General features: G+C 45.9%; 2 protein-coding genes, 1 long non-coding RNA gene and 4 pseudogenes across 3 annotated transcripts; 6 read left to right on the plus strand and 1 right to left on the minus strand.

Moving 5' to 3' along the window:
• The first annotated feature begins 4,520 nt into the window (after positions 1 to 4,520).
• LOC125519402 (ribonuclease 3-like protein 2) lies at positions 4,521 to 10,460 on the plus strand. Its single transcript, XM_087536943.1, has 4 exons — positions 4,521 to 4,904; positions 5,891 to 6,058; positions 6,341 to 6,714; positions 10,295 to 10,460. Exons 1-4 carry the CDS (start codon positions 4,521 to 4,523, stop codon positions 10,458 to 10,460), a joined length of 1,092 nt encoding a protein of 363 aa, XP_087393069.1.
• Positions 10,461 to 16,040: 5,580 nt separating this feature from the next.
• LOC147961857 (putative methyltransferase At2g41040, chloroplastic) lies at positions 16,041 to 17,699 on the plus strand (annotated as a pseudogene).
• Positions 17,700 to 30,881: 13,182 nt separating this feature from the next.
• Positions 30,882 to 32,199, plus strand: LOC147961858 (uncharacterized; annotated as a pseudogene).
• A 1,589-nt stretch (positions 32,200 to 33,788) lies between these two features.
• On the plus strand, positions 33,789 to 35,019 carry LOC147961859 (uncharacterized; annotated as a pseudogene).
• Positions 35,020 to 43,531: 8,512 nt separating this feature from the next.
• LOC147961860 (uncharacterized) lies at positions 43,532 to 45,183 on the plus strand (annotated as a pseudogene).
• A 395-nt stretch (positions 45,184 to 45,578) lies between these two features.
• On the minus strand, positions 45,579 to 46,394 carry LOC125522225 (uncharacterized). The gene is made up of 2 exons (XR_007289696.1): positions 45,938 to 46,394; positions 45,579 to 45,835 (listed from the first exon to the last, which is right to left on the minus strand). It is a non-coding gene; the product is annotated as an uncharacterized LOC125522225 (long non-coding RNA).
• Positions 46,395 to 53,941: 7,547 nt separating this feature from the next.
• Positions 53,942 to 54,672, plus strand: LOC147961861 (uncharacterized). Its single transcript, XM_087533969.1, has 2 exons — positions 53,942 to 54,518; positions 54,626 to 54,672. The coding sequence occupies exons 1-2, from the start codon at positions 53,957 to 53,959 to the stop codon at positions 54,670 to 54,672; spliced, it is 609 nt and encodes a 202-aa protein (XP_087390095.1). The 5' UTR covers positions 53,942 to 53,956.
• The last annotated feature ends 17,417 nt before the right edge of the window (positions 54,673 to 72,089 follow it).

The raw sequence follows: 72,089 nt of genomic DNA on the forward strand, positions 1-72,089 counted from the left end.
CGATTAAAGAAAGGGATAAAAAGACATACATTCACTCGGTTTTAGCGTAGTTTTTATGTTTCCTTCCATTCATAAGAAGAAAGAGGTTATCTTTTAGCTCCGGGTCCGACTTATAAATAGGGTACTTGACCTTAGGATCGAATCAGGCTCTCCTTGGGATAAGCCAGAGAATGGATCAGCCGGGCGAAGTAAGTGATAGGATCTCCAGGATTCTAAATTCCATGCCTGGGGAAGTCTAAGAGGATAAAGGAGGATGTTCCCTGCAGGGAATTTCGCGGGGTTAGGATGTGCATGTTTACCAAATGAGCGGAAGACTTGACGCGAGCCAATGAAGTGCTGCTAAGGCGCTCCGGCTTTCCCCTGTTGAGTCGCTCTTTCCTGACCTTCTAAGTGAGTTCTAGCTTGAGCTGGCATAGTTTGTTCCGCTTGTAGGCCAAGGTTGAGAATCCATACGGAATGGACGAGGAATAAGAGTGCTCTTGGCATCCAGCTACTTTCAAATCTCTATACTTTACTACAACTAGATTTGACTAAGGAGAGGTGTGAGCCTCAATGCCAAGGAAGCAGGGCAAAGATGAACCCGTTAGCGTATAGGAACTACAGCATATGAAAGTTGGGTGGATACTCCTATTTAATTGGTTTAACCAGAAACAGAGGATAGGATTCGAAAAGTCAACCGGAAACCGAGCCCTAACCTTTAATTGAGTTCAACACCCCTACTACTAGTATTGGCGTGGGTTCGTATGTATACATTCGTATTGGCTTAGCGGTGCACTTCGTATCCCGCCACATCCGATCCTTTGCTTTGCTTCCTTCTTACTTCTATGATTTTATTGACTACTCTTGTGCAGCTGGGATATAGTGAGTTGAGAAAGGAGATAGTGAAACTTAACTAGTCTTTGTCATGGAAGGGAGCAACTTCTCTCGAGTACGTATAGTACTGAGGATTTACGAATAGGCTAACGTTACCAGTACATAGTGGATCTACGATAGAGATGTATGGACCACACCAACCTCTCTTTCTAGCCGTAATCGATAAGAAAGGAAGAAATCTCATGGCATGTGAAAGCAATAAATCTATAATAAAATAGGTAAAGAAAGGCAAATACTCCGGGGTAATTGGCTTATACCACAATGTTACTCTGACAGGATCCTTGACAAAATAGTCTTGGCTTGTAACCCAGTATTTATTGGACAATATAACTGGCTGCTGAATACGCGCGGCTATCCTGCTAATACTGGCAACCAAAGACATGAGGTTCTTCATACCAGCATAATCATTCTCCCAGTATTGGAAACATACTTTTGTAATAACATGAATGTCTTTAATCTCTGTGTACCTTCCTATTATACGTGATAACGGTCTCATGCGGCTTCTCGACGAAACCGTCTACTACTCTCGTGGGAAGGGGTGTCACGATGATGGATATGGCCGATGCAGACCCCTAGGCCGACGGGCTTGTCCGAGATATGTCTAGCGGGCCGATGGACTGTGACGGTCGCAGGCTTTGTGACGCGAAATTGTCGGCATAAGCCGGGCTTTGGCGATGGTACGAACTGATGACAACAATGCTTGTGGGCATTGTTACACTGTTGAAGACGTCGTGCTACAATTTATCATCTCCCCGCCCAGCCCCCTAGACGATTCTAAGAAGCCCTTAATCTGAGTCTCCCTGCACTAGACGAGAAGAGTGTCTCAGCGGACATGATGTGAGAAGTTTTTATGCAATGAATGATCTATATATGACATGATATAAAATGTACTCATTCAATGACCTCATGAATTTATTTCACAGTTCACATAAATATTAATTTGGACTGAGAAAATGGCTAAAAGATAGTTAGGTTCCAAGAATTTATCATGTAAATGAGATGTTTTTCTATCAGCTACACTTTTATCTTACAATAGGAATAGGGTAAAAGAAAATGTTGGTCTAATATATACCTTCTCCTGTTCTAATGTTCGCTACTTGGTTATTGTCTTTTGCTTTTTTAGGAGGGTGTTTGGTTAGGCTTAAATTTGCCTTTTTGGTTTGTAAGCCAAAAAAAATACCTATGCCTTTGGATTTGGTTGGCCAAGCCAAACTCCATAAGTCAAAGTTAATCCTAATCAAACACTGCATCATCTAATTTTTAGATTGTGTGGTGTGGTGCTCATTTTGTTTACGAACAAAGTTATTATGCCATTGCACTTCTGTACTACTGATGCAAACATATATCCGAAAAAAGGAACTAGTCTTTTGTATACAACCTTGTCAGACTTCCTATGTAATGTGTCGTATTACTACTGCAGAGATGGTGGGGCTTACCTTTACCCCCAATCTGTTGATTTTCATGTGAGATTTCAAAAGCCAGTGTGTTTCCCAGATGTATTGAATAGCAATGTAGATTTGTAGTCACTCTATTAGATAGGATTCTCAGTCTCTTTTTTGAACTTCTCTTTCTCAAACTCTTTTTAACTCGGTACAGAAAGTATGTTGTCAATATGATTTCTGTTGTAGAAATTGGTATGGGTGTAGCTGTCTGGGTCTGGGAGTGGCTATGTGAGGTATTTTTTTGAACTTAAATAAGTGATAACATAACAATTGCTGGCTGTATAACAAATTGCATGCTGTGTTTTCTTCGATGAATATATTGAGTGCTTTCGACAATGTGTATAAGTAGTCCTTGTGTAATGTTTTCTTGGTGAAATTCTTTCATAAATCTGAAAGTTTTGTACCACTCAATTGGCAAAAACTCCTCCTCGTATATTTCTCGAGTACAAAAATTATTTGCATCCCTCTCTCAACCACTTGCAAGGTTAGTGCACCCATGATTCATGATCCATGGTGCTTGATGGGTGGATTTTACACTCATATTCACCCCTAATTTAAAGTGAATGTTCTCAGATATTTTCTGTATTTATCACTTGAACCTGCCTACAAATCACTAATAATTGTTGAGATGTACAAACTTTCTTGTTTTATCATTTCCTTGCATAAATCGGCATTATTCAGGAAGGGGTCAAGGCATATGTGGAAAGTGCTTGAGGAGAGGATCGTCTCCATCTGAATCTCCATTTTCACTGCTAATTGTTACTTATACTATTAAACAAGCGAGTAGAGGCAGAAACTTTAGATCACGACCACATATCCACCATTTATCAATAGACCGGATTGTCCCAATGTTGTATCACATAAAATTCAGATATTTACTAATCAATTTTAATTAATCATCTCCACAACACCTTAGTTACATCTTCATTAGGAAATAAATCGTCATACCACGTAATTGAAACAAGACATTGGCCAACAATCACGCGTCGCCCACCTTCCACCATCATACCTCCTCCTCCAAAACTACCTCCACTCAGGTAAAAGAAAACTTTATGCGCACCATGTCCCCATGCTCGCGTCACTGCCGACGAACATGCGATGGTGCCCCGCCGCACCTGTTCGGCTCTATCCAATCGCATGCCACTCCTGACTCGACCACTCGCAGTATTCACTGATGGCCCTTTGCTGCTACCGCGCCTGCCGGCGCACCCCTAGCCATGCCCAGACACACCATTTGTCATGCCTACGCTCGCCCGACTCGCAACACCCGCCGTTCCCGCCGCGACAGGACACACTATTCAGAGCCGCTTCAGCCGTCACATCTTGAGAAAAAACTTGTTAGGACTAGACGCACTATCTGTCTGTTCCATGCCTCCCGTCCAACTTGAGTAACATCTACCAGTCACGCTCATGTTTGCTCTCCACTTCCTTCATTGGCATCGGGTCATCGAACGAGGAATTCCATGCGGCGCCCACTCTCCTATGTGCTCAACACCAATGAATCATTTGTCATCCCAAACGTGATTTACAACCAGTGCTATCATTGATTTCTGTAGATGATCCCTCGCGTACACAGTCATTATCTTCTTCGGGAAATGACCTCACGACTGTTTCGGTATTTGAAATGATAATCACGCTAGCTATCTTGTCAAACACGTATCAGGCACCGAGCTCAATTTCAGCCGAAGGAGCTCGCCGGGATTAAGACGGTCACCCGATACCTCACAAAGGCGTCGGGAGGACCCAGGGTGCGGAGGTCAGCTGGGGTGTGGCCAACTCTTGTAGTAGTGACGCTTGGGGCACCCAGTGGAGTGGTGTCGGCGGCGAGAATCAACCAATGCCGAGGCGGGACGGCGGTGGGAATTTTTCGGGCGGTTGACTCTCCCGACTGTGTTTTTGCTTTATTGATATGGAGGACCTATATTTCTTGGGTACTAAAATTTAAATTACACCAAAACATGTGCAGTTTTAGGTGTGCTGTTGGAGCTGTATTTTTGTTTGATTTTCCCCATAAATTCAGTTTTAGATAATTAAGCTAATTCTTTTTTGGCTGGTGAAGACGCTCAAACAGACCGCGTTCGTGTTTCTGGTCAGATTCCTTTCCGTTTCTTCGATCCTTCCCAAAATTTCATCTCCCCCGTCCCGATTTAGCCAGACGGTCACGCGCACCGGCGGCGGCACACCACTCACCAGGGCTTCGTCCCGATGAAGCGCAAGCGCGCCTCGTCGCCTGCGCCGTCGGGCCCTGTCACGCTCCGGCCGCCGGGCTTCGTAGCTGACAGGGCGGAGGCGGCGGCCCGCGTGGAGCGGCTTCTTCGCTACGAGTTCCACGACCGCTCCCTGCTCGAGGAGGCGCTCACCCACCAGTCCTTCGCCGCGGCCTCGTACCAGAGGCTCGAGTTCGTCGGGGACGCGGCGCTCGGCCTCGCCTTCTCTAACTTCCTCTACCTCACCAACCCCACCGTCGGCCCCGGCGCGCTCTCCACGCTCCGGGCCGCCAACATCAACACCGAGAAGCTGGCGCGCGTCGCCGTGCGCCACGACCTCTACCCGCTGCTCCGACGCAACTGTCCTCGCCTCGATCTCTTGGTATGCATCCTCGTATCCTCCTCCCCTCCCCTGAGTTAGGAGCTATGGATTTGGATCTGTTTTATACTACTCGTACTTTATACTATACTTACAGTCTTAAATTATCCATTGTTGACTGTCCGCTCAAGCGGTAGATGGGCTCTTGTTCTTTGTTCTTAGGCTTTGGTAAAGAATATTTCTCCCGAATCATGAAAATTGATTTGAAACGTGAGAGACCAATCTCTCTGCGTAATTCCAATGTACTTTCAGACATAGTTACACTTAATATGGATGAATTCAACAGTGTGAGTACTTTGCATCCTTCTGTACTGCACTTTGGTGCATGGTACTTGAATGATAGAGACCGATACTTGTTTGCCCGATAGGTCTGAAGATAAGCATAAATACTATGTAATAACTTAATTAAGGTTTGCACATAACCCCAGGTTGTGATTTGTTTGATTAAACAACAGGTTTAACGAGTACCTTCACATGACCAGAGGTAATTTTCATATTTGTTGCAGTTTGACTCTGAACCTAGCTGTTCTGTCTTGATCGAGTCTCACTCATGCGCCATGTTGGATCCAAAGTAGCCATATGCCGACTTCATTTTTTTCATGCACAGATTATCTAAATGTCCTCTTTTCCATCCTTGAAGTTAAACTGTATTGCTCTTGAATATATTTGGTCATTTTCTGTCTTCCCATCCCTGCTATGCAATCTTGCTCCTGATAATAATTGGCTTGTGAATGAGTCTCATGACAATACTTTTGGGCCATCAATGATTTACTTGAACCTCATAAGCACAACTGAAAATTATTTTGACAATTCCCTTTTTTCTATCTATCTCAGAGTTGAAAGATCGATTAATTCGATTCCAGCTCATGTTAGATGTTGTGTTGTCTCTTTATGTGTTACAGTGCGAGTAAATCATTACATTTATGTCATCTCTTTGAGATGTGGATATTAGATGAACTGTTTACGTGACTGGGTACACCTTTATGCAGGCAGGGCAGTTTATTGAGTCGGTGAAAGAAGAGTTAGAGGATGACCTTGGCACTACGCCCTATGGTGGCAGTGATGTTAAGGCTCCCAAGGTGCTTGCTGATATAGTTGAGGCCATTGCTGCCGCTGTCTATGTGGATTGCAAACTTAATCTTGAGAAGCTCTGGAAGGTTTGTAATATCCGTTTTTCATGTTATTTTCATTCCTTAATATGTTGATCTGAGGTTTCCAGAAAATAACTTAACTATTATTGCCAGCTCATGTTAGTTTTTCTATGGAGAATTGTATATATCATTTCGTAGACCAATCCAAGATAGCTTTACCAATATTACTTGTGAAAGTTAAAAAAGAAAAAGGACTTCTTCTGCTCTCCAAAACGACATATTTATTTATGGAGAGAGTAGTTCACTAGACTAATGGTGGAGATAATGATTTCACTGTTTATTATGCAGGTAACAAGGTTCCTCTTTGAGCCCATTATCACGGCAGAAACAATAGATGAGCAACCTGTTTCTATGTTGCATGAACTGTGCCAGAAACATGGGAAGGATCTAGAATTCAAGCCTCGGCAGAAGGGTGGAACAACGGTTGTAGATGTAATTGTTGGTGGGGCACTTGTTGGGATGGGCTCCTCAAAGCATATGGGAATCGCTAAGCTCAATGCCACACGGGATGTATTAAGCAAGCTTCTTGGTGGAGGCAGTCAGCAAGTGTTGACAACTGGAGTTGGCCATGGAGAGGGGCATGAGGTTGGAGAGCTTAGGGAATGCAAGCAGAAGCTTAATGAACAATGCAGCAGGAAGCATTGGCCAAAACCCATCTTTAAGTAAGATTCTTGACTACTCTGTCAGTTTTTAGTTTTATATATCATGTTCATTAGTTGAACTTTTTCTGGAACGATCCTCAGATCAGGCATCTCTTTCCCACACATACATTACAATTGTTTGTTGCTCATATGTTTGTTCTAAGTAACTATTAGATTAAACTTGTTTCATCTTTCTAAGTCCTGATTTGCTGGAATTCAAGCTTGAGATGCAAAAAGTAATGCCACACCCCATAAACCCAAAAAAACTATCTGCTAGTGCCGTTGGGGAAGCTTTCATGTTGATTTAATGCTCAAACAAAAATGATTTCTTTATTTTATCTAAATCATGTTTGTTCTACATATATACCCCCCTTGGGAACTCATAAAATCAATTCAGCATTCTTTGTACATTTTAGCATCTTACTTGGTACTAAGACATTTCTAAAATGAAAAAGTGCACACTTTTTAACCTTAAATTGTGGCGCGAGTATGTCTTTTCAACCTAGAACTCCAAAATTGTCTAAAACACTACCTTGAAGTACGAAGATTGTGCACTTTCTTAGTTTCCGCCATTGTCATGTTTCACAAAGTTATTTTGACTAAAGCAGATACGTGACATGATTACTTGTATGTATGCACTGAACCACCTTGAAGTGAGCTGCTATCTTATAACAAATAAGAAAAATAGAAATTTTGATGGGCATATATCTTTCCTTTATCTCATTCTCCCCCTTGCCCACCATAGCTTCTCCGGGCATCGTCACACTCCCTCCAGTGCTTTCGTGTTCCTTCCTCAATGCCCATGCCCACATTTCCCCTCTGTCATTTACTGTAACAATCATTTCCTATCTCGCTTTCATCTCCGTTGTTGCGCACCAAGCCTGCTTCATGCTGCCCCCCCCCCCCCCCCCCACACACACACACACATAAACCACCCACTCACACCTCTTCCTTTCCATGCACCCATTACCATCCTTCCTTACCCTCAGACTCTTGACCTTGCCGTGTTCGTGTAAAGATCAATATCATGGCTCTGCTTCCCTTGGCTGCTGGTTATATGGTGCAAGCACGGAAACCCTAATTTTCATATATGTTGGCAGTCTGATCCTTCATTGTTCTTGCTCAACAGTAGTATTAACCCCCTTGTGAGGACCCCACGTCGTCTTGCTGGGCGATTTGGGGGTTAGATTTTCCCACCACCATTCTCTTCATGTCCTCCCAGCGCCAGTGCCGCAGCCACCGGTTGGCCCATGACCGCGGTGGGCCGCTCCTCCCCCCTTTCTCTACCCTTGCTCCTCCTCTCTCGATTGTATCTCTGCGCATGGGGTTGTTAGTGACGTGGTTCCAGGAGCCACGGGGTTCCACTCAAGGCTAGTGGCGTGCAACTCCCCTGGTGTTGCGTGTACGGGTGACACGTTCTTGAGCATCGCCACGGCCTGTGCTGCCTTGGGATGGGAGATGCCCGCGGGCATGGAGGTGATGTGCATCGCTGGATCTGACTAATAAGGTTAGTCCATGGCCACGTCCAATGGCCTCTGAGGTGGCATTGTTCTCCCCCATCGTTGGCGCATGGGGCGATACGGTCGTGGCCTTTGGCCTTGGCCTGTCAGTGCTTTGGGTTGGGAGGTGCCTGACCAGGAGGGTCGCTCCGCGGCCTCGTCCGGTGGCCCATAAGGTGCATCTTGCGCATCGGTTTCCTGCATGTTCACTAAGATCTGGGTTGAGTTGTAGTGGTTGTCGCAGCGGTGTTTCTGGGAGGTGGCGTTTGGATGCCCGGGTGATGGCCTTGGATGGTGGACCGCGCGGTTGGGTCTCCGACGAGCATCACAATGGTGGTGTTGAGTGCTCTCTTTGTCAGCGTCGGCTACGAGGGAGGGGCGGCGGGTGGCCTTGGCGTAACTGTCTCAGTCGGTGGCAGCCAAGCTCTGATCTTGATCTAGAGCAAGTCCTTTGGTTCATTGTGGTGGGTCCTTTGTCGTGATGGGTCTAGTGGCTCGTATCCTTGACAAAGTGTGTGTGAGGGCCAGAGTGAAAGCTTAGCGCCTCGGTGTCGTCGGCGGTAATGCCTGCAGGTGTCGCACGTCTATTATCGGGATGGTGTTGATGCCTCATTGATGTGGCACATGAGTGCTAGAAACCTGTTGGTGTGTGTCGGTAACCGAGGAAGTGAACAACAGACGTGCCAACTCGCCCAAGGGATTGGCGCAAAGTGACGGCCCGAAATAAACGTGGCAAGCTTGCACCTGATGTATGACGATGGTTCAGTCGATCCTCTTGATTGGCTTAATAGGTGCAAGCAGTTTCTTCGTGGACAATGGCACAACGCATGGACGAGGCTTGCCACATCAAGACGATTCGACATGCCGACATTGGAGCACTTAAAGGAAGCTTGCCACATTTATTTTGGGCCGTCACTTTGCGCCAATCCCTTGGGCGAGTTGGCACGTCTGTTGTTCACTTCCTCGGTTATCGACACACACCAACATGTTTCTAGCACTCATGTGCCACATCAATGAGCCATCAACACCATCCCGATAACGGTTTTGGTGCATTGCAGGGCTGGCCAATGGTCTTCACATTAACGTGGAGCTTCAACGGCCATCTAACCTCCACACCGCCATCTTCTTTGCCAAGGCATATCAGCAACGACATTTCCTTCCAACAACAACACCACTCTAGCCTTTTGGGCCTATCTTCCCCGCCAACACCACTAGCACTTGTTTTCTTGTCGACCACTTTAGAGACAACCCCGCCAAGGCAGGTTCGCCTCCTCACTCCAGCTGAGTTAGTAGAGTGTTGTCGAGGTTGATGACTACGACCAAGATGGCGCCACAATTGGTAGCACCCAAGGTTCCCTGGGAGGCTACTGACAACCCACAACTTGTGGACAAGCTGTTTTTCTAGGAAGGGAGAGATGTTATGTGGGCCAGCCCATCAAATGTGGAGTCTTGTCCCTTAATTGGAGTCCTAGTTGATTAAGTGACTTTGTTAAGAAAGAGTTCAATCAGTTTAGATATCGTATTAGAGTATCAATAGATTTACCAGCTTGTTCGTCAAGTCTTGTCTGCTTTATAAAGGGGTGGCTCTCTCTCAATAAAGCAGAGAAGAATATTGTCGTTTACTTTTATGTACTTTTTAGTACTTAGGGTTATGTCACTAGAAGATTCTTCCATTGTATTAGGGGTGGGGGTTGTGGTGGTCATCGTCCATGTACTGCTTCTATCCAAACATATTTTGCCTTTTTTAGATGTCTTATGTTGCTTTTATTTTGAGTTGAGTTCTCTTAAGGTTTGATTTCAATGACATCACTGCTTTTGTAGTTATATGAAGCTGCTGATTAATCTCCAGCTTGTTATATTCACGTGACGCTTGTTAGGTTTCTTCATATGAAAGTCAGAAACTATTAGGTGCAATCTGTGGGAGTAAAAGTATCTCTTACTTTGGATTGTAATGCCATTATGTTTGGGTGGTGGGCTGAGAGTTATTTTAATGTAACTGATGGTTTTGGCACATTGGGAATTTGAATGCTTACCACTTGTTGCATTATCTAACTTGACATTTTGCCTGGATCAACTCTACACAGTTACTTCATTTTTTTCAGGTTAGAGAAGGAAGATGGCCCGGCACATGATAGGACATTTGTTTACTCCGTTCAGGTAGAAACCCCAGGTGCTAGTTGTGTGACTATAGGTGATCCGATGTCAAGAGTAAAGGACGCGGAGAATTCTGGTGCGCATAAGATGTTGGAATATCTATTGAAATTGTGAGATCCCTATAGTCATTTGGAAAGAAATATTTCTATCCCTTTGTGAACCATAGTCTGAGGTTGTGTCTAGCAAAAATAATAACAATACAGAAAGTATTACATCTCTTCACAAAAATGACGATTCAAACTTATATATGGAAGTGTTATGACCGGGCAGACTTATACCCTTAGGAGGCCCACCGGACAGGCTTAGTTAGGAGCTTAGCCCACAAGTTATCTTAGTTTTATTTCACATCGTGGTTATATAAACAAGTTGTAAGACACTTTTGAGAATTAAGCAATAAGATAATTCTATTGCCCGGCTCCCTGAGGAGCCGGAAACCCTAAACCCTAGCCGCCACCTGTGTATGCCGCCGCCGCACCATCCGCAAGGACGGCACCCTGCCGCCGGCCGCCGCACAATCTCCCTCGCCCTCCTCCGTCCTTCCCTTACAGGCTACGCCCTAGACCGGGTAGAACCCTAGCTAGGGATTTAGGGATGGATGATCTTGAATTCTGACGCTACAACCTGGTGGTGACTACTAGGAAGGTCCTAGAAGCCCACATCATGGTGGTGATGCTTAGCTTGTAGGCGGGAGATGGGCTTAAGAGAGAATAGCTAGAGGGAAGCCGTGGTGAAGAGAGAGCCAGAGAGGTGAAGGAGGATGAAGATGATGCACCGGGATTTTCTGATGCAGGTTCATCCTGTCCACACCGAGGAAATCATATAGTTTAAAAAGCACTACTATGAGTTTTTCATTGCAAAAAAAGCAGTGGGACAGAAGTTAGCTTTCCTATTTATCTATGCACTTTGATGGTTGAGATGATTTCACAATATTAATGTCATAATTTTTAGCTCAACAGATACTTTCTAAAGCCCATATGTATCATCTTAGAAATCAGTGTTAGAGTGAAAAATATGTTATATCACAAAGAAAATTGAAAGGATAGGAAATAACTTTTTAACTAAGAATAAATAAGATGGCCTTAATTAACAGATTATACATATACTATGATTAGGAGATACTTTATTATATAATATTTCTACAACCATGGGATTGATAGTTATAATTTTTTTAAGAGTGTAGATCAAAAGAACCTCACCTAACTCATGTTTTTTTAATATTTGTATAAATTTTCTTATCTTTTCCGCTTCAAGAAATTGTCTGGTTTGTGGTTGTTGAACTGTGCTTTTAACAGTTACTTTATAAACACTGTAGGAAAATATTAATGAAGAAAGGATTTTCTTTTGTTAATAAACAATGAAATTGGCAACTGGAGTTATCACAACCCACTCAGGTCATTTCCGACCCACACACTAACAAACAAGAACTAGGCCTTGGTTCGCGGTCAATGAACTATGTCGTGCCGAGCTATGTTTCCGACATAAGAAAATTTAGCCACATTTTTTTAGGACAGTAAAACTAAGCAACTTTCCAACCCTCTCATGCCTTGCGAGTTTTTGGCTTTCCATTTTCGTCATTTGAACAATCTCAACTGTCAGATCTGCCGTCTACTCTGGCCATCAGCGTACGGTTCCGATTCTGGGGTCAAAAGTCCTAGAGGGCTGCGTCCGCCGCTGTAAGAGGGGAGGGGGAGTGAGCTGACGTGGACGGTCGCTGTGAGAGAGAGAGGACGCGATGGATCAACCGGTCCCATGGTTTAGGGCAAGGAGAACTGACATGGCTAGAGAGGCCAGCCCACCCAGGGAACGCAGGCGATGTAGGCCAACACCATGGCTGTTCGGCTGAGCGAAACTGCTCTGCTGGGATTTGAAGGAAGCAATCATTCTACAGCTTCCTTGCAGGCATTCATGGCGGGTGATCTGCCCATCCTTCCGCTGCCTCGGTACAGGTCCATCAGCAGGGTACTTGGCTAGGTTACCTTCTTTCCTGTTCATGTACTATTCCTTCTTACACCAAACAATTACATTATCTTGGTATCCCCTCTCAATCCCAAATTTGTGCAGGTGATGTTCATACTGGTTGTGGTCAACTGATTTTGGCAGATCTCGGAGACCGCTACTCGCATCTTTTTACTTCGGAAAATTTTCAACGATAATTTCCTATGGCTTCTGGACAGGTAATTACTCCAAGTGTACTGCCAGACCTTATCCTAACTTGTTTTACCATCCATATTTTTACTGTGCATGATTGCTTAGATTATATGTTTTCTTGATCCCTGGATGGGAGACGAATCTTTGTGCTTGTCATTTGTTTAGCATAATTTCCAATTAAAATGTAATTGTGCCTGGTATTGTCGAAACAGATCTCTCGGGCTTCTGCATTAGAAGTACATAATGAGAATTTGAAGTCTTAGATTCAGTCATAGCTAAGTGTGTTTTGGTCAGAATGATTCTTGGCATAAGCTATTCTTAGATATTAGTACATGCTAAAGGGGTGTTTACTGTTATAATTTATGTACTTAGTTTTATTTTACTGAACGACCACATGACATTCTCCCAGAAATTTATATTGGTGTAAATTGGTTATATGGTATATGTATAAACTAGTTCTGCATACTAAAGGTGTTGTTTTCATACTACAAAGGAGAAAGTTGATCACCTACTATTTTTTATGGCGACAACCTAACATGTTGGTCAATTTTGGAAATAAGAAACACTGCTTGTTTTGAAAAGGAATATTGTCTTACTAATCTGTTTTCGTGTTTCGTACTTTGCTACAGATTTGTTTTTGGTCCCTATTGCAGAATGGTTGAGAGGGAGCAGGCTTTGGAAGCTCGTGTTGGCCGGGGTTAAAGTTTTGAGCATCCAGGGGTTGAGAAGCTGCAAAATACGTGCTACTTAGCTTGTTTTATATGCTAGATTTTAAGCTTTTGTTGTGACCAAAGGTTATCATTGAGCTTTCTCCTTTTGCATGAATTTAAGATGTTGCTGGAGGCTGCTCCTATTGACAAATTAATGGGAATAACCCTTTTACTGGAGTTCTAAAAATATGTCCTGAAATTGTACCATGTTCGGTGAATTTATTTTTCTGAGTGAAGGATTGCTATGTTGATGCATATACATAATTTTTATTTATGACTTCTCTTCTGTCCATGCTTACCCTGTATACAAGTATGATTATATAAACGGCTTCGGTATCCCCATAAATATTGTTGTTTTCTGCCATAATATTATTTTCTCGCCATTTTATTTTATTGACTGGTATGAAGCCTAGCATTTATATGGCCATCCACAATTAATTTTCTTAAGCCATATCCTAATAAGTAATCTAAGGATTTTTTTTTTTAACTTCGCTCATTTAACCTTTTTTTATTTGAGGCTTATCCTTGTTTTTCTTCTCTCTTCATGATCAGGTCTATCTGGACGAGCCTGCTGGCTAATTATTACTTGAAGGCAAACAAATCCTTAAGAATGAAATTCATGTATATGAATATAATAAAACATGTCTCTTGAAATTTTGCAGAATAGTGATTTCTCCTGAACTTGATTTTGCTTACTGATGTAGTGGCATCCAGCAGTTGATGGTCAAGGTACCAAACATGATTTGGAATAAGATTGTGCTGCCCATCTTTCATGTTCATATATTTCTGGTCTTTTCTATTCCATGTTTCATATCACCAAGATATTTGCACTTATTTATGACCATGCTGCATATATTTATACTATGATTTGACAGCTGCGATTTGTCATCCAGCGTGTTACTATGCTAATCCATTCTTATTGTGTATGTACTATATAACATAACTGGGCAAGGAAAATATTCATTGCTTTTGAACTCTGCCTTTTGAATTAGCAGCATTTCAATTTAATTAAGAAAATCTTGGCCACATCTTACATGCAAACATCTGGAGGTCTAGCATGTATATATGTGAAAAACATGTGTATCATATTAATTCTTTTAACCAAAATCATTTGTTTTCCTTTGACCCATTTACAAAAAATGGAAGAATCTGATGGAAGTGAATCTTACTGTGCACGTGTGCATCTATTTCTTCAGAAATTGTACCGGCGGAGTATGCATCTCGGCACTCTGTGCTGCAGGGCAGGACTGGATCACGGTACGGATCGGTTTTTGTTCTACAACAACATGGGCTTCTGAATACAGCGCAGGGGGCTTGTTCGTGTGCTCTGAAGGCGCGCCGCATGGTGTTGTTGCACTCAAAGAAGGCAAGCTGGCATTTGCTCCAGGTTCTTGAGCCCCAGATGAATCAAAGCAGATGGAGACCGCCATTCTGTTCTGGATGGTCTGCTGCAACTGAAACTCTCTGGGCAAGGAATGCTCATTATAGCAGGTGACTTGATACAATATGCGATCAGGGTGGTCTTCCTGATGAATCTGTTTCGTGGCCGGGCAATCCGAGTTGTCATTGTAGGTGCATCTCTAATATTACCTGCGGCAGGATAGAAAGGCGTACACCAATTTGTGGGTAAAACAAACTCATAAAGATCTAACCTTTTCACATTCTATTTTGTCTGAAAATCATGAAGCAAAGCTCTGGCTGCACTTGGCACGGTTGGAATCAAAATTACCAATCCCCACTTTCCCTGTTCAACATGTCCGATATATGTTATACTGCCGCCCTCTACCGTGGTGTAGATGCTCACTTCACATTATATGTATTGCCGGCAATCAAACCTATGTGTCCTATTGTGCCTCACACACAGGCCCCTTTCCCACTCCTTTTACGTTTATCTCTTTGCGCACCGGCCCATGGTTCATCCCCAATTCCCCACTCCCCTCTTCTTCCTTCCATCGCCGGCTACTGCCTACTCCCAATCCACTGAATTCCCACGCATGAATGATGTTGTGAGAGGCTCCCAACACACACACGACACGTGTTGCGTAGGTGGGCATCGACGCTGCAAGGAGAAGCCTCCATTGTTGCAGGAAACCGGTGTCCTACAAAAGCATCGCCTCCTTGTGCCCTACAACAAAGACTATGGAGTGAATGGGCTGCCGGTGGCTACAACCACCGATGCCGCATGGCGAGGCACGAGGCTATGAATGGTGGCGCGAGATGCTGTGACCTGCGGTCGCCGATGCTGCAAGAGACCACATCTAGTTGGCGATGGTGCAACCGGCGAGGCGCGGTGCTACTACTGTCGCTGCGAGATACTGGGACCAGGGGATGTGCATTGTTGAGAGCATATGCCCGGTCGCTTGGAATCGGCCACCTTCGTTGTGCTAGCTATTTGCCTGTGAATCTGGTCGTTTTGTTGTCAACAAAGTGCCCTCACCACTCTATCGACATGCTCACACTGAACTTCTCTCTTCCTAGTTCCTATCACTGTCGCACTGTCATCTTGCTAATTGTTGTTGTGCGCGCCATAGCAGTGCCCAGCAGCCGTCAAGGCTAGATGCGCCGCCTAGGCCCGGTGGCAATGAGGGAGAAGATGGACATGCCTTGCACAACCTCCCAACGAGACTGAACCAACCCTCGGTGTGACGCGCCCCAGATCCTCTTGATCCGGCAATTAACCTCACCGCTCCCCATCCATTTCTCATCTCCACCGCTCTTCCCTCCCCTGCCGGACGGACCTTGCGAAAGGCAGAGCATTTCTTTCCTTCCCTTCGCCGGCCGGCGCGTCTCCAGGCTCCAGGCTGCAGCATACTACTGCAATTGCTTTGCAGCTCCCATGGAGCTTGCGGTGAGAGCCGCGGCGGCTTCCTGCTCCTCCTCCTCCCCGTCGCTCCATCCCCCACGCGTCCCCTGCCCCCTTGGCAGCAGGCCGCAGCCCAGGCTTGCCGCTGCCGGCTCGCCGGGTGACCGTCGCCGCGGCAGCCATCGCCCTCGACTCGGCATATACCTACGCCACTAGCTGATTCTCATCTCAGGGAAGGCAAGAGAACGCGCTGTGGGAACCATTGTCGCCCACCAAATGTTTGGTGTTATGCCTAGCCGGGGCTTTGGCAGGAACCAAGCTTTGTAAGTATTTAGTAGAGTAATCAATCGACTCGAGCTAGCCGTAAGTTTAGCAGAGTTTTTCAGTTTGGGGAGGTGCTGCGTGTCCTCATGGCGTGCACTGCTGGTATTTGGCTACCAGAGGGAAAGACTGAACCTGGCGTTGTAGATTAGTGACCGAGCTAAATGGTTATATGGCTGCTGATATCTGTATTTCTGTTGCCTTACATGCATAGGATAAGCGGTCTCTGCAATTTAACTCTGAAGAGCTAATCTTGCTAGCAAGCGATCGTGTATGCTTTGGAAAACAAGCAGCCTGTTTAATACTTGCATAGTTTACAGTCGCATTAAGTGTAAGCCTTTGATGTTATGCCATTGGACTTCATTCACAATAACGTGTGAAACTGATGTTCACTATGTGAACAGTTTCAGGAGATCAAAACTGAGCTGAATGATGCCTCAAAGACCGAGGTGTTCGCATGCCCTGTTTGCTATGAACCGCTGATAAGGGCAGGCTTCTAAAGTCCATGAATTATCTTCATCTCTCATGCATATCTGGTTGCTGGATTAAGATTTATGCTGTTTTGGCTTCTACGTGTGTCGCAGGCCAGCGATTTATAGGTCCAAGTGTTAAAAATGCAATCATTCACCAGCAAAGATGTTTTTTTGGATCTCACTGTCACCTCAGGAATGAAAGAATACAGTGAACATAAGCCTGCTAGAACCGAGCTGTTCGAGAGCCTGCTCATCTCTTTTCTTTATGAGAGGGGGTGGCGTCAGAACTTCAATCGGAGTGGCTTCCCTGGCCGTGATGAAGAGGTACATTTCTTGGCTGCCTCATTCTTCAATTCCATAGCCTTAAGCTGTTACTGCTCAGTGAGAAACTATTTATATTAAGTCGTACTCCCTCCGTTCCTAAATATAAGTCTTTGAAGAGATTCCACTATGGACCACATACGGAGCAAAATGAGCGAATCTATACTCTAAAATGCATCTAGATACATCCGTATGTTGTTCATAGTGAAATCTCTACAAAGACTTACATTTAGGAACGGAGGGAGTAAATCTGTCGCACCAAGTATTTGGTGCTTCATGTTTTGGTGCTGCAACAAAAGGCTGTCTCCATTTTCTCATGCCAAGAAAATATTCGTATTAATATGCATATAATGTTGGTCTGCTGTTGGCTTTATCACTTCCAAATAGATCAATATTATTTCCAACCAGTGGCTGGTGGTATACTCGTTGATGTTATAGATGTGCCAGTGGCTTGTTTTCAAGGAAATTTGCAAGCTCTGGGGCATACTCAGCTGTGATTGCTTTGGACTTCTCTGAGAATATGCTCCACCAATTCTATGACTACATCAAACAAGAAGAAACCCCTATGAACACGTGAGCTTTCCTTTGTGTTTATTTTGAGCTTTCCCTGTACAACTTGAAAAGGTGTCTTGCAACATCCAACTCTAACAAACCGTCATTTAGACAACTTGGGCATCACCAAATTATTTGTTATCTAGTGGTTTGTTTTATTTCACTACCAAAAAATGTTACGATGCTCTGCAACTTAGGCAAGTGAACCAAAAATGTAAAACAACAGATGCTTTGCATCACTGTCACTTAACATGTGATGGAAGTTCATGTGTGCCTCTTGATGTCTCTTCACAAAGTGAACCTGGTGATGTACTAAAACTTATGCTAATAGTGCAGATGTATAGTTTTCATCACTACATACATTCACAAGCCTTCTCGATCTCTGGATCAGGAAACCACCTCTCCATTTCATCAATAACAGAGTGCTTCACTAGGCTGTATAGGCACTTAGGCAGGAGATAGAAGCTGCTCCCTCCAGATGGTTCAATCTAGTCTCTACTCTCGATACACTTAATATGACAGCCTATGCTTCGCAGTTCTAGAAAAATAACAGAACTCTTGTTGCTGGGTCACTGCACTGCTACACCAAAAGTACTATACGACATTTCTAGTTGCTGGGTCAGAACAGAGTGCTTCATTTTCTAGGGTAATCAGCTGCTAACCTCTGGATCTTTTTAACGCAATCCCTACCCAGAGGAGGCGAGATCCTTCTTTTTGCATTTCCCTGAAATTTAAGAAATGTAAGAGATAAAAATCAGCGGCGCTCCATGATGAATTCAATCAACTTATGGAATAAAACCTTCTTTTTAGACGTGGGCCACTAGTTGAAATATATCATTTGTCATGCTAGGATTTTCGGGAGCCCGTTGTGAATTTTATATCCAAGTAAGATTTAGTAAGAACTAAAGAATGTGGATCATATATGAACTATGCTAGTCAACATTGATATATTACATCTAGTTAAAATGGAAGTTGAATAAACCAGGGAATGTTCCTCAATACATTGCATTGACTATTTTGGTTGTGCTTATACTATTCTTTCAGATAACTTACGGTTTTTTTATTTTAGAAATGCAGGCCAGCTCCATTTTGATTGAAATGAAACCAAGCATCCACCTAGTCATGCATGGTGTCTAGCATGAATATGTGAGCTGATCGATCAAACAAGGTAAATATATATACCTGGCTTGGGAGAGGATCAGCGAAGATGGGTGCCGAAATCTCCACTTGTTCCATTGTCTCAGTGAGAAGCGGCAAAAGTCAATGTGTTTATTTAATAGTCCCTCTGTTCACAAACTTGAGATGTTGTGGATATTTCGACATGGACTGAAATGAGTGAACAAACACACGAAAACATCTTTATATAAATCCAATTCAGAAAGAAGTTAGAACATCTTGTATCTGTGAACGGAGGGAACACCACGTACTGTAAATTACTTGTTCCATCCAGTAGTACATACTGTACATGGATGGTAAAGCCAGATATATACTCCATGTGTTTATTTAACTGTTTTTCTTCTTCTTTAAAACACACGGCTAAAGCCAGACATATCGATGACCAAAAGTAGTAATAAATGCGTATGCAGAGTCAATCATGTCACCTAGCAGGATGGTACGTACACTGCAATGCATACTGTTCTACCACAAAGTAGCTAGCCACAAGGTAATTATGCTACATATATAATCCAATCCAGCTAGCTAGCAATCAGATCAACTAGCTAGTACAAGGTAAATGAAGAAGTTCCACTCTGATTTGCAGCTACATATATATCCATACTAGCTAGCCAGCAGGTGCTAATCAACTGTGGAATGAATAACGTACCTGCAGGGCGACGGATGCCGGACCAGTACGTTGGCGCCGGCCGTTCAAGATCCTAGTTGCAGCTTGCAGAGGACCGGTCTCTGCTTGGAGAAACCTCGTCCCTCGACCTCTTCTTGGTACGTATACGTGTGAGAGAGTGGCCGGGCGGCCGGTGTCCTTTATATATATGCATTGCCAAGCTAGCAACTTCCGGGAAACTGCATTCCACCCCGGTACGGTTCAGTTCCTCGATGACGACGGCGGCCGCTAGAATCGTGTCTGTGTGCGCGTGTGTTAACCTGCAGTACGTTTGATGAGATGTGAGCTTTGAGCTCGCAACTTCCACCAAGTTTCCTCCTCTCCAAATATGAAGCAGCATGGCGCAGTCCCCTCTTCAATTTCTAGCACTCCTCCATCACTTGACGCGCCATTCATTTGGGTTTGGGTTTGGGTTTGGGTACCAACCTCACTTACAACCATGAACCGATCCAACGTGACATTTTTGCCTAGTTTGTGCAGACGAGTCAGGCAGGCTCGTGGCTGTGCCTTTGGCTTGAAATGCTAACTAGGAAACTTCGTGGAACGTAATGCATTACTCGAGGAACCCATGGATCACTCACAACCAGTCGTTTTTTTTTTGCCCGAACAAGGGCGGAGACTCATGGCTAGGCCTTTATCCTAAAATACCCATCCGTTTATGGTTCTATTTGCTATCACAAGGACTGTAGCCAGCCTAACCCATGTGAATGTGATGTGTCCACTTTGCACAACAGTGCTCGTTGTAGAATTTGTGTCAACTTTTGTTTGTGTGTTGATCTAGAGATCTTCTGCAAGTGTAAAAAGCCCTCAACACACGGGAGCCAGCTCGGTCAATGGAAACGACGGAGAATCTATATGACGAAAGCTGGCATTCACTGGAAACATGGAAACTCCAATATGTGGCGTTGGATCGAATATGTGGGGCCCAGATCATCCTCCAATCTGTACCAAACAAGGCCCTAGAATGTGTGGTGCAGCAATCGTTCACGGATGGCACATTCTTTTTAAGACAAGACTAGGTAATTACCCGTGCGTTGCAACAGGGCATACATATTAATATTATAGGTTCAACAACGTTGTGTTTAACTACCTTTAAGGTTCTTATGCATACTTATTCTTTCATCATTAAATCTATGGTGCATTTCCAGTAAGCCCTCTCGGCATAACCAACTTTTGTCCCCAATTCACACTTGAACATCTACACATGCCCTAGTGGAGGGCATCGGCCATGCCGATATGCAACCGGGAGTCGTGGCTACGGGTAGCCATGGGACGCCACCATTGCTCTTTGCCGGAGGTACACCTAGTGCAGCCGCCGCCGTCGCAGGCAGGGCCGTAGTGGAGGGTGTCGTCGTACCGCTTGCGCCCGGGACCGGAGCAGCCGGAGATGGGGAGCCATTGCCGTTGGTCGCGAGGACCCGTGTCATTGGTGGCTACGCCGCAGGAGGGCCACCCCAGGGAAGAAGGAAGTTGTTATGGCCCGCTTCAGTCAGAGAAGTCAAGCTGCGTCGTTCGCCACCTCTGTTGTTGGTGGCCGATGCACCGGTCGGGGCTGTGTAGGAGAAAGAAACCTTGTCGGGGTCGCGGGCCACATATCATAGCATCACTGCACGCTTCTTCTCTGTAGCCGCACCGAGCGCTGGTCGTTCGAGAGCCTGATGGTGGAAGGCGTCCATGAGTCCAGGGCGGCGGATTGTATGCCACCGCCCACGCTGGTGGGGAAACTGTCGTCGAGGCCGATGGTGCTCCATGGGTCTCTTGCCTTCGATCTTATGAAGTGATTCGACTAGGTATTATTTCTTTGAACCGAGGTGTCACTTTTTGTACATATTTTTTAGGTCCTCCTTGAAGGAAACATGCCCTAGAGGCAATAATAAAGTTATTATTTATTTCCTTATATCATGATAAATGTTTATTATTCATGCTAGAATTGTATTAACCGGAAACATAATACATGTGTGAATACATAGACAAACAGAGTGTCACTAGTATGCCTCTACTAGACTAGCTCGTTAACCAAAGATGATTATGTTTCCTAACCATGGACAAAGAGTTGTTATTTGATTAACGGGATCACATCATTAGGTGAATGATCTGATTGACATGACCCATTCCATTAGCTTAGCACCCAATCGTTTAGTATGTTGCTATTGCTTTCTTCATGACTTATACATGTTCCTATGACTATGAGATTATGCAACTCCCGTTTGCCGAAGGAACACTTTGTGTGCTACCAAACGTCACAACGTAACTGGGTGATTATAAAGGTGCTCTACAGGTGTCTCCAAAGGTACATGTTGGGTTGGCGTATTTCGAGATTAGGATTTGTCACTCCGATTGTCGGAGAGGTATCTCTGGGCCCTCTCGGTAATGCACATCACATAAGCCTTGCAAGCATTGCAACTAATGAGTTAGTTGTGAGATGATGTATTACGAAACGAGTAAAGAGACTTGCCGGTAACGAGATTGAACTAGGTATTGAGATACCGACGATCGAATCTCGGGCAAGTAACATACCGATGACAAAGGGAACAACGTATGTTGTTATGCGGTCTGACCGATAAAGATCTTCGTAGAATATGTAGGAGCCAATATGGGCATCCAGGTCCTGCGATTGGTTATTTACCGGAGACGTGTCTCGGTCATGTCTACATTGTTCTCGAACCGTAGGGTCCGCACGCTTAACGTTACGATGACAGTTTCATTATGAGTTTATGCATTTTGATGTACCGAAGTTTGTTCGGAGTCCTGGATGTGATCATGGACATGACGAGGAGTCTCGAAATGGTCGATACATAAACATCGATATATTGGAAGCCTATATTTGGATATCGGAATCGTTTCGGGTGAAATCGGGATTTTACCGGAGTACCGGGAGGTTACCGGAACCCCCCGGGGGGTTATTGGGCCTACATGGGCCTTGAGGGAGAAGAGGAAAGGAGGCAAGAGGTGGCCGCGCGCCCCTCCCCTTCCTAGTCCGAATAGGACAAGGGAAGGGGGGCGGCGCCCCCCCCCCCCTTTTCCTTTCCCTCTTCCTCCTCTTTCCCCCCTTCTCCTTCTCCAACTAGGAAAGAAGGGAGTCCTACTCCCGGTGGGAGTAGGACTCCCCCTTGGCGCACCCCTCCTTGGCCAGCCGCCCCCTCCCCTTGGCTCCTTTATATACGGGGGCAGGGGGCACCCTAGAACACACAAGTTGATCTTCGTGATCGTTCCTCAGCCGTGTGCGGTGCCCCCCTCCACGATATTACACCTCGGTCATATTGTAGCAGTGCTTAGGCGAAGCCCTGCGACGGTTGAACATCAAGATTGTCACCAAGCCGTCGTGCTGACAGAACTCATCCCCGAAGCTTTGCTGGATCGGAGCCCGGGGATCATCATCGAGCTGAACGTGTGCCAAGAACTCGGAGGTGCCGGAGTAACGGTGTTTGGATCGGTCGGACCGTGAAGACGTACGACTACATCAACCACGTTGTGCTAATGCTTCCGTTGTCGATCTACAAGGGTATGTAGATCACATTCTCCCCTCTCGTTGCTATGCATCACCATGATCTTGCGTGTGCGTAGGAATTTTTTTGAAATTACTACATTCCCCAACAGTGGCATCCGAGCCTAGGTTTTATATGTTGATGTTATATGCACGAGTAGAACACAAGTGAGTTATGGGCGATATAAGTCATACTGCTTACCAGCATGTCATACTTTGGTTCGGCGGTATTGTTGGATGAAGCGGCCCGGACCGACATTACGCGTACGCTTACGCGAGGCCGGTTCTCTCGACGTGCTTTGCACATAGATGGCTTGCGGGTGACAGTTTCTCCAACTTTAGTTGAACCGAGTGTGGCTACGCCCAGTCCTTGCGAAGGTTAAAACAGCACCAACTTGACAAACTATCGTTGTGGTTTTGATGCGTAGGTAAGATTGGTTCTTGCTTAAGCCCGTAGCAACCACGTAAAACTTGCAACAACAAAGTAGAGGACGTCTAACTTGTTTTTGCAGGGCATGCTGTGATGTGATATGGTCAAGACATGATGCTAAATTTTATTGTATGAGATGATCATGTTTTGTAACCGAGTTATCGGCAACTGGCAGGAGCCATATGGTTGTCGCTTTATTGTATGCAATGCAATCGCGTTGTAATGCTTTACTTTATCACTAAACGGTAGCGATAGTCGTGGAAGCATAAGATTGGCGAGACGACAACGATGCTACGATGGAGATCAAGGTGTCGCGCCGGTGACGATGGTGATCACGACGGTGCTTCGAAGATGGAGATCACAAGCACAAGATGATGATGGCCATATCATATCACTTATATTGATTGCATGTGATGTTTATCTTTTATGCATCTTATCTTGCTTTGATTGACGGTAGCATTATAAGATGATCTCTCACTAATTATCAAGAAGTGTTCTCCCTGAGTATGCACCGTTGCGAAAGTTCTTCGTGCTGAGACACCACGTGATGATCGGGTGTGATAGGCTCTACGTTCAAATACAACGGGTGCAAAACAATTGCACACGCGGAATACTCAGGTTATACTTGACGACCCAAGCATATACAGATATGGCCTCGGAACACGGAGACTGAAAGGTCGAGCGTGAATCATATAGGAGATATGATCAACATAGTGATGTTCACCAATGAAACTACTCCATCTCACGTGATGATCGGACATGGTTTAGTTAATTTGGATCACGTAATCACTTAGAGGATTAGAGGGATGTCTATCTAAGTGGGAGTTCTTTAAGTAATATGATTAATTGAACCTAAATTTATCATGAACTTAGTACCTGATAGTATCTTTCTTATGTATGTTTGATTGTAGATAGATGGCCCGTGCTGTTGTTCCGTTGAATTTTAATGCGTTCCTTGAGAAAGCAAAGTTGAAAGATGATGGTAGCAATTACACGGACTGGGTCCGTAACTTGAGGATTATCCTCATTGCTGCACAGAAGAATTACGTCCTGGAAGCACCGCTGGGTGCCAGGCCTGCTGCTGGAGCAACACCAGATGTTATGAACGTCTGGCAGAGCAAAGCTGATGACTACTCGATAGTTCAGTGTGCCATGCTTTACGGCTTAGAATCGGGACTTCAACGACGTTTTGAACGTCATGGAGCATATGAGATGTTCCAAGAGTTGAAGTTAATATTTCAAGCGAATGCCCGGATTGAGAGATATGAAGTCTCCAATAAGTTCTATAGCTGCAAGATGGAGGAGAACAGTTCTGTCAGTGAGCATATACCCAAAATGTCTGGGTATAATAATCACTTGATTCAATTGGGAGTTAATCTTCCAGATGATTGCATCATTGACAGAATTCTCCAATCACTGCCACCAAGCTACAAGAGCTTCGTGATGAACTATAATATGCAAGGGATGAATAAGACTATTCCCGAGCTCTTCGCAATGCTGAAAGCTGCGGAGGTAGAAATTAAGAAGGAGCATCAAGTGTTGATGGTCAACAAGACCACTAGTTTCAAGAAAAAGGGCAAAGGGAAGAAGAAGGGGAACTTCAAAAAGAACAGCAAGCAAGTTGCTACTCAAGAGAAAAAACCCAAACCTGGACCTAAGCCTGAAACTGAGTGCTTCTACTGCAAGCAGATTGGTCACTGGAAGTGGAACTGCCCCAAGTATTTGGCGGATAAGAAGGATGGCAAGGTGAACAAAGGTATATGTGATATACATGTTATTGATGTGTACCTTACTAATGCTCGCAGTAGCACCTGGGTATTTGATACTGGTTCTGTTGCTAATATTTCCAACTCGAAACAGAGACTACGGATTAAGCGAAGATTCGCTAAGGACGAGGTGACGATGCGCGTGGGAAACGGTTCCAAAGTCAATGTGATCGCAGTCGGAACGCTACCTCTACATCTACCTTCGGGATTAATATTGGACCTAAATAATTGTTATTTGGTGCCAGCGTTAAGCATGAACATTATATCTGGATCTTGTTTGATGCGAAACGGTTATTCATTTAAATCTGAGAATAATGGTTGTTCTATTTATATGAGTAATATCTTTTATGGTCATGCACCCTTAAAGAGTGGTCTATTTTTATTGAATCTCGATAGTAGTGACTCGCATATTCATAGTGTTGAAGCCAAAAGATGAAGAGTTGATAATGATAGTGCAACTTATTTGTGGCATTGCCGTTTGGGTCATATCGGTATAAAGCGCATGAAGAAACTCCATACTGATGGGCTTTTGGAACCACTTGATTATGAATCACTTGGTACTTGTGAACCGTGCCTTATGGGTAAGATGACAAAAACACCGTTCTCCGGTACTATGGAGAGAGCAACAGATTTGTTGGAAATCATACATACAGATGTATGTGGTCCGATGAACGTTGAGGCTCGTGGCGGATATCGTTATTTTCTCAGCTTCACAGATGACTTAAGCAGATATGGGTATATCTACTTAATGAAACACAAGTCTGAAACATTTGAAAAGTTTAAAGAATTTCGGAGTGAAGTTGAAAATCATCGTAACAAGAAAATAAAATTCCTACGATCTGATCGTGGAGGAGAATATTTGAGTTACGAGTTTGGTATACATTTGAAAAATTGTGGAATAGTTTCGCAACTCACGCCACCCAGAACACCACAGCGTAATGGTGTGTCCGAACGTCGTAATCGTACTTTACTAGATATGGTGCGATCTATGATGTCTCTTACTGATTTATCGCTATCGTTTTGGGGATACGCTCTAGAGACGGCCGCATTCACGTTAAATAGGGCACCATCAAAATCCGTTGAGACGACACCTTATGAACTATGGTTTGGCAAGAAACCAAAGTTGTCGTTTCTGAAAGTTTGGGGCTGCGATGCTTATGTGAAAAAGCTTCAACCTGATAAGCTCGAACCTAAATCGGAGAAATGTGTCTTCATAGGATATCCAAAGGAAACTCTTGGATACACCTTCTATCACAGATCCGAAGGCAAGACTTTTGTTGCTAAATTCGGAAACTTTCTGGAGAAGGAGTTTCTCTCGAAAGAAGTGAGTGGGAGGAAAGTAGAACTTGACGAGGTAACTGTACCTACTCCCTTATTGGAAAGTAGTACATCACAAAAACTTGTTTCTGTGACACCTACACCAGTTAGTGAGGAAGCTAATGATGATGATCATGAAACTTCAGAACAAGATACTACTGAACCTCGTATATCAACCAGAGTGAGATCCGCGCTAGAGTGGTACGGTAATCCTGTTCTGGAAGTCATGCTACTAGATCATGATGAACCTATGAACTATGAAGAAGCGATGGTGAGCCCAGATTCCGCAAAATGGCTTGAAGCCATGAAATCTGAGATGGGATCCATGTATGAGAACAAAGTATGGACTTTGGTTGACTTGCCCGATGATCGGCAAGCAATTGAGAATAAATGGATCTTCAAGAAGAAGACTAACGCTGACGGTAACATTACTGTCTACAAAACTCGACTTGTCGCAAAAGGTTTTCGGCAAGTTCAAGGGATTGACTACGATGAGACCTTCTCACCCGTAGCGATGCTTAAGTCTGTCCGAATCATGTTAGCAATTGCCGCATTTTATGATTATGAAATTTGGCAGATGGATGTCAAAACTGCATTCCTGAATGGATTTCTGGAAGAAGAGTTGTATATGATGCAACCAAAAGGTTTTGTCGATCCAAAGGGAGCTAACAAAGTGTGCAAGCTCCAGCGATCCATTTATGGACTGGTGCAAGCCTCTCGGAGTTGGAATAAACGCTTTGATAGTGTGATCAAAGCATTTGGTTTTATACAGACTTTTGGAGAAGCCTGTATTTACAAGAAAGTGAGTGGGAGCTCTGTAGCATTTCTGATATTATATGTGGATGACATATTACTAATTGGAAATGATATATAATTTCTGGATAGCATAAAGGGATACTTGAATAAGAGTTTTTCAATGAAAGACCTCGGTGAAGCTACTTACATATTAGGCATTAAGATCTATAGAGATAGATCAAGACGCTTAATTGGACTTTCACAAAGCACATACCTTGACAAAGTTTTGAAGAAGTTCAAAATGGATCAAGCAAAGAAAGGGTTCTTGCCTGTGTTACAAGGTGTGAAGTTGAGTAAGACTCAATGCCCGACCACTGTAGAAGATAGAGAGAAAATGAAAGATGTTCCCTATGCTTCAGCCATAGGCTCTATCATGTATGCAATGCTGTGTACCAGACCTGATGTGTGCCTTGCTATAAGTCTAGCAGGGAGGTACCAAAGTGATCCAGGAGTGGATCACTGGACATCGGTCAAGAACATCCTGAAATACCTGAAAAGGACTAAGGATATGTTTCTCATATATGGAGGTGACAAAGAGCTCATCGTAAAAGGTTACGTTGATGCAAGCTTTGACACTGATCCGGACGATTCTAAATCGCAAACCGGATACGTGTTTACATTAAACGGTGGAGCTGTCAGTTGGTGCAGTTCTAAACAAAGCGTTGTGGCGGGATCTACATGCGAAGCGGAGTACATAGCTGCTTCGGAAGCAGCAAATGAAGGAGTCCGGATGAAGGAGTTCATATCCGATCTAGGTGTCATACCTAGTGCATCGGGTCCAGTGAAAATCTTTTGTGACAATACTGGTGCAATTGCCTTGGCAAAGGAATCCAGATTTCACAAGAGAACCAAGCACATCAAGAGACGCTTCAATTCCATCCGGGATCTAGTCCAGGTGGGAGACATAGAGATTTGCAAGATACATACGGATCTGAATGTAGCAGACCCGTTGACTAAGCCTCTTCCACGAGCAAAACATGATCAGCACCAAGGCTCCATGGGTGTTAGAATCATTACTGTGTAAACTAGATTATTGACTCTAGTGCAAGTGGGAGACTGAAGGAAATATGCCCTAGAGGCAATAATAAAGTTATTATTTATTTCCTTATATCATGATAAATGTTTATTATTCATGCTAGAATTGTATTAACCGAAAACATAATACATGTGTGAATACATAGACAAACAGAGTGTCACTAGTATGCCTCCACTAGACTAGCTCGTTAATCAAAGATGGTTATGTTTCCTAACCATGGACAAAGAGTTGTTATTTGATTAACGGGATCACATCATTAGGTGAATGATCTGATTGACATGACCCATTCCATTAGCTTAGCACCCGATCGTTTAGTATGTTGCTATTGCTTTCTTCATGACTTATACATGTTCCTATGACTATGAGATTATGCAACTCCCGTTTGCCGAAGGAACACTTTGTGTGCTACCAAACGTCACAACGTAACTGGGTGATTATAAAGGTGCTCTACAGGTGTCTCCAAAGGTACATGTTGGGTTGGCGTATTTCGAGATTAGGATTTGTCACTCCGATTGTCGGAGAGGTATCTCTGGGCCCTCTCGGTAATGCACATCACATAAGCCTTGCAAGCATTGCAACTAATGAGTTAGTTGTGAGATGATGTATTACGAAACGAGTAAAGAGACTTGCCGGTAACGAGATTGAACTAGGTATTGAGATACCGACGATCGAATCTCGGGCAAGTAACATACCGATGACAAAGGGAACAACGTATGTTGTTATGCGGTCTGACCGATAAAGATCTTCGTAGAATATGTAGGAGCCAATATGGGCATCCAGGTCCTGCGATTGGTTATTTACCGGAGACGTGTCTCGGTCATGTCTACATTGTTCTCGAACCGTAGGGTCCGCACGCTTAACGTTACGATGACAGTTTCATTATGAGTTTATGCATTTTGATGTACCGAAGTTTGTTCGGAGTCCTGGATGTGATCATGGACATGACGAGGAGTCTCGAAATGGTCGAGACATAAAGATCGATATATTGGAAGCCTATATTTGGATATCGAAATCGTTTCGGGTGAAATCGAGATTTTACCGGAGTACCGGGAGGTTACCGGAACCCCCCGGGAGGTTATTGGGCCTACATGGGCCTTGAGGGAGAAGAGGAAAGGAGGCAAGAGGTGGCCGCGCGCCCCTCCCCTTCCTAGTCCGAATAGGACAAGGGAAGGGGGGCGGCGCCCCCCCCCCTTTTCCTTTCCCTCTTCCTCCTCTTTCCCCCCTTCTCCTTCTCCAACTAGGAAAGAAGGGAGTCCTACTCCCGATGAGAGTAGGACTCCCCCTTGACGCGCCCCTCCTTGGCCGGCCGCCCCCTTCCCTTGGCTCCTTTATATACGGGGGCAGGAGGGCACCCTAGAACACACAAGTTGATGTTCGTGATCGTTCCTCAGCCGTGTGCGGTGCCCCCCTCCACGATATTACACCTCGGTCATATTGTAGCAGTGCTTAGGCGAAGCCCTACGACGGTTGAACATCAAGATCGTCACCACGCCGTCGTGCTGACAGAACTCATCCCCGAAGCTTTGCTGGATCGGAGCCTGGGGATCGTCATCGAGCTGAACGTGTGCCAAGAACTCGGAGGTGCCGGAGTAACGATGCTTGGATCGGTCGGACCGTGAAGATGTACGACTACATCAACCACGTTGTGCTAACGCTTCCGTTGTCGATCTACAAGGGTACGTAGATCACACTCTCCCCTCTCGTTGCTATGCATCACCATGATCTTGCGTGTGCGTAGGAATTTTTTTGAAATTACTACGTTCCCCAACACTCCTTCCCGTTTGTTTTTACTCCGCATATAAGATTTGTCTGAAGTCAAACTTTATAAAGGCTGACCATATTTATATGAAGAATAACAATATCTACAATACTAAAGTTATACAATATGAAAATTAAATTCATGACACAACTTATGATATTGATTTTGTATTGTGAATGTTGATATTTTTTCTATAAAGCTGGTCAAACTTTATGTAGTTTGACTTCAGGCAAATCATATATGAGGAATAACAAGGAGTGGTACTGTGAAGGAAATGAAACTCTAAAAGAATATCCTATCCATGGAACGAAGCATCATAGATCACATCAACAAATGGACCTTCAACAAAGAATCACCGTCAAAGAATAAATAATACTCCTTTCGTCCCATAATATAAAAGCATTTTTAACACTAGTGTAGTGTAAAAAATGCTATTATATTATGAGACTGAGGGAGTAGATAATGTTGCTTAGTTTTTGTTTTTAAAATATTTTGTAACAAATTATAATATATTTCTGTGATTGTTAATTTTATGTGAAGACGTGCCTATGAATCGTGTGTTATACGCGTGCTCACATCGTTGGGCATCAGACAAATTAAAATGACGGTATAAAAACTCGCAAAAAATAAAATTTAAAATAGATTTTTTTACTATAAATTGTGATACGTGCATTGCACGTGCACACTCATACTGGAGATAAGAAAAGAGCCAGCAACGTTTTGTACTTACGAGTGAAAGTAGCACCAATCTCAACAGCACCGCCGCCGAGGGTTCCGTTCGGATCCTCCGCTTCCGATCTCGCCGAGGTTTCCCGGCGGCTGGCTCCTCCGCCCTCCGACGGCCGGTTCTACCTCCCTCGCGGGCCTATACCACTTTCCCCCAACCACTTTGCCCATTCCACGCCCTCCGACCAGCAAGAGGAATGGCGTCGCCTCTGACGGATCTCCCCGACCACCTCCTGACCGAGATCCTCCTTCCGGCTGCCCGCCCCGGACGATCTCGCCCGCGCCTCCTTCCGCCGACTCGCCACCGAACCATCTCTCCTCCGCCGCTTCCGTCGCCTCCACGAACCACCACTCTTCGGCTTCCTCCAGTGCCACGGGTTCCATCCTGCCCTGCCGCCTCACCCGCCTGCGCGCTCGCCCTCGCCGCCGACTTTTCCTTCTCCTTCCTCCCCTCCCACTGCCGCTGGACTGTCCAGGACTGCCGCGACGGCCGCGTCCTCCTCAATCGTGAGCCCGAGAAGGGCGAGGAGCCCTCTGTCTTCCAGGAGCTCGTGGTATGCGACCCCTTGCACCGTCGGTACATCTTGCTCCCCCCGGTACCTGACGACCTAGCCCATTCGGTTGAGCACCTGCTCCCCAAGTACAGCAGGTCCCGGTGCAAGCCTTTCCTCGTTCCCTCGGCGAGGAGGAGACGGCGGAAGAGACAGCATTCAAAGTCATCTGGATGGCTCATTGCAAAACTAAGCTGTCTGCTTTCGTCTTCTCTTCGAGCACCGGAATATGGCAAGCTCCTGCATCCAAGAGTTGGAATGATTTGGCCCTTGACATTGATGACTTGGTCATGATGCCACAGCTCCACCCTTCTTTTCTCGGGCGCCACTATGCTTATGGTTGCTTCTACTGGGACTGGGTGATAATCAGGAGTGAAAAGTTGCTGGTGCTTGACATCCGGAGGATGGAGTTCTCCATTGCTAATCTACCACCTGCAGATTGGAGTACAAAAGGTGTAGGCATTGTAGAGGCAGGGGAAGGCAGGCTTGGGATTTTTGGATTCGATGGTGACTTTACATCTCATCTCAGCTATGCCGTTGCACGAAATAAAGGCGAGAGTCCCATCCAGTGGCAGATGGAGAAGACAATCTCACTAGATTCTGGATACAAACATTTTATTGATGCTGCAACTGAGAGGCACTTGCTCTTGACAAGGAAACCAGCCTCATCTGTACATAGTTTACTCGTTGATGAATATTTCTCAATGGACGCCAAGACGTTGCAGCTACAGAGGGTTTGTGCCAAACAATTTTCGCCTAGGTATGGGACACACATATATACCAACTTCCCACCATCGTTGTTGTCTTCACGGGCAGTATGAAGTGGTAAATTTTCTATCATATCCTTGTTAGCTCCCTCCCTTTGTAATTATCACACAGCTTGTCTAATGCTTGATTGCAATTGATAATTCTTGTTTACATGATTTAGTAGTGTTTATTTTCTTGTCCTTGTGGGAAAACTAAGCAAGCTTTGGAACATCATTGTGTTTTCTTGTCTTGTTTTTTCCAATTGCCATTTTAAGCGACTGAGGTTGGTAAAAAAAATTATCCTGCACATTATGAGTAGCTTATGCACGAGTGCTGATGGAATCGCCAAAAAAAATAGATCACAATAATTATTCTAAGGAGTAGCTTTGATGGTCAAGGTAAAGCAGAAGGATTACAAGTGTAAAATTTGTTTAGTTAGGATTGTTTCACCTTGAGAAAATTTCTTCATTCAAGTCAAGCACAACTCATCCTGTACACTTTTCTTTCGATAGGTATAAGGAGGCAGAAAGTTATATTTTGGCCATCCTAACATATATAATTTTATCTTGAGATGTTTCGAAAAACCTGAATAACTGTTAAGGTCATGAACAAGATCCTGAGTCACTGCTCTAAATTATAAGAACATCTTGTGAGCTCATCGCTCTACATAATAATAATACCAGCTTGTGCTCAGCTCGGTGCTCACAAGCTGTTTTATCTGAAATAAACCTCATAAGATCAAGCGAGTGCTCATCATTGCACAGGCATTTTAAGGAAATCTTATTTGTTTCAGTCAATCTCCACAAGATCCTCCATGTAATTTCAAAGCAAATCATGTGAATGAGATGATTGACTGAAACTTAAGGTTTTAGGTGATTGTACATTAGCAAATCTGTAAGATACATGAAACTAGACGGGGCAAAGTTTTGTCTTCCTTTCCTTTTCGTTTCTCATTTTTCAACTGGGATGGCAGACTGCACCTTAGTATGTTTGTTCTTGCTACCAACACCCCCAGTTTCTTTCTTTTCTTTAGTTAGAGGTTTGTTATACTGCTAGGTGCCTTGGTAGTATATGAACTGCAACACGAATGTGCCAATTCTGTAAGGCTAAGTTTTCAAGGCTAGTTTGTGTATGTTTGGGCCAATATGGCTATGTGTTTCAACTTGTAGTGCAGATTACAGTGCTAAACACAATAAAGTTGAGTCTTTGCATTAACATGTTTCAAATTCAGTTGCGATGAATATTACCAATGTAACACTACTATTATGCCTCTTCCCTGTGATATTACAGTTCTGTTCCTTGGAGCTCATAAACTCTTCAATGTGCACGGAAAACCTTATTTGTTGTCTGAGCTTTTTGTCTTATTTGCCCAGATTCGATGTACTCTTCGTCAGATCTGCTTTCCAAGTTCAAAGCCACCATGGTTTCGGTAGCATGGAGTTCTCGCAGATGTGATCGCCTTTTTTGACAATATGGCGCGTGCCAATCTACAGAATTTCACCTGGCAGTGGCTGTTTCTGTTGTTTTTGTTTTGATGCTGCGTCTAGTTTCGGTTACTGTAACATGCCTAAGAACTGGATGTCAGTCATCAGATGAGCTTTGGGAGTTCAGAGTGATGGTGGTTTCATAGCTCGCAGATAGATGTGACCCCCTTGCTGACAAGATGGCGCGTGACAATCTACAGAATTTCAATTGGCTGTGGCCATGTGTATGTTGTCCTTGTTCTCATGCTACTTTATAGCCTCGGTCACCATAACATTGATGCGTCTGTTGCTGTCTAATTGAACGTGACAATGAATTTACAGTTCCAGTCAATCAACAATTGTGGCTGTATATCTGCAATTCGTTTTTTTCTTCTTCTCAACTGTATCAGATATGACGATGAGCCTGGACAGGTGAAGTTGACAGGTGCGAAAATGCTGTAACAGGACTGGTAATCAAGCCAGCCCAACCCTACTGCAGCATGTAATTGGACTCGGTTGTTTGCCACAGCATGACGACTTTCATGAAGTTACCTGATGGATGGACATGTTACAGATGGAAAAAAGCTGAAGAATCAGCAAAGCTACTCTGAGAGAGAGAGAGAGAGGGTCCTCAGATTGATGCAGCTTCTTCTATCAGAAGTTATGCTACGTCCTGCTCCCCCCGCTGCCTCACGGCCTAGCCGCTTTGCTTGGGCACCCGTTCCCCTGGTAATCGAGGCCTGCTGCACGCGCTCCCTCGTTCCCCTCGCCGAGGAGGAGGCGTCGGCTGGAGCGATAAAATTCAGAGTCATCTTGATGGCACATTGCAAAAAGAGTTCGGCTGCCTTCTACTTCTCCTTGAGCACCGATCAATGGCAAGCTGCTGTACCTAAGGATTTAAATGATTTGGCCCTTGGCAAGGGCAATATTCACAGGCGCCATTATGCTTACGGCTGTTTCTACTGGGACTGGTTGAATTTCGGGATGAAAAAGTTGCTCTTGCTTGACACTGTGACGATGGAGTTCTCCACTGCTGACCTCCCCCCAGGAGGATGGAGCAAGCAAGGTATAGCCATTGTGGAGGCAGGGGAAGGCAGGCTTGGGATGTTTGGTTTCCACCGTGAAACTGCATCCGATCTAAGCTATACCGTTGCACAGAACAAAGGCAAGAGTCCCAGCCAGTGGCAGATGGAGAAGACAATCTCACTAGCTTCTGGGTACAAATATTCTATCGAAGATGCAACACAGAGGTACTTGCTCTTTACAAGGATTGAAGCCTCATCTCTAGAGAATTGACTTGTTGGATTTTTCTCAATGGATGTCAAGACGTTGCAGCTTCAGAGGGTTTATGAGACGCAACACCATTCTAAGTATCAGACATACCCATATGTCAACTTCCCACCATCATTGTTGTGTTCAAGGAGAATATGAAGCGGTAAAGTTTCTATTGCTTCCAAGTTATCTCCTTCCCTTCATAACTATCACATGACTTGTCTATTGCTTCATGTTCATGTTGGCAATTGGTGATTCTTGTTTGATTTAATAGTGTTTAACTTCTTGTGCTCATGGGAAAACTAAGAAAGCTCAGGAACATAATTGTGTTTCTTGTCTTGTTTGTTTCGATCGCCATTTTAAGAGAATGGGGCTCGCAAGAGAAATAATCGTGCACACTAGGAGTAGCTTGTGCATCAGTCCTGAACTCCTGATGGAATCACTGAAACAACTATGTCATGATAATTTTTTTCGAGAAGTAGTTTTGATTGTCAAGATAAACGTAAAGGAATACAACTTTATATCCAGTTTATCTGGGATTTTTTCACCTCGAGAAAATTGATTCAAGTCAAAGACAGATCATTTTGTACACCTTTTCTTTTGATAGATGTAAGGAGGAAGAAAAGTTCTCTTTTAGTCATCTTCAGATGTATAATTTTATCTTGTGATGCTGTTTCAAGATAAACCTGCATAACTGTATCCTGAGTCACTGCTGTAAATAAGATGAGCTTGTGCTCACAGGGAACTGAAATGTTATCCCACGATGTTGTTTTATCTGAATCAACCTCATAAGATCGAAGGGAGTGCTTATCAGCATGGCCAACTGAAATTATTCTTTATTGCAGTCAATATCTCTGCCACACTCTTAGATCCTCAGTATCATGGTTGTGCTCTGAATCTCCAAAAAAATCATGTTGGCAGAGATGATTGACTGAAAATTAAAAGTTTTCAGGTGATTGTATTTTTTTCTTGATACCAAAACCACAGGTTCTTTCTTTTCCTTAGTTGTTATACTGATAGAGCGTGCCTAGGCAGTAAATGAACTCCTGCACGACCAATTATGTATGAGTTTTACAGGACTGAATTCCTTTATGTTCACATGCCTCTGTCCGACTGTGTATCGGTTGTACGACTCCTGAATTAATATGCACAAATTGGATGGAAAATCTTGTGTGTTGTCTGAGTTTTTTTTTTCTTGTTTCTCCAGATTCGGTGGAGGTCGTCATCAGATCAGCTTTCTGAGTTCAAAGCGAGCGCGGTTCTGATAGCATGGGGTTGTAAGTTGTGACAGAAGTGATCACCTACATTTCTGACACGATGGCGCATGACAGTGAATTCATCTGGCAGTAGTCATGTGTAAGGTGATCTTTTTTTCATGGTACTTCTAGCTTTGATGGTACTGTAGCAAATGGTGTGGCTGTTCCTGGCCTAAAGTAAAGTCAGGCAAAAAGAATTTGGTTGTTTGTTATTGCTCTTCTCCACTGGGCTGAGGGCAGCGCTAAGCTGAGAGGACCATCCATCCATCAACAGGGGGGGCGACCTGCAGATCCTCTGATTGATACAGCTTCTTCTCTTATGGCTGATGGATATAGATGAACGCAGTGCCTTCCATTTCGCAAGCAAACGGTAGCCATGAAACAAAGGTAAAATAAATAAGTACAATGATCGTGTATTAGCAATTATTATTATGTGGACACCCTGTTTTGTATTTCTTTCTTTTCTGTGACTCATTTTTGTGCTGGGATGTCAGGCGGCACCTAGTGTGTTGGTTCTCGCTACCAAATACACCAAGGGTCTTTCAATTCTTTTTTTAGTTACAAGTTTGTTATATACTGGACTACTAGGTTCCTAGATAGTATATCACCTCCTGGAACATGAATGTATCAATTCTGCATGACTCAAGTTTTTCACAACTCATTTCCTTATTATGCCTCTGTCTGGCTATGTATTCCAACCTGTGTGACAAATTGCAGTGCTGAGAACACTGAAGCGAGTGTTTGCTGTCACACATTTCAGATTCAGCTGAGATCGGTATTACCTATATATATATATATATGTGATACTACCTCTTTGAACTGCAAAAACGTTTTATGTTTTGGGACGGAGGTAGTACTACATAATCGCCTATGATTTGCTTGTTTAATAACTTGTAAGTTCTCGAATATTCGTACAAGTTGGACCCCAAGTTTCTGATCTGGCATCTAAGCTTCTGTCTTCTTTGTCCAAATTCAGTGGAATCGTCATCGGATCAGCTTTCAGAGTTCAAAGTGGTTGTTGTTTTGATAGCGTGTAGTTTCTTGCAGACATGATCACCTTTCCTGACAAGGAGAGGCATTTCTACTTTTCTGTACACATGTTTTAGAGTCTGAGGTCCTCCCTTTCTCTTGTTCAGATAAGTCTTTATCTTTGCCGGAGATGTAAACCCAGTTCCACCTTCAACTTCAACTGCCATCTCAAGCTGCACGTGTCGACCCTACTGCCTTGGACGCGCTCCGCACGGGCCACGGCGATCACCATGCCGTTTCTGGTGCCTCTGGCCCTTTTCGGCGTCCCGGCGAATGCCTGGTCTCGGCGGGCGGCGGAGTCGTTGCCCTGGGGGCTTGGCATCGTGGTCAGAGTGGCAGACTGCACGACGCGGCGGGACGACATGTCTGCGTTTCGCGTGTGGTTGCGCACGGACGACCCGGCGAGGATCCCTCAAAGGCGCATTCTTGTGGTGGAAGAGGCAGGGAGACGCTCGATCCAGCGGAAGGATGGCCTTCCGGACACGCTTTGGTACCCGGTGGATATCGTTCAGGAGGCGCCGCCGGTTGCTCCTAGGATTGTAGGTCCGTGGCCGCCGGCAGGATCTCCTCCGCCGCCGCCGTCGTCGGCCGAGGAGGACTCTGATGGGCAGCTTGGGGGTCGTCGCGGGCGTGGTCGCTCCAGATCACGCCGTCGCCGGCGTGGGGCTGCTCCACGTAGGGTTCCGGCTCGGGAGAGGTCGCCGGAGTCCGCTCGTTCCTCCGCCGGCTCGGTGCCGCGTGCGGGGCTGTCCCCGATTCAAACGGCTTCTGTCGACCAGCCGACCCCACTGGACTTGCATGGCGCGGCTTTTGCAGACGATCACGCAACCCCACATGACATGCATGCTGCGGCTTTATCTGAGGATCAGCCTATCCTCCCGCAGTCGGTGCGTCAGAAGCATCTTGGTAGGACGACGGCCAGCTCCCCAAGGCAGCAGGATACGGGAGTGGGTGACACGGTGGGCCAGTGCCCAACGATGGATCCGAGGCTGCCCCCCTCCCCTGCATTTGCCACGCCGTCTCCCCCCCCCCCCCCCCCCCCCCCCCCCCTCGGCTGCCGTGCGCTGAGCAACAGCTGTCGGGACGGGGCGTGGGGGCTGAGGAAGATTCTCCTTCCCGAGTTCTCATTGCCTCCTGGGAGCTAGAGGTGGACACCTGCGCGCGGACTGGGCGACGGACCCCACGCGGCTCCCTCCGGAAGACCAATTTCTGTCTGCTTCCTCGGGTGGTGAGTGGGAACAGGATCCCGTTAGCACATGGGAGAGCGACGCGTGTGGCGACATGCGTGATCCCGCTCAGCGGCATGCATGCAGGGGTGATGTGCCTACGTGCATGGTGAGCCTTTCGGCGCTCTCATGCAGATCTTTGCGGGATGAGTTGCATGCGCTGGCTGCACCAACGCCCGGCTCCCTGGAGGTTGGGTTCGACGCGGAGATGGATCTGGAGGCCCAGGGCTTTGCCTCCTAGATCAGGGATTCGCCAAACCCTATTCTGCCCACCCCTCTGGGACGGAGGCCATCGGCGAACAGGCAGAGAAGACCCAGGACCAAGAGGAACCTGGATGCTACACCTAGAAGAAGCGTGCGGCTTGCTAAAAGAATGGGCAGGGGCTCGGCTGCATCCAAGCAGCAGCAGGCCATCATCAGGAAGCTATGCTTGGCCAACGAAGGGGAGACTATTGGAGATGAAGCGCTCAAGGCATATGTGGAGTTATTCTCGCAGCCTCTTTCGGATAGCCACATCGCTGCTACCTTGGCCCTCTTTGGCTGGGAGCCCCCTGCAGCTCCGCTACAGGAGCAGCCCGCCGGTGTGGTAGGTGCGGCATGATCTTGCTGGCTTTGGTGGACTTTGTGGATGTGTTTCTTATGGATGCACAACCAAATAAAGTGCTTGTGTGGAATGTCCGGGGCTTGAATACTCCGGCGAGAAGGACGGCAGTCTATCAAGTAGTAGTGGCGGCCAAACCATTGGTAGTCTGCTTTCAAGAATCGAAGCTCGAAGTTGTAACTCTGGACGTAATTCGTCACTGTATGGGTAATAGATTTAAGGACTTCTTTTATTTGCCGGCTGCTGGCACGCGTGGCGGCATCATATTGGCTTGGGATGCCACACAAGTGGCATTGTCCAACCCACACTATACGGATAACACCTTAACGGCGCTGGTCAAGCCGCACGATGGGTCTCATTGGTGGCTCACTGGGGTATACGGCCCTCACCTTGATGCAGACAAGGTTGCGTTCATGGAGGAACTTTGTGAGATACGTGATCTCCATGCTGGCCCTTGGTCCATAGTTGGGGATTTCAACCTCATCTTAAACCCCGAGGATAAGAACAACCAAGCAATTAACAGGAGGATCATGTCTCGGTTTCGGTCCATGCTTAATAGGCTTGAGCTCAAGGAGGTGTACCTCAACGGAAGAAGATATACTTGGTCCAATGAATGGCAGCTGGCTACTTTGGAGAAAATCGACCATGTTCTTTCGACGAATGACTGGGATGACCTTCATCCCTCATGCTTTCTGGGAGCCTTGGGTTCGTCCATTTCAGATCATTGCCCCCTGCTCCTTGAGCTTAACGCCGAGTGGAAGGTTGGCCGTCGCTTTCGTTTTGAAGTTTTTTGGCCTAAAGTGGACGGCTTCATGGATATCGTTCAGGCAGCTTGGGGTTCAATCCCTTCTTTGGGCAACCCCTATGTGGTTTTGCACCTTAAGCTAGGGGCTACGGCCAAAGCCCTGCAGAGGTGGAGTGACAAGTGGATCGGTAATGTAAATCTTCAGGTTGGGGTGGCAATGGAGCTGATCTATCGTTTGGACTTGGCATCCGAGACTAGGATACTCTCCGTCGAGGAAGTAACTCTCCGTCATATTCTAAAACGCAAGCTCCTCGGTCTATGCTCGCTGCAAAGGACGATAGCCCGGCAAAGATCTAGGATGATCTTCCTCAAAGATGGTGACGCGAATACGGAGTTTTTTCATCGTCATGCGAGGCACCGAACAAGGAAGAATTATATGACTCGGCTAACTAAGGATGGAGAGACTTTCTTGGGGCAGGAAAACATTGCTGCAATGGTGGATGGCTACTACGACAATCTGTTGGGCACTCCCACCCAGCGGGCGCACACCATTAATCTTGATGCTCTGGATCTCCCCACTCTAGACCTCTCGCACCTTGAGCTTCCTTTTACGACAGAGGAAGTGGAGCGGACTGTTAAGTCTATGCCTTTGGATAAGGCCCCTGGGCCGGATGGATTTACTGGGAGATTTTATGCCTCATGCTGGGGTATCATTAAGGAGGATATAATGCGCGCATTCCACACGTTCTATCTTGGTGATATGCGAGGCTTGCAGGTGATTAATAAAGCGCTCATATCATTGCTCCCGAAGGTGGATGGGGCTGTGGACATTAAGGATTTTCGCCCGGTTAGCCTTGTTCATGGAGCTATTAAGCTATTTGACAAAGTCTTGGCGATCAGGTTGGCGGAAGATCTTCCTAGACTGGTGGGTGTGCATCAGAGCACGTTCGCAAAAGGGAGATCTTTGCATGACAATTTCATGTTAGTCCAATGCACGGCGCAGAGGCTATATGCGTTGGGAGATCCAGCGGTAATGCTCAAGCTGGACATCACTAAGGCATTTGATACTGTTCAATGGCCTTTCTTGATTGAGGTTCTTACCCGGTTGGGGTTTGGTCAGAGATGGATCTCTTGGATTGTTGGTCTACTAGGCACGGCGGTGACACGGGTCTTGATAAATGGAGTGCCCGGTAAAGATATTCTTAACTACTGTGGATTACGCCAAGGCGATCCGGTGTCTCCCTTGCTCTTCATCTTGATCAATGGAGCCTCTGCATAAGTTATTTGAGCTAGCTGCTTCTCGCCGCTTACTTTCCCCGCTGGCAAGAGTTGGGCTGAAGCAGAGAATATCCATCTTCGCGGACGATGTGATGCTCTTCGTCAAGCCGGGTTGTTTGGAATTGTCAGTCACGGCTGACATCTTTGAGGCTTTTGGCGTGGCTTCTGGACTTCGGGTAAACCATAACAAGAGCGCGGCCTTCGCTATTCGTTGCTCGGACGATCAGAAGATGTTGGTGGGGAAAATACCGGGTTTCCCATTCAGCCACTTCCCATGCAAATACTTAGGGCTACCCCTCACCATTCGGAAGCAGACTCATGCGCAGCTGCAGTACCTGGTTGACCAGCTGGCGGGACGCCTCCCCACATGGCGCGGTTCCGCCATGCCCAAGAGTGGAAGACTTCTGCTTGTGCAGGCGGTTCTCTGTGCCATTCCCATTCACGCCATGATGGCTCTGGATCTGCCGGCCAAGACAACTAAAGCGATGAACAAGATCATCAGAGGTTTCCTCTGGTGTGCAAAAGCGGAGGCTAACGGTGGACAGTGCTCTGTTGCGTGGGATATTGTATGCACGCCTAAATGGGCAGGTGGATTGGGAGTTCCAGACTTGAAATGGTTGAACATAGCTATGCAGGCGAGGTGGCCTTGGTTGCGCCGTGCTGATGCCTTAAGACCATGGAACGAGTTTGACATCCCTGTTCCGATGGAGTCCCTACAACTATTCCGCTCGGGCGCGCACACTAAGCTGGGTGACAGTTCGAGTACATTATTTTGGGAAGACCGCTGGCTGGACGGGTCTAGGATCCAGGATCTCGCCCCGAAGATCTATGCTAAGGTGCCGCCGAGGAAGCGCTACAGCATGTCGGTGCGTACGGCTATTCAGGAGGGCTCATGGCCTTTGGATATTAACCCAAATCTTGACTTGGAGGAGCTGCGCGAGTATGTGAACCTCTGGCATCGGGTGGCCATCATTCAACTACAGCCCGACTCCCCGGACATGCTCTCTTGGGCTTGGGAGAGCAATGGAACTTTCTCTGTTCGATCAGCTTATGCAGCCAAGTTCGTAGGAAGGGTGGTCAGCCCAACAACGGATTTCTCTTGGAGGTCAAGGGCACCACGGCGATGTCGCTTTTTCTCTTGGTTGGCTTTACGGAACAGATGCTGGACCTCCGACAGACTGGCTCGGAGAGGACTACCACACCAGGACTCGTGTCCGTTTTGCAATCAAAGTGAAGAGACTATCAATCATATCTTGTTGGGATGTGTCTTTGCTAGGATGGTGTGGCATGAGGTTTGCACGGCTCTTGGTAGACCTGACTGGGTGCCCACCACGGTCGACACCTTGGTGACTTGGTGCCAGAGCAAGTTCGGCGCGGATGGGCGGCTGCGAGACCACCGCACAATCTTGGTGCTAGTCTGTTGGGAGTTATGGAAGCATAGGAATGGTATTGTGTTTGATGGCGAGTCGCCCTCGTCCACACGCATCGGTACTAGAATCTTGGAGGAGGGTAAGGCGTGGGCTGCAGCCGGTCTCCTTAAAGGTGATATGAGTGTTTTCTTTGGTAGTTTGGCGCGGTGGGTAGATCATGAGTAGTCCGCTTTTGTAATCTAGGTGGATTGGGCGAGTTTGCCCATAACGCTGTATTGGGGCTCTTTACCCCCGTTCTTTCTTATATATACGACGTGCATGCTTGTGCGCATTCGAGAAAAAAAAGAAACAAAAAAGAGGGACATTCTCATACTGAATATCATATGGGTCCATACAATGTTGCCTCGACGATTCAATCCAAATCCACCCTCTCAAGGGTTTTTCCACCTCAACGGTGACTCTCGCACTGAGATATCCAACAACATGATCAAACTAAACATATATTGAATATCATATGGGTCCATACAAATGTTGCCTCGACGATTCAATCCAAATCCACCCCCTCAAGGGTTTTTCCACCTCAACGGTGACTCTCGCACTGAGATATCCAACAACATGATCAAACTAAACATATATAGCGTTTCTATCAATCTAGGCAGCAATAGACTTGCTCCAGTTCTCATCATGAAGATTGAAAGGAAGATTCACTACTCTAACCCACATTTGCAACTCTAGTAAGTTCTTATTTGAAGGTGCCAAGATCAAGAACATAACAAATGTACGGTACATAATTTTTTGTTGGTGTGGGTAGATCTCAGTCGACTAAGATTTAACCAATTCTTAGTAAAGTGATTGAACATATGAAAAAGAAGAAATAAAAAATTAGAGTAATTTTTTTCTTTTTTGCATGGATCTCCACGTAAGATCCTCCAACACATATAGCATTGACCGAGACTGAGATTTAGCAATCCCGAAAACATTTCGTAAAGAATCGAATGAAGCTAACTTGGTGTTTATACATGTTTGTATATTTTCGGGTCAAAGTTAAACACGTTAACTTCGATTACTTTGGAACGGATGAAGTAGTTATCTTTCGCAAAAAGAAAAAAAAGGCTGGGCCTGAAAACTGCGCTCGTTGTTGGGTTACCGGTTAAGGGCCCATTTTAGCAGCCAACACAGGACACGACTCGACTCACTCTCCCTTCCGCACGCAGCCGCCGGCTCTCCCCTTCCCATCTCGCCGTGGGTTCCCCGGCGGCGGGGCGGCTGCCCTCCGACGGCCGGTTTTTCCTCCCAACGAGCTTCCCCACTCCACACCAATTGCAACCAGCAAGAAGAAGATGGCATCGTCTCTGACGGACCTCCCCGACCACCTCCTGACCGAGATCTTCCTCCGCCTACCCGACCTGGCTGACCTCGCCCGCGCCTCCGCGGCCTGCGTCAGCTTCCGCCGACTCGCCACCGACGTATCCTTCCTCCGCCGCTTCCGCTGCCTCCACGCACCACCACTCCTCGGCTTCCTCGACCGCCACGGGTTCCATCCAGCACTACCGCCTCACCCCTCCGCACCCGCCGCCCGCGCGCTCGCCCTCGCCGCCGATTTCTCCTTCTCTTTCCTCCCCTCCCATGGCCTTTGGACCGTCCAGGACAGCCGCGACGGCCGCGTCCTCCTCCAGCGCTGGCCCAAAATGGGCGAGGTCAGCCAGGAGCTCGCCGTGTGCGACCCTTTGTGCCGATGGCATCTCGTGCTCCCCCCAGTACCTGACGACCTAGTCGCTTTGTTAGGCAGATGCCGGTGCAAGCCTTCTCTCTTTCCCCTCGGCGACGATGAGGAGGAAGCTGCTGTTGAAGAGGCATCGTTCCAAGTGATGTTGATGGCATACTGCGAAACTAAGCTGGCCGCATTCGTGTTCTCGTCGAGCACCGGACAATGGAGAGCTGCTGCATCCAAAGGTGGAGCGATTTGGTCCTTAGTGGCAGCGAGTCCGCCATGATGCCACAGGTCCACCCTCTTTTTATCAGGCACCATTATGCTTATGGGTGCTTCTATTGGGACTGGACGCTGTTCTGGAGAAAAACGTTGCTCATGCTTGACACAAGAAGGATGGAGTTCCCCTTTGTTGTCCCCCCACCTGGAGAATGGAGAAAGGAAGATTTTGCCGTTGTGGAGGCAGGGGAAGGCAGGCTTGGGATGTTTGGTACCTATACCTTTGCCGCAAACCTCTTTTTACCGTTCCCGGGATGTACCGGTGGTTCTCCAACCAATAAAATCCTGCCACCTCACAAGTGGTATCTCTGTATTCCCCACATATCTTCATTTAACATCCTGTATTTCACCAGCTGGACCCCACTCACATGATTTGACCAGCTGGGCCTACCACGTGATTCCAGCCACGGCCCTCGCTTTACACGTACGCTGAAGCCAGTCTCACTTCACACACATACAGTAATGTCAGCTTATTTTTCAAAGGATAAACTTCTCTCACTTTAAATTGATATGAAATCTGTTAAAACATATATAAGAATTTGAAAACTTATTAAATTCATTTCAAATAAAACTCTTTCAAAAAATGCAACAACACATTGAAATGTCAGTTTCACATTTTTTGTCCACAGCTCATCTACAAATAGCTATTTCAATTAGTATCTAACTGAAATAGCATTTCAACTCTTTCAAAAAGCATTGCAATCATTTTCATAAATATATAACACTTCCACCAGCTAAAATGATCTGGTTTCACCACATTGAAATATAAATTTCACATATCTTGCACAAACCATTACACTTAAATTAGTTTAACAACTCGTAACACCACATTGAAATATATTTCTGGAAAGTAATTACATATTTTTCAGGAAAGTAATTTCACATATTTCAATACATATCACACTGATATAACAAGTTACAGATGTGACAAATAGCAGTTTCATATATTTCAGAAAAGTAATTTCATATATTTTCACGGAAATTAGTTTCACAACTTGTAACAACGCATTGAAATATATTTCAGGGAAGTAATTTCATATTTCCCAATACACATCTCACTTAAATAACAAATGCCAGATAAGAGAAACAACAGTTTCATATAATTCAGAGAAGTAATTTCATATATTTTCGCAGAAATTAGTTTCACAACTTGCAACACCGCATTGAAATATATTCCAGGGAAGTAATTTCTCAATACATACATCACTGAAATAACAAATGACAGATAAGAGAAATAGCTGTTTCATATATTTCAGAGATCTAATTCCATATATTTTCACAGAAATTAGTTTTGCAACTTGCAACAACACATTGAAATCCCAGTTTCACATTTTTGCACATCTCAACTACACATAGCTATTTCAATTCAAATCTCACTGAAAATCATTCCAATCTCACTCAAAATCATTACAAATCTCACTCAAAATCATTACAAATCTCACTGAAAAATCCTGAAATTGAAGTAGCAGAGGAGGCCGACGATCTGGTGGTAAAGAAACATAGAGTGTTCAAATCATGCTAAATAAATCAGAAATCATGAAATACATATGGAGAGAGGTTAGGGGAGATGGGATTCATTACTCACCAGATCCGGTGGTAGTCAGGCTTGGTGTCGCCGGATCCGGCGACAACCTTGCGTGATGACCCCTCATGGTGCCCGTGCTGAACGGAGACACCAACGGCGACCATGGCTGCCGGGGCAGCCAGGATGCCGGTGGACGGGCTTCTGGTTGGCGGGATCGAGGAACCTCGCCGGATCAGCCACCCCCCGACGGCCAGTGGATCCGGCCCCCGCTCCTCGTCGGCCTCATGGTACCGCTGCGCCGCCGCCGGCCTTCTATGTGCCCCCCGTGGTAGGTGCCGGCAGTGGAACCCGAATCCGGTGCCGGATGTTGCTGGAGAAGGCAGATCTCGCGGCGGCCATAGCCGGGATTAACCACGGAGTCCCATGGAACGAACTGACGAGAAATGGGGCGGGGAGAAAGGAGATCGATGCGGGAAGGAGACAGCGGCGTGGGGTTGATATCCTCTCTTTCGTCGGGTCCATCACGTATTTGCAGTTGTATACAGCTTGTATCCTGGAATCTGAGATGGAAATAAAAAACTAGTAGGGTCCACCCGCACGGATCTAGAAGCACCGAGGGATGGTGGATTGAGCACCGGTACATCCCCGCTCCGGTAAAAAAACTTATTCAATACCTTTGCACAAAACAAAGGCGAGTATCCCAGTCAGTGGCATATGGAGAAGACAATCTCACTAGATTCTGGTTACCGGTATTATATCATCGCTGCAACTGGAAGGTATTTGCTATTGATAAGGACACCAAACATATCTCAAGAGAACCCACTCTTTGAATATTTTTCGATTGACGTCAAGATGTTGCAGCTTCAGAGGGTTTATTCATATTATAACAGTATTAAGTTTGCGGGGACACACATATATACCAACTTCCCGCCATCATTGTTCTCTTCAGACGCATATCTGAAGTGGTAAACTTTCATTCGCATCCTAGTTAACTCCTTCCCTTCCTAATTATCACACGAGTTGTTCATTGATTACTTTCTTGTTGCAATTGATGACTATTGTTTACTTGATTTAGTAGTGTCTAGTTTCTTGTGCTCGTGGGATAATTGCAAGCTCGGGAACGTAATTGTGTTCCTTGTTTTGTTTTCTTTTATTCACATTTATAATTTTACATCACAATGTTTTGTTAAAATAAACCTGCATAACTGCTGCTGTCACAAATAAGATCATGGGTCACTGCTCTAAATAAGAACTGCTTGTGCTCACAGGCAACTGAAATTTTATCTCAACATTCTGAAATCAGCCTCAAAAGATCAAGGGAATGCTTCTCATTGCACAAGCAACTGAAATTCTTCTTTATTCCTGTTAATCTCCACCAATCTTTGAGCCTCATATCATGGTCATTCTACCAATCTCAAAGTAAACCATATGGGTCAGATGATTGACTGAAACTTGTGGAGGTTTCAGGTGATCGTGTAGTAGCAATAATGATTTGGACACCCTGTTTTGTGAGCCAGTTTTCGTACTGGGATGGTTTCTGTTGGTTCTTGCTACCAGCACACCTAGTTTCTTTCTCACTTTAATTATAGCTTTGTTATACTAGTAGGTTTCTAGGTGTATATGAACTCCTGCAACATGAATGTGCCGATTCTCTAAGGCTAAGTTTTCCATGACTCATTTCTTTATGTTCATGCCAGTATGGCTATGCATTCCAACTTGTATTGCAAATTACAATGCTAAACACACTAAAGCTGAGCGCTTGCAGTCACACATGTTTCAAATTAGTTGAGGTGAATATTGCCAATGTGACAATGCTGTTCTGCATCTACCCTGTGATACTACCTAGGTACCTACATCTTGTTACTTTAAGCTCGTAAACTCTTCAGTAGGCACAAATTGGGCAGATTTTTTTATATGATGTTTGAGCTTTCTTTGCCTTATTTTTCCAGATTCGACCGCGTCATCGTCAGATCAGCTTTCCGAGTTCAAAGTGATTGTGGCTTCGATAGCGTGGAGTTTCTCGCTGTTGTGATCACCTTTCGGACAAGCCGGCGTGTGACAATCTACATGAGTTCTCTTGGGGGTGGTCATGTTTACATTGTTTTTGTTTTCATGCTAGTTCTAGCTTTGGGTTCTGTAACATGGGATGTGGCTGCTCTCCGCCTACAATGTGACAGTGAGTTTCAGTCAACCAACAATTGTGGGTAAAGCTTGCTGTTGTATATTTACAAGCCACATCCTTTTCTCAACTATTAGAGTTTGTTATTATAGAAAATGAAATCTGACAAATGGCAACGCTATATATTAGTTGTGTTCTACGTTTTCCCTTTCCTCTTTGCATCCGTTTGTTCCTCACACAATGCTCAAGTAATTATCTGAATGCAAGCTTACCCGCTGTTTCTGGCAAACAATGCACATTTACTTTTCTGCTGAGCAAAAAGCAAATATATAGGCAGAGAAAACAAGTCTTAAAACCTACATGGTCGAGGGCTTTACTAGCAAGCACTGAATGATCTTCTGTTCTTGTGCGTCTGCCACCTTGGCCTGCCTGCCATGCATGTCCGGCCTGCTGGTCGGACCATCTTCCTTGCTGGGGAGTTCTCCCCTGCTTCCATCCATCAGAAATGCACACAAACGATAAAACTGTGAAAACCAAAGGTGATCCACTGTGATTGTGGCTTGTATCCTGTAAATATTGAAAAACAACACTATCATCAGGAAGAAAAAACAATCTTCATTGCAGAAATTTGCCTAGACAAGTAGACATTGTTGCAGAAACCAGCTGGATTGGGGTGACCGTATAAAATGGGGGAACCCTAGTCGCGCCGCCGCCAGGCCCTACCACTCCTCCTTCCCCCGCATCGCCGCCGCCGGAGCGGACGCCGGCGAAGCCCGTGCGTGCCCAGTGAAGGTGGCGGCGGGGCGTTCGTTCTACACTCGATTGCGCCGCGACCCAGGTGGATCGGCCACCCGTGGGGGCGGGGCGCGGTCTTCCCATCCTGGCGGCGGCTTCTCTCGGCGTCGGTGTTCTGCTCGTCTCCGGCAGCTTCGTGCGTCTCGTGGTAGAGGGCGTGCAGCGGCGGGCCCGTATGGGCGGCTGGGAGGACCAGATCTGACTGGCCTGCTCCCTACGCGCTCAGGTGGGTGCGGTGCCGGGCTGGCGACCTCCGGTCGTGCTGTCCAGGGTGAGCGTCGGAGGCGCTCGGCTCGTTGGCTCTGGTTCCTAGTCCGGCGAGTTAGGCTAAGGAGGTGGATCTGGGGGTGGAAGTTGGTGGTGGAGGAGTTGTGGCGGCCAGGCTTGACCTCCCCTCCTGTCGGCGCTGGTGCTCGAGGTGAGCAGCTTTGTCAATGGAGGTGCACCCCGCAGTCGGCGGTGAGGACGCTCGCCGCGGAGTTGCTGGATGTTGGGAGGTCTCGCACTCCTATGCTTGCCGGACACAGCGACCAACGTATGCGGAGAGGTCAGGCCTGTGATGCTTGAGGCGAAAGCCTTGTGCCGGCCTTGCTGGCAGCGATGATGGCGACACCTTCCGGCGCCGTCTTCCTCCTTGGAGGAGTCATTGTCAAGCTCCCGCCTTGTGTCCTCTAATGTGCTCCGGGCGAAAGCCTAGATCCATCTGTGGATTGGACATCGATGAGGTCTTTGACATCATTACCCCCTTGGGGGCATTGTCTTTGGAGCCATTGAGCTGCTATTGTTCGTTTGTCGTCTCGGCTCGAGTGCGGTTGGTCTGTTGGTGTGTGGTTGGGCTGGTGGATTGTTTGGTGGTGGTTGTGGAAGTGAATTGTGGCGGCGTTCTTTGCCTTGGTCATCCTGGAGCTATTGGTCGATCTCTCTCTTGGAGGCTTGTGGCAGCGGTGAGGTCTCGGGTTTTGGTGCCCTTCGACGACGCTTGAGGTTTGGTTGCCTCGCATAGTGCTCTGGTTTCCTCTATTTGTGATGGTGGCCGTGGTGTGGCCCAGAGGAGGTGCGGGACTGTCTTAGCGGAACATTGCCCTTCGTCACGGTCTGTGGCTCTCCGTCGCGTCGTGGCTAGGCATTGGGAAGCCCTTCGACGTTGGTTGCGACTCTCCTAGTTCTTCAAGGTGCTGAGTGATCACAGGGTAGCAGGCGACTTCTTCTCTTGGTCTCTCAGTGTTGATTCTTCTTTCGACTGATTCAACAATGCTAGTTTCCGCTCTTCTTGGTCTGCCTAGTGGTGATGGGTGCTAAGTTCTTGGTTTTGGGCTGCTTGTCGTAGATCATTTTCTGGTTCTCCTCTGTTGTACCTCGGTCCTTCTTGTGTGTGTTGGGTGCTGCAGTTGTGTAGCCGTTGTGATGTATCTCAATCTTACTTATGATAATGAAAATGGTTCAGGCCGGCATAAGCCCGCCGTAGCTCCGTAAAAAAAAAGTTTCCCTGCTCCCTGTAGTATATGTGGTGATCCAGACATTACAGTTTCCAGAGCTTATTGCAACGGGGAGAGGGTGATGATCTCTTTCAGAACAGATTTTGGTGTGGAGGAACGTAGTACGTGAGCTTTGGGATTCTCTTATAACGGAAATTGGAATTAGAAATGTGCATCTGGGGCTCTGGGCTGATGAGGTGGTGTGGCACCTGGACAAATCTGGTGTGTTTTTTACTACTAGTTAATATATAAACAACTTTTCATGCAAGGGGAGTCAATTTGTATGAAGAGTTTCGTCAGGTGGCTGGCAGCCGTTGCTTGAGAAGTTGCCTTCGAGGTTCCGATTGTGGAAAAGAAGAGGGCACGTCAATGGGATGTGTTGCTGGCAGATTTGTGTTAGTTGCTGGGAGAGTTTTAAGCAGTTCTGGATCCTTCTTGCTGCTTAATTCTGGGCTTTATGTAAGATGCATGATAATATGGTTTTTGAATGGAAATTTTGCGAACCATCCCTCTAATTACTTGCTCGCGGCGTCCGCCTATTTTGCAGCGAATGGATGCCTTTTTGGATAGGAAGGCCACAGGAGGGGATCAAGAGGACCATTATGCTAATCCAAGCACAAATTGCCAGTTGAAGCCAAAGGCGAAGACACAGCGAAAGCCAGGCGGCATACGCTTAGATGTTGTTTGGAGCACGCTAAGTGTCCTTCTTACTCTTTTTCGGCTGGTTTGTGATCTCAATAGCTGCAGTTATCCCACCTATTACAAACCTGGCAGTGATAATGTCTATGGTTTTCTTCTTTTCATGCTACTTCTATATTGGGTTAGTGTAAGCAGCGATGTCGTGTTCCATGGCTATATAAGATTGTCGCAATGAAATTAAGGGTTAGTATCAATCAACAACCGTGCTAATTAATGCTAACTGATGTACTTCATATTTTTCAAGTGACCATTTTAAAAACTTAAGAGTAATTATAACAAAGAAAATCTAACAATGGCCAACCCAAGACAAGCACTACCGTTGTAAGGACATTTCCCCATGTCTGAATTTCGGTGGAAGCAAACCGGTGAGAGGTTTGCGGGCGTCCGGGCCTAACCAGCAAACCCCATATATTTAAGTTGTCCGGCCTCGCCGGCAAACCCCATCTCGCCAGTATTTGCCCTCCGCGCACCTCTGCCTCTCCTCTCCTCTCCAGTACTCTCATCTTCTTCACAGAGATGGTCAAGTCCGGTAGCGGCTCCGAGTGTTTCTCAACGCCGGCATGTGGATCCCCGAGGTCGTCCAAGTCGTGGTGTTGGTTTTGATCTGACGGCTTAACAGGCCAGTTAGATCTATTAGTCTAACAGAAAAAAGGGGAAGAAAACGTTAAAGAAAAAGGCCCCACGCACCAACGTATGTGGGCTTTTTATCCCAACTAAGGCGTCCTGATCGGGGGCACCCAAACCAACTGATGGTTTAGGTCCCCTGTCGCCAGCGCTACATAAAAGGGGTACAGGAGAGGGTTGGCAGGCTGCGCAATCACAATTTTCATACGGTTTCACTCCCCTCCCGATATTCTCTCACCCCATCCGATCGGGGGGAGCGCTGCAGCGACGGGAAGACCTACTCCAGCCGCCGCTGCTGTCCCCGGGCAGTGCCGGTGGCGTCCTGAGGGCATCAGGACGTTGAGGAGGACTGCTACCGCGACTACATCACCCCTGCATCAAGCCTGCACCAAGCAGGCGATCATGTCCACTGCTGTGACATGTAATGATCCCCTAAACCCTTCTCTGTTCATGCTTTTAGGTGATCTAGATGCAATCAGTTCCTGCTAATGGCATCCCAGAGATGCATAATTTATCCAACAATGGTATCATTCGCCAATCTTGATTGCAATAGATCCCTTTATTGTTGATCAGTAGATCACTACCATGTTTAGATCAATGTCAAGTTTAGGGTTCATGATCAAGATTGAAAGTTTTAGCCCCTGGTTAGCCCAAATATGCATGCTACTGTCTTGCTGCCCCCTGTTCATCATCATGTTGTTTTCTAATTGCTACGGATTAAGTACTGCTATCTTTTGATCAATCAATTTTTTAATTAATCTAAGTTAAGATCTAATGCTCACTTTCATGTTAAGTTGATTAAAATTGATCATGCTTAAGTACTGTTTCCATATGCATTAGCAAAATATTAGGCAGAGGGATACACGCAAGTCTACAGTAACAACCCCTCATGATGAAGAACCCTAGAAAAAATCCCCAATTTCGTAAGAACCCTAGTTCTGCAATTGGGACTGTTTTTCCCCCAAATCAAGCACTGATGTACACGAATTGAAGAAGCAATGAGGAGAATCCTCACCTAATGCGTCGCGTAGCCGCCTCTTCCCTTCGGGGCCCACACCGCGTCCACCGCGGTTGCGAGGGCGGAGACGCCGTGACGCCGCCGTCCTCAGGACGACGCGCGGGAAGAACTTGAGCCGCTGCCGCCGCCCTAATGGACGTGCTTCCTGTGTGGCCGACGCCGCACAGGTCGCCGTCGTCCTTCATGCCGCGGTGGCCGGCGCCCATCCTCCCTCCTTGATGCGCCATGTATGCGGACGCTAGCAGCCACGCTCGACGAAGGAGCACGCCGAACGTCGTCCACGGCATGCTGCTCCGGCGAGCGCAGCCGCCGCGCCGCCATGGCCGGCGTGCCTTTCGGGCCACCGTCGCCCCGCCAGTGAGTGGGAATCGGGAGGAGGGTTAGAAATGGATAGGGTTTGGACCCAGCCACAGGTTTTGCTCGGGTTTGGGGCGATCCGAGCCGTCGGCTCGATCCGACGACTCAGAGCATCGCGCGGCTCCTTGCTGGGCCGGCGGGCGCTAATGGGCCGATTCCGGCTGTGGGCTACGGCCCAGGTTATGTCAGTCCAGCGAAAACACACACACAAAAAAAAACTTCTTCTGGGCTGGGCCGTTTTACGTGTAGCTGTGGGGTCTTTCGGGCCAAAATCACTGTCGCGATTTTCTGTTTTTACAGTGCGTTTAAGTTAATAGTTATTATGTTTTTGCACCGTTAAAAATAGATGCCTAAAATTAAAATGAACACATTATTATTCTGGGTAAAATTGAACCAATGAGATATTTTATTCAGGATTTATTATGTGTTTTGCATGATGAATTTTTAGACATAAAAAATAATGATATTTTCTTTTATGTTGATGTTTAAATTCAGAATGAAATGACTCTAATTTTAATTCGGACCAACGTTGTTTTATTATTATGAGTCATCCCCTATGATATTTTAATTGCATGTTTTTTCTGCCCAACGGTGTTTTGACATGGAGTTGAAATTAAATACTTGGCATGTTCGTTTATTTACCAACGTAAATTTATAATCATGCAAGTTTACTTATGAATTTTTATGATGATTTCAGCTTCCGCTCCATTTCGGTCTGACACGATCGAACCACTTACGGGGAGTAACTTCCCTCGTTGGAAGTCCCAAGTCGAATTATGTTTGGGTTGTAATGAATTTGACTATGCCTTGAGGGAAGACAAACCTGTGGTAGGTGCTACAGGGTATGCAGAACTCAAGAAGGACTATGATGCTAAGATGGAAAAGTGGAACAAGTCCAACCAGATTGCGCTTCTCATCATGAAAGCGACAATATCGCCGGACATTTCTGAAGCATCCCTAAGAAAGACATGGCTAAAGAATTCCTCACTGAAATGGAGGAGCAATTTAAAGGATCCGACAAAGTGTATGCTCATGAGCTTTTTGCTAAGCTTCTTCAGACATACACTATTGACGGAAACGTTAGGCAACACATATTGAGGGTGGTAAATGCTTTCACCAAACTTAAGGCTTTGGAGTGTTCTTTAAGTGAAGCCCTTCTTGTCATAATTATTCTTGAGTCTCTTCCAGAAGAGTTTGAACAATTTAAGGTCAACTATAACTCTCTAAAGGAAAAATGGCCACTCTCTGAGATGACCGCAAGGATCGTCCAGGAGGAAGAGAGGATCATGAGGCAGAAGAAAGACCATGTTTTTCATGTTGGCTCTAACAAGAGAAAGCATGACGGGCACGGTTTTCCCAAGCCTCAGAAAAAGCAAGTCAAGAAAGAAGGCACTAAGCCATTCAACCCTAAGGCATTCAAGGGTAAAGAAGCCGGCAGTTCTTCTTCTGCTCCTAACAGCTCCACTGCTGGAGAAAATGCTTGTAACTTCTGCAAAGAGGAGGGACACTATCAAAGGGACTGCCCAGGCTTTCTAAAATGGATGAACAAAAGAGGTATTGATGAAATTACTTTTGTAGATGAATCTCTTTATGTCGATTTTTCTATAAAGTCATGGTGGATTGATTCAGGGGAAACCACTCACGTTGCTAACTCTATGCAGGGATTCGATACGATCCAAACTATAAGAGGAGGGACAAGAAAGCTTAAGGTTGCGAACGGAGTTGAGGCCGATGTTGAAGCTGTGGGATCTCTCACGTTGGAGCTACACACTGGCCACACTCTTAGATTGAATAATGTTATTTATGTGCCTACCTTAAGTAGGAATTTGATTTCAGTTTCTCGTTTAGATGATGATATGTATGAGTGCCATTTTGGCAAGAAACAATTTGCTTTGATCAAATGTAATAAGAATGTAGGCATCGGTGTTAAACGAGGCCAACTATACATGTTATCTCTTAATAATGATTCAGTTATGCATGTGAGTGATGAAATTAATGTTGAGAAGAACTGGAAAGGAGTTAGTAATTCTTCGAAATTGTGGCATTGTCGTTTGGGCCACATTTCGAGGGGGAGAATGGAACGCTTAGTTAAAAATGAAATACTCCTCTCATTAGATTTCTCAGATGCAGACAAATGTGTCGACTGCATTAAAGGAAAATTCGCAAAAACAATTAAGAAAGGAGCAGTAAGAGCCATAGGGGTTTTAGAATTAATTCACACCGACATATGTGGACCCCTTAATGTTAAGTCTGTAGATGGTTTTGATTCATTCATTACATTCACATACGACTTTTCCCGCTATGGATATATTTATCCCATACGTGACCGATCGGATGCTTTGGAGAAATTCAAAGTCTATAAAGCGGAGGTTGAAAATCAACTGAACGCAAAAATCAAAGTTGTACGGTCTGATCGCGGGGGAGAGTATTATGGTAGGCATGCTCCTTATGGGCAGATTCCTGGACCTTTTGCCAAGTTCTTATCTGAAAATGGAATCATTGCTCAATACTCAATGCCTGGTGAACCACAACAAAATGGTGTGGCCGAGCGTTGCAACCGCACCCTTATGGATATGGTGCGAATCATGCTTAGTCACTCGAGTTTACGAGTAAGCCTTTGGATAGAGGCATTAAAGACAGCTGCACACATACTAAATTTTGCTCCAACTAAGTCAGCACCGAACACACCTTACGAGATGTGGGCGGGAAAGAAACCGAGATTGAATTACTTATGGGTGTGGGGTTGCCCTGCTGAAGCTAAAGTTTTCAATCCACAACTTAAGAAATTGGATCCAAAAACAGTTAGCTGTTTCTTCGTTGGATACCCTCATAGGGGAAAGGGATATCGTTTTTATTGTCCAAGTCATACCACCAGGTTTGTGGAGACTAGACAAGCGGTATTTTTTGAGGATAATAAGGTCACTAAGTTAAGGGAGATCGATCTTGAGGAGAAGCGGGTTTGTGCACCATCCCCGATTATCCAAGAGATTGTTTTTCCAATACGAAGAAATGTGACAACTGATGATCCTGAATCTCATGGTTCAGTTTCTCAGTCAAATGGTGATCCGGGGACTAATAATGAAAATCCAGACACAAATGAGGACCACCAGGAAAATAATGATTCACAAAATGATGATGTACCACCACCACCTCCTCCTGTGGGTAGACCACGGCGTGAGAGGAACAAAGCCATATCAGACGACTATATCACTTTCATGATTGAGGATATGAATGATCTAGGAAAGGTGGAGGATCCAACCTCTTATAAGGAGGCCATTAAAAGCGAAAATTCATCGAAATGGTTGGTTGCCATGGAAGACGAGTTGAAATCTATGGGCTTAAACGACGTATGGGACTTAGTAGAAGTTCCCGATGGAGCTAAGAAAGTAGGCTGCAAGTGGGTCTACAAAACCAAGTATGATTCCAAAGGGAATGTCGAACGGTTCAAAGCAAGGCTAGTGGCAAAAGGGTATACACAGAGAGAAGGCATTGATTATAAGCAAACCTTCTCTCCTGTGTCAACCAAGGATTCTTTCAGAATCATAATGGCATTAGTAGCTCATTACGACCTAGAACTACACCAAATGGATGTTAAAACGACATTTCTAAATGGTGACTTAAAAGAAAACGTTTACATGGCTCAGCCAGAAGGCTTTGTTGTGGAAGGGAAGGAACATTTGGCATGTCGTCTAAAGAAATCGATTTATGGCTTGAAGCAAGCTTCAAGAGAGTGGTACCTCAAGTTTGATACAATTATCAAAACTTTTGGTTTCACCAAAAATGTTGTGGACAACTGCATATACATTAAGTTTAAAGGCAGTAGGTTCACATTTTTAGTCCTATACGTTGATGACATATTGTTGGCATGTAGCGATAAGGATATGCTGCATGAGACCAAGAATTTTCTGTCATCCAGTTTTGATATGAAAGATCTTGGTGAAGCCTCGTATGTCCTCGGCATCGAGATTCATCGAGATAGGTCCAGAGGAACGTTAGGACTATCTCAAAAGGCATACTTTGATAGAGTACTGAAAAAAAATTCAATATGCATAAGTGCTCACCCTCACCTGCTCCTATAGTTAAGGGCGATAAGTTTGGGACATTTCAATGTCTGAGGAACCAATGTGAAACTGATCAGATGAAGTCGGTTCTTTTTGCTTCAGCTGTCGGAAGCATCATGTATGCTCAAGTGTGTACACGCCCAGATTTATGTTTTGTAACCGGGATGCTTGGCAGATACCAATCAAATCCAGGACCGGACCACTGGAAGGCCGCAAAGAAAGTCTTGTGTTATATGCAAGGAACTAAGGATTTCATGCTTACATATAAAAGAACTAATAACCTAAAAATTGTTGGTTATTCATACTCTGATTTTGCCGGGTGTGTGGATAGTAAGAGATCCACGTCAGGTTATATATTCACACTCGTGGGAGGAGCTATATCGTGGAAAAGCTCCAAACAAACATTAACTGCTGGATCTACGATGCAAGCAGAATTTGTAGCATGTTATGAGGCCACTGGGCAGGCTGTATGGCTAAAGAATTTTAGTCCCGGACTTAAAGTGGTTGACAGCATATCTAAACCAATTTTATTATACTGCGATAATGAACCCGCAGTTTTCTATACGAGTAACAACAGGTCAAGTGATGCTGCCAGACACATTGACATAAAGTATCGTGTTGTGAAAGATAGAATCCAGGATCAAACAGTTGATGTTAAACACATAAGAACGAAGCATATGCTTGCGGATCCGCTAACAAAAGGCTTACCACCCAGTATTTTTCGTGAGCATGTTGCCGGCATGGGACTACTGGAAGCCTTTTGATTCTGGAATAAGAGGACCATTAAAATGAACCACTCCCCAATTAGCAAAATGTTTTCCATTTCGAAATAGGCGGGTGTGCTATAAGTGTTGAGGTTCCATGGTGTATCGAGCTGTTGTAACACCTCACTTTGGTACATCATTCCTATGTAGAATGGGCGAATGAAGTTAAGCCTAACGATCAAGGGGGAGAATGTTGGTTTTGATCTGACGGCTTAACAGGCCAGTTAGATATATTAGTCTAACAGAAAAAAGGGAAGATAACGTTAAAGAAAAAGGCCCCACGCACCAACGTACGTGGGCTTTTTATCCCAACTAAGGCGCCCTGATCGGGGGCACCCAAACCAACTGATGGTTTAGGTCCCCTGTCGCCAGCGCTACATAAAAGGGGGCACGGGAGAGGGTTGGCAGGCTGCGCAATCACAATTTTCGTACGGTTTCACTCCCCTCCTGATATTCTCTCACCCCATCCGATCGGGGGGAGCGCTGCAGCGACGGGAAGACCTACTCCAGCCGCCGCTGCTGTCCCTGGGCAGTGCCGGTGGCGTCCTGAGGGCATCAGGACGTTGAGGAGGACTGCTACCTCGACTACATCACCCCTGCATCAAGCCTGCACCAAGCAGGCGATCATGTCCACTGCCGTGACATGTAATGATCCCCTAAACCCTTCTCTGTTCATGCTTTTAGGTGATCTAGATGCAATCAGTTCCTGCTAATGGCATCCCAGAGATGCATAATTTATCCAACACGTGGCACCTCTGTCGATGGTCTCTGGGCCCATTGGCGTCTACCAGTCCATTGACGGCCACGGTCAAGGAGGGGTGGTGATCTCCGATGACAACAAGGAGCAGCATCAACCACACTAACGGACAAGGAGTACGCGCGCCAGCTTGAGCTGCTGCTTGAGCGGTCGTTGTTCGACCGTGGTTTGGTGCCGCCCTCACCGCCGCGTCACCGCATCAAGGAGCCGGCGGCTCCGAGTGGTTCTCGACGTCGGCAGGTGGATCTTGGGGCCGTCCAAGTTGTGGCACCTCAACCGATGGTCTCCGGGCCCATCGGCGTCCACTAGTCCGTCGGCGTCCACGGTCAAGGAGGAGGTGGTGATCTCTGACGACAACAAGGAGCAGCAGCAACCGCACTGACGGACGAGGAGTACGCGCGCCGGCTTGAGCGGTTGTTGCTTGACCGTTGTCGGATGCCGCCCTCACCGCCACGTCAAGGAGCCAGCGTCGACGCCATGAGGCGCCCTTCTCGCCACGCAGCCAGTACGGGCACCTCGTCCTAATCCGCGCCTCATCGCCCTGTTTCGGCCGAGGCAAGGAGGTGGCACCACCATCCCTGCCTAGATGGCACATAGACATAGCCTGATAGGTGATAGCCGTCGTGAAGGAGGATACCTCCCCAACAATCACCAACGTGTGTGCCACCTCCTTTACTACCTCGGACGCGGCAGCGGTGCCTTCTGTTTGTGCGCTGAGATGGTGATCGACAAGGCGGCCTTTGAGGAGGACCGCCGGGAGAGGGGCAATGTGGCACGCCGCTCTGCCTTCGCCAAGTCGGATGTGGCGCCGGACTGGGTGCTCGCCAACCCGGACGTCGTGCTGGTCTGTGCCGAGGATTGATCCTGGACCACCACACAGACGACCTCCCACTGTTGGTGCCGGATCAACGACGAGCTCTACAAGATAAGTTGACCTAGTCTGAGCGCGCAATCCTTGTTCTCGCCGGCAAGGGCAAGGCCAAGAACGGGCAGCGTGGGCTGGAGTCTGCGCCCGAGAGTCGTCGCGAGCCGGACGTAGCCGACTACGCGAGGCGGAGCGGCTCCGCCACGAGCGCACAATGGCGGCCAATCAAGGCTATCACAACCCCTGGGTAGTCGTCCGCCACTGGAAGGACGACGGTGACGAAGACAACAACCTGTCTAATGCTTAATCGTTCATTATTGCAATTGGTAATTCTTGGTTACATGGTTGAGTAGTGTTTATTTTCGTGTGCTTGTGAGAAAGCTAAGCCAGTTTGTTTCAATTGCCATTTAATAGAAAGAGATTGGTAAGAAAAATATATCTTGCACACTACGAGTAGCTTATGCAGGAGTCTTGATGGAATCACAAAAAACTAGATCACAATAAATATTTCCAAGTAATTTTGATGGTTAAGGTAATGTAGAAGGAATACAAGTGTACATCCATTTTACTAGCTTTAATTGTTTCACCTTGAGGAAACTCATTAAGGTAAGCGCGAGTCATTTTGTACACTTCTCTTGTGATAGCTATAGGAGGCAGAAACATTTTCTTTTAGTCATCTTCACATGTATATTTTATCTCACCATGTTATTTTTGTTAGATGTGTATACCCCTTTTTGGTTTATCCCCATTATATAAGGGGTCTCTTGCACTTTACCACACGCATGTATATATATTGGCCTTTGGCCCTCCTGTGAAAGTGGTTGCTGATTATCCAACATGGTATCAGATGCCAGGCTAGCCCCTCCCTCCCGCACGATGCAACTCCGTGCGCCTCGTTCCTAGCCTGCTCGTCTCCGGCCGTCCGGCCGTCGTCTCTCCGGACCGGCCACCGTCTCACCCGGCCACCTTGTCCGGCCGCCGCTCCGTCCGGCCGTTGTCCCGTCTCGTCGCCCCGTCCGAGCGCCGTTCCGCTCGCCCGCTACTCTGTCCGGCCTCCCCCTCGTCCCGTCTCCCCCGGCTGCGGCCGCTGCCTTGTCCGGCAGCCGCGGGAGCTGCTGGCCCAGCCGTTCCTCCCGGCCGGCCCTCTCATCCCGCTGCTGCGGGCGCTTCTGGCCCTGCCGGCTCTCGATCCAATCTGGGGATCGATCCAGGCTGCTGCGGGCGCTGCTGAATCTCGATCCAGTTTGGATCGATCCCGCAAGCGTTTCCGCCGCTGGTGAGCGTCTGCCCATCTCCCTCGATCCAGAATCGGGGGTCCTGGCTCGAGCGGGTGAGCCTTATCCCCCGATCCAGATCCGTTGACCAAAAAAAAGAGGGATATCTCAGCATGTCATCTTCGGGCTATGTGGCTGTTCCTCGCTGTTCGGTGATCTTTGATGGCATCAACTATGCTGAGTTTGTGGGCTTCATGCGCATCCATGTGCGTGGACTTCTTCTGTGGGGTGTTCTCTCTGGCGAGGTCCCCTGTCCGCCATGTCCTATTGCGCTAGTGGCCCCAATTCCACCCGTGCCGCCGGTCCTTGCTGTTGATGCTTCTCAGGCTGACAGGGATGCCGCCAAGGCCCTAGATGATGCTGCGGTTGATGTCTATGATCAGCAGGTATCTGCTTATTCAGATGCTCTTTCTGTGTGCCGTGATGACCTATCTGCTTACACTCAGTGGTGCAATGAGGATGCTCGAGCTGCTGCTGTTCTCACTGCGAGTGTCCTCCCTCAGTTTGCTTCGGAGTTCATGGGACTTGGCACAGTTGCAGCGATGTGGTCTTACCTCTGTCAGCGCTATCAGCCCTCTGGTGATGCTCTCTACCTCTCTGTGGTGCATCAGGAGCACGCACTCTAGCAAGGTGATCCTTCTGTTGATGAGTTCTATTCACAGTGCTCTGCCATCTAGCGCCAGCTTGACTCTCTTCGGATAGTTTTTTGTGGCACCTGCCGTTGCTGTCAGACTACCCGGTCTGATCTGGAGTTTCAAAGGGTTCATGAGTTTTTATCTCGTCTCCGGTCTGAGTTTGAGCCTTGATGGGCGCATCTGCTTGCTCGTGGTCGTGTTCCTATCTCGGAGGTCCTTGCCGAGCTTCGTGCTGAGGAGACCCGCCTTCGCTCTGCTGGGTTGCTTCTGGTTCCGTCAGTATTTGGCTGCCCGAGCTCCTGTGTCGTCTGCTCGCCTCACCGCTCCGCCGCTCCTGCCTACTCCTCCAGGGGGGTGAGCCGTCCTCCTTATGCTGAGAAGGGCACGTCGCGTCGTGACATTTTCTGTGGTTACTGCTCTCGGTCAGGTCACCCAGAGTCTGATTGTCGCCAGAAGAGCGAGACCAGAGGCGCTCCTCTTCCAACGGGACTCCCGTGTCTTGCTCGACTCCGCCACTCACTGACCAGGACATTGTACGCCTCAAGCGTCTACTTGCTTCCTCCGGCTCCTCATCGACTGGTTCCACTGCAGCTGTGACTGCTTCCCCTTCTTCACCATCGCCGGCATCTTCACAGTCAGGTACATCTTCATGGGTTCTGGATTCTGGAGCTCCTTTCATATGTCTTCTGATTCCTCCGCGCTGTCTTCTCTCCGACCTCTTGATTCGCCTGTTAATGTTCTTACCGCCGATGGCACACCTCTTCCTGTTGCTAGTCGTCGTATTCTTTCCACTCCATCTTTTTATGTTCCAAGTGTTTCACATGTTCCTCGCCTTACCATGAATCTTTTTTCTGCGGCCCAACTTACTAATTCTGGTTGTCGTGTCATTCTTGATACTGACACTTGCTCCATTCAGGATCGTTGCACCAAGGCTTTGGTTGGTGCTGGCCCCCGGCGCCGTGAGTCAGAGGGCCTTTGGGAGGTTGACTGGCTTTGTGTTCCTTCCGCTGCCACCACTTCTAAAGGAAATATGCCCTAGAGGCAATAATAAAGTTATTATTTATTTCCTTATTTCATGATAAATGTTTATTATTCATGCTAGAATTGTATTAACCGGAAACATAATGCATGTGTGAATACATAGACAAAAAGAGTGTCACTAGTATGCCTCTACTTGACTAGCTCGTTGATCAAAGATGGTTATGTTTCCTAGCCATAGACATGAGTTGCCATTTGATTAATGGGATCACATCATTAGGAGAATGATGTGATTGACTTGACCCATTTCGTTAGCTTAGCACTTGATCGTTTAGTATGTTGCTATTGCTTTCTTCATGACTTATACATGTTCCTATGACTATGAGATTATGCAACTCCCGTTTGCCGGAGGAACACTTTGTATGCTACCAAAGGTCACAACGTAACTGGGTGATTATAAAGGAGCTCTACAAGTGTCTCCAAAGGTACATGTTGGGTTGGCGTATTTCGAGATTAGGATTTGTCACTCCGATTGTCGGAGAGGTATCTCTGGGCCCTCTCGGTAATGCACATCACATAAGCCTTGCAAGCATTGCAACTAATGAGTTAGTTGCGAGATGATGTATTACAGAACGAGTAAAGAGACTTGCCGGTAACGAGATTGAACTAGGTATTAAGATACCGACGATCGAATCTCGGGCAAGTAACATACCGATGACAAAGGGAACAACATATGTTGTTATGCGGTTTGACCGATAAAGATCTTCGTAGAATATGTGGGAGCCAATATGAGCATCCAGGTTCCGTTATTGGTTATTTACCGGAGACGTGTCTCGGTCATGTCTACATTGTTCTCGAACCCGTAGGGTCTGCACGCTTAAGGTTTCGATGACAGTTATATTATGAGTTTATGAGTTTTGATGTACCGAAGGAGTTCGGAGTCCCGGATGAGATCGGGGACATGACGAGGAGTCTCGAAATGGTCGAGACGTAAAGATCGATATATTGGACGACCATATTCGGACATCGGAAAGGTTCCGAGTGATTCGGGTATTTTTCGGAGTACCGGAGAGTTACGGGAATTCGCCGGGGAGTATATGGGCCTTATTGGGCCATACGGGAATAGAGGAGAGAGGCTAAAAGGAAGGAGGCACGCGCCCCCCCTCTGGTCCGAATTGGACAAGGGGTGCAGCCCCTTTTCCTTGTTCCTCTCCCCCTCTTTCCTTCTCTCCTACTCCAACAAGGGAAGGAGGAGTCCTACTCCCGGTGGGAGTAGGAATCCCCCCTTGGCGCGCCCTCCTCCTAGGCCGGCCGCCTCCTCCCTTGCTCCTTTACATACGGGGGCAGGGGGGCTCCTCTAGACACAACAATTGATCCTTGAGATCTCTTAGCCATGTGCGGTGCCCCCCTCCACCATAATCCTCGATAATATTGTAGCGGTGCTTAGGCGAAGCCCTGCGACGGTAGAACATCAAGATCGTCACCACGCCGTCGTGCTGACGGAACTCTTCCCCGACACTTTGCTGGATCGGAGTCCGGGGATCGTCATCGAGCTGAACGTGTGCTAGAACTCGAAGGTGCCGTAGTTTCGGTGCTTGATCGGTCGGGCCGTGAAGACGTACGACTACATCAACCGCGTTGTTATAACGCTTCCACTTTCGGTCTACGAGGGTACGTGGACAACACTCTCCCCTCTCGTTGCTATGCATCACCATGATCTTGTGTGTGCGTAGGAATTTTTTTTGAAATTACTACATTCCCCAACAGTGGCATCCGAGCCTAGGTTTTATGTGTTGATGTTATTTGCACGAGTAGAACACAAGTGAGTTGTGGGCGATATAAGTCATACTGCTTACCAGCATGTCATACTTTGGTTCGGCGGTATTGTTGGATGAAGCGGCCCGGACCGACATTGCGCGTACACTTACGCGAGACTGGTTTTACCGCCGTGCTATGCACACAGGTGACTAGCGGGTGTCAGTTTCTCCAAATTTAGTTGAACCGAGTGTGGCTACGCCCGGTCCTTGCGAAGGTTAAAACAGCACCAACTTGACAAACTATCATTGTGGTTTTGATGCGTAGGTAAGAATGGTTCTTGCTCAGCCCGTAGCAGCCACGTAAAACATGCAACAACAAAGTAGAGGACGTCTAACTTGTTTTTGCAGGGCATGTTGTGATGTGATATGGTCAAGACGTGATGAGTTATAAGTTTTTGTATAAGATGGTCATGTTTTGTTGAAGTTATCGGCAACTGGCAAAAGCCTTATGGTTGTCTCTTTATTGCATAAGATGCAAGCGCCAAATAATTGCTTTACTTTATCGCTATGCGATAGCAATAGTTGCAAGAGCAATAATTGGCGAGACGGCTATGTGACGACACATTGATATAGATCAAGATGATGGAGATCATGGTGTCATGCCGGTGACGATGGAGATCATGACGATGCTTTGGAGATGGAGATCAAAGGCACAAGATGATGATGGCCATATCATGTCACATATTATGATTGCATGTGATGTTTATCTTTTATACATCTTATTTTGCTTAGTTCGGCGGTAGCTTTATAAGATGATCTCTCACTAAATTATCAAGGTATAAGTGTTCTCCCTGAGTATGCACCGTTGCGAAAGTTCTTCGTGCTGAGACACCACGTGATGATCGGGTGTGACAGGCTCTACGTTTAAATACAACGGGTGCAAAACAGTTGCGCACGCGGAATACTCAGGTTAAACTTGACGAGCCTAGCATATAACAAATATGGCCTCGGAACACTGAGACTGAAAGGTCGAGCGTGAATCATATAGTAGATATGATCAACATAGTGATGTTCACCATTGAAACTACTCCATCTCACGTGATGATTGGACATGGTTTAGTTGATATGGATCACGTTATCACTTAGAGGATTAGAGGGATGTCTATCTAAGTGGGAGTTCTTAAGTAATATGATTAATTGAACTTTAATTTATCATGAACTTAGTCCTGGTAGTATTAGCATATCTATGTTGTAGATCAATAGCTCGCGTTGTTGCTTCCCTATGTTTATTTTGATATGTTCCTAGAGAAAAACTATGTTGAAAGATGTTAGTAGAAAAGATGCCGATTGGATCCGTGATCTGAGGTTTATCCTCATTGCTGCACAGAAGAATTATGTCCTTGATGCACTGCTAGGTGACAGACCTATTGCAGGAGCAAATGCAGACGTTATGAACGTTTGGCTAGCTCAATATGATGACTACTTGATAGTTTAGTGCACCATGCTTAATGGCTTAGAATCGGGACTTCAAAGACGTTTTGAACGTCATGGACCATATGAGATGTTCCAGGAGTTGAAGTTAATATTTCAAGCAAATACCCAAGTTGAGAGATATGAAGTCTCCAACAAGTTCTATAGCTAAAAGATGGAGGAGAATAGCTCAAGCAGTGAGCATGTGCTCAGATTGTCTGGGTACTACAATCGCTTGAATCAAGTGGGAGTTAATCTTCCAGATAAAATAGTGATTGATAGAATTCTCTAGTCACCATCACCAAGTTAGTAGAACTTCGTGATGAACTATAATATGCAAGGGATGAAGAAAACAATTCCCAAGCTCTTCGCGATGCTAAAATCGGTGAAGGTAGAAATCAAGAAAAACATCAAGTGCTGATGGTTGACAAGACCACTAGTTTCAAGAGAAAGGGCAAAGGGAAGAAGGGGAACTTCAAGAAGAACGACAAGCAAGTTACTGCTCAAGTGAAGAAGCCCAAGTCTGGACCTAAGCCTGAGACTAAGTGCTTCTACTGCAAAGGGACTGGTCACTAGAAGCGGAACCACCCCAAGTATTTGGCGGATAAGAAGGATGGCAAAGTGAACAAGCTATATTTGATATACATGTTATTGATGTGTACCTTACTAGTGTTTATAGTAGCCCCTGGGTATTTGATACTTGTTCGGTTGCTAAAAATTAGTAACTCGAAACAGGAGTTACAGAATGAACAAAGACTAGTTAAGGGTGAAGTGACGATGTGTGTTGGAAGTGGTTCCAAGATTGATATGATCATCATCGCACACTCCCTATACTTTCGGGATTAGTGTTGAACCTAAATAAGTGTTATTTGGTGTTTGCGTTGAGCATGAATATGATTTGATCATGTTTATTGCAATACGGTTATTCATTTAAGTTAGAGAATAATTGTTGTTCTGTTTAGATGAATAAAACCTTATATGGTTACACACCCAACGAAAATGGTTTGTTGGATCTCGATCGTAGTGATATACATATTCATAATATTGAAGACAAAAGATGCAAAGTTAATAATGATAGTGCAACTTATTTGTGCCACTGCCGTTTAGGTCATATTGGTGTAAAGCGCATGAAGAAACTCCATGCTGATGGGATTTTGGAATCACTTGATTATGAATCACTTGATGCTTGCGGGCAAGATGACTAAAACTCCGTTCTCCGGAACAATGGAGCGAGCAACAGATTTGTTGGAAATCATACATACTAATGTATGTGGTCCGATGAATATTAAGGCTCGCTACAAGTGTCATTATTTTCTGACCTTCACAGATGATTTGAGCAGATATGGGTATATCTACTTGATGAAACATAAGTCTGAAACGTTTGAAAAGTTCAAAGAATTTCAGAGTGAAGTAAAGAATCATCGTAACAAGAAAATAAAAGTTTCTACGATATGATCGCAGAGGTAAAATATTTGAGTTACGAGTTTGGCCTTCAGTTAAAACAATATGAAATACTTTCACTACTCACGCCACCTGGAACACCACAGTGTAATGGTGTGTACGAACGTCGTAACCGTACTTTATTAGATATTGTGCGATCTATGATGTTTCTTACCAATCTACCACTATCGTTTTGGGGTTATGCATTAGAGATAGCTGCATTCACATTAAAAAGGGGCACCATCTAAGTCCGTTGAGACGACACCGTATGAATTATGATTTAGCAAGAAACCAAAGTTGCCGTTTCTTAAAGTTTGGGTTGTGATGCTTATGTCAAAAAGTTTCAACATGATAAGCTTGAACCCAAATCGGAGAAGTGCGTCTTCATAGGATATCCAAAATGTTGGGTACACCTTCTATCATAGATCCGAATGCAAGACATTCGTTGCCAAGAATGGATCCTTTCTAGAGAAGGAGTTTCTCTTGAAAGAAGTGAGTGGGAGGAAAGTAGAACTTGATAAGGTAATTGTACCTTCTCCCTTATTGGAAAGTAGTTCATCACAGAAATCCGTTCCTATGATTACTACACCAATTAGTGAGGAAGCTAATGATGATGATCATGTAACTTCAGATCAAGTTACTACCGAATCTCGTAGGTAAACCAGAGTGAGATCCGCACCAGAGTGGTACGGTAATCCTGTTCTGGAAGTCATGTTACTAGACCATGACAAACTTGCGAACTATGAGGAAGCGATGATGAGCCCAGATTCCGCGAAATGGTTTGAGGCCATGAAATCTGAGATAGGATCCATATATGAGAACAAAGTATGGACTTTGGTTGACTTTCCCAATGATCGGCAAGCCATATAATATAAGTGGATCTTCAAGAGGAATACGGACGTTGATAGTAGTGGTACTACCTACAAAGCTAGACTTGTCGAAAAAGGTTTTTGACAAAACTCAAGGTGTTGAGTACGATGAGAGTTTCTCACTCGTATCTATGCTTAAGTCTGTCCGAATCATGTTAGCAATTGCCGCATTTTATGAAATCTGGCAAATGGATAAACAAAACTGCATTCCTTAATGGATTTATTAAAGAAGAGTTGTATATGATTCAACCAGAAGGTTTTGTCAATCCTAAAGGTGCTAACAAAATATGCAAGCTCCAGCGATCCATCTATGGACTAGTGCAAGCATCTCGGAGTTGGAATATATGCTTTGATAAGTTGATCAAAGGATATAGTTTTATACAGACTTGCGGTGAAGCCTGTATTTACAAGAAAGTGAGCGGGAGCACTACAACATTTCTGATAAGTATATGTGAATGACATATTGTTGATCGGAAATAATGTAGAATTATTCTGCAAAGCATAAAGGAGTGTTTGAAAGGAGTTTTTTTTTTAAAAGAAGGACCTCGGTGAAGCTACTTACATATTGAGCATCAAGATCTACAGAGATAGATCAAGACGCTTGATAAGTTTTTTCAATGAGTACAATGCTTGACAAGATTTTGAAGTAGTTCAAAATGGAACAGTCAAACAAAGAGTTCTTGCCTGTGTTACAAGGTGTGAAATTGAGTAAGACTCAAAGCCCGACCACGGCAGAAGATAGAAAGAGAATGAAAGTCATTTCCTATGCCTCAGCCATAGGTTCTATAAAGTATGCCATGCTATGTACCAGATCTATTGTATACCCTACACTGATTTTGGCAAGGGAGTACAATAGTGATCTAGGAGTAGATCACTGGACATCGGTCAAAATTATCCTTAATGGAATAAGGAAATGTTTCTTGATTATGGGCGTGACAAAAAGGTTCGTCGTAAAAGGTTACGTCGATGCAAGTTTTGACACTAATCTAGATGACTCTAAGTCTCAATCTAGATACATATTGAAAGTGGGAGCAATTAGCTAAAGTAGCTCCGTGCAGAGCATTGTAGACATAGAAATTTGCAAAATACATACGGATCTGAATTTTGGCAGACCCGTTGACTAAGCTTCTCTCACAAGCAAAACATGATCACACCTTAGTACTCTTTGGGTGTTAATCACATAGAGATGTGAACTAGATTACTGACTCTAGTAAACCCTTTGAGTGTTGGTCACATAACGATGTGAACTATGGGTGTTAATCACATGATGATGTGAACTATTGATGTTAAATCACATGGCGATGTGATCTAGATTATTGACTCTAGTGCAAGTGGGAGACTGATGGAAATATGCCCTAGAGGCAATAATAAAGTTATTATTTATTTCCTTATTTCATGATAAATGTTTATTATTCATGCTAGAATTGTATTAACCGGAAACATAATACATGTGTGAATACATAGACAAAAAGAGTGTCACTAGTATGCCTCTACTTGACTAGCTCGTTGATCAAAGATGGTTATGTTTCCTAGCCATAGACATGAGTTGCCATTTGATTAATGGGATAACATCATTAGGAGAATGATGTGATTGACTTGACCCATTTCGTTAGCTTAGCACTTGATCGTTTAGTATGTTGCTATTGCTTTCTTCATGACTTATACATGTTCCTATGACTATGAGATTATGCAACTCCCGTTTGCCGGAGGAACACTTTGTGTGCTACCAAACGTCACAACGTAACTGGGTGATTATAAAGGAGCTCTACAAGTGTCTCCAAAGGTACATGTTGGGTTGGCGTATTTCGAGATTAGGATTTGTCACTCCGATTGTCAGAGAGGTATCTCTGGGCCCTCTTGGTAATGCACATCACATAAGCCTTGCAAGCATTGCAACTAATGAGTTAGTTGCGAGATGATGTATTACAGAACGAGTAAAGAGACTTGCCGGTAATGAGATTGAACTAGGTATTAAGATACCGACGATCGAATCTCGGGCAAGTAACATACCGATGACAAAGGGAACAACGTATGTTGTTATGCGGTTTGACCGATAAAGATCTTCGTAGAATATGTGGGAGCCAATATGAGCATCCAGGTTCTGCTATTGGTTATTGACCGGAGACGTGTCTCGGTCATGTCTACATTGTTCTCGAACCCGTAGGGTCCGCACGCTTAAGGTTTCGATGACAGTTATATTATGAGTTTATGAGTTTTGATGTACCGAAGGAGTTCGGAGTCCCGGATGAGATCGGGGACATGACGAGGAGTCTCGAAATGGTCGAGACGTAAAGATTGATATATTGGACGACCATATTCGGACATCGGAAAGGTTCTGAGTGATTCGGGTATTTTTCGGAGTACCGGAGAGTTACGGGAATTCGCCGGGGAGTATATGGGCCTTATTGGGCCATACGGGAATAGAGGAGAGAGGCCAAAAGGAAGGAGGCGCGCGCCCCCCCTCTGGCCCGAATTGGACAAGGGGTGCAGCCCCCTTTTCCTTGTTCCTCTCCCCCTCTTTCCTTCTCTCCTACTCCAACAAGGGAAGGAGGAGTCCTACTCCCGGTGGGAGTAGGACTCCCCCCTTGGCGCGCCCTCCTCCTAGGACGGCCGCCTCCTCCCTTGCTCCTTTATATACGGGGGCAGGGGGCACCTCTAGACACAACAATTTATCCTTGAGATCTCTTAGCCGTGTGCGGTGCCCCCCTCCACCATAATCCTCGATAATATTGTAGTGGTGCTTAGGCGAAGCCCTGCGATGGTAGAACATCAAGATCGTCACCACGCCGTCGTGCTGACGGAACTCTTCCCCGACACTTTGCTGGATCGGAGTCCGGGGATCGTCATCGAGCTGAACGTGTGCTAGAACTCAGAGGTGCCGTAGTTTCGGTGCTTGATCGGTCGGGCCGTGAAGACGTACGACTACATCAACCTCGTTGTTATAACGCTTCCGCTTTCGGTCTACGAGGGTACGTGGACAACACTCTCCCCTCTCGTTGCTATGCATCACCATGATCTTGCGTGTGCGTAGATTTTTTTTTGGAATTACTACGTTCCCCAACAACTTCTGCCAGCTCTCATGCTCTTGCTGCCTCTTCGTGTGCGTCTTTCCAGCAGTGGCATCATCGCCTTGGTCACATCTGTGGCTCTCGCTTGTCTTCTTTAGTTCGTCAGGGCCTCTTAGGGTCTGTATCTGGAGATGTCTCCTTATATTGTAATGGTTGCAGACTTGGCAAACAGACTCAGTTACCTTACCCTACTAGTGAGTCCGTATCTCAGCATCCTTTTGATTTAGTTCATTCTGATGGCTGGGGTCCTGCTCCCTTTGATTCGAAAGGTGGTCATCGCTACTATGTTTTGTTTATTGATGATATCTCTCGCTACACTTGGCTCTACTTCATGAAATCTCGTAGCGAGGTTCTCCCTATATACAAACGTTTTGCTGCCATGGTTCGCACCCAGCGTCCTTTTGACTTAGTTCATAATTTTCGTGCTGACTCCGCTGGAGAGTATATCTCTCAGCTATTGCGTGGTTTTCTCGCGGAAGAGGGTACTCTTGCCCAGTTCTCTTGTCCTGGTGCTCATGCTCAGAATGGCGTTGCCGAACGAAAGCATCGTCATTTGCTTGAGACGGCTCGTGCGCTGATGATTTCTGCTTACCTTCCACCCCATTTTTGGGCTGAGGCTGTTTCCGCATCCACCTATCTCATCAACATTCAGCCATCGACTGCTCTGCAGGGTGGTATTCCTATGGAGTGTCTCACTGGTCTCTCTCCTGACTACTCAGCTCTTCGTATGTTTGGATGTGTGTGCTATGTTCTCCTTGCCCCCCGAGAACGCACCAAATTGACTGCTCAGTCGGTTGAGTGTGTTTTCCTTGGCTACAGTGATGAGTACAAGGGCTATCAATGTTGGGACCCTGTGGGTCATCGCTTGCACATCTCGCGTGATGTGACGTTTGACGAGTCTCGTTCTTACTACCCACGTTCTTCTTCCTCGAGTATCTCTGTGGACGACCTTTCTTTCCTTCTCCTTCCCGACACACCCTGCTATGTGCCTCATGTGTCACCTCTTCCTCCGGCACCTCTCATTCCTTCTCATTCCCCACCGACCCCGTCTTCTCCATCCTCCTCCACCTCTCCACCATCATCTCCAGTCCGTCGCCCTCTCTCACCGTTTCCTCTCCACTATACTCGTCGATCTCGTACTGAGGATGTCTCCTCTGACGAGCCTTCCACCTCTGGTGCACCTCCTC

Source organism: Triticum urartu, chromosome 7A, assembly GCF_056163025.1.
Source record: "Triticum urartu cultivar PI428250 chromosome 7A, HENAU_Tu73, whole genome shotgun sequence".
Taxonomy (NCBI): Eukaryota; Viridiplantae; Streptophyta; class Magnoliopsida; order Poales; family Poaceae; genus Triticum; species Triticum urartu.

What these genes read in the sequence shown, in the direction of transcription:
- LOC125519402 (XM_087536943.1), top strand. Translation starts at nt 4,521, where the DNA reads ATGAAGCGCAAGCGCGCCTCGTCGCCTGCGCCGTCGGGCCCTGTCACG. An exon ending in ATCTTGAGAAGCTCTGGAAG is followed by an intron (nt 6,059 to 6,340) that starts GTTTGTAATATC and finishes TTTATTATGCAG; the next exon opens with GTAACAAGGTTCCTCTTTGA. An exon ending in TGGCCAAAACCCATCTTTAA is followed by an intron (nt 6,715 to 10,294) that starts GTAAGATTCTTG and finishes CATTTTTTTCAG; the next exon opens with GTTAGAGAAGGAAGATGGCC.
- LOC147961861 (XM_087533969.1), top strand. Translation starts at nt 53,957, where the DNA reads ATGGAGGAGCAATTTAAAGGATCCGACAAAGTGTATGCTCATGAGCTT. An exon ending in AAAATGGATGAACAAAAGAG is followed by an intron (nt 54,519 to 54,625) that starts GTATTGATGAAA and finishes AACTCTATGCAG; the next exon opens with GGATTCGATACGATCCAAAC.